The following is a 61599-nucleotide window of genomic DNA, read 5'->3' as shown; positions in this document are numbered from 1 at the left end:
TCAGAAAATTGATATGTTGGAAAATTATAGTAGGCGAAACAACATAAAAATAGTGGGCCTGAAGGAGGACGAAGAAGGCACAGATATGAAGGAATTTATAAAAGAATGGATCCCAAAGGTCTTGGGAATGACAGAAATGCAGGAAGAAATGGAAATAGAAAGGGCACACAGAACACTAGCTCCAAAACCGCAGGTACATCAAAAACCAAGATCTATCTTAGTAAAATTTTTGAGATACACGACAAGAGAAAATATACTGGAGTGGGCAACGAATAAAGTTAGAGAAGAAAATAAACCATTGGAGTACAAGGGTCAAAAAATATTTTTTTATCCAGACATAAGTTTTGAGGAAGGAGTTTATTACAGCAAAATCGATCCTATGGAAAAAAGGTTATAAATTCATGTTAAGACATCCAGCTGTGCTTAAAATATTTACACCTGGGGAGCAAAACAGACTGTTCTCGGATCCGGAGGAAGCACAAGAATTTGCAGAGCGTTTGCAGGACAGAAGGAGAGATGAAGAGATGTAATAAGAATGAAGAACGGCGATAAAGTATATATAAAAATGTAAAAACAATGTATATGTAAAGAACTAAAGTGGGAAAAGAGAAGGGAAGGAAGGGGGGAAAAAAGGGAGAGCTTTGTTATGTGTAAAAAAAGTGTTTTCTGGGAGGGTTGGGAAATGGGGGGAGAGAAAAACTGTCACCGTGAAATCAGTTGACTCTTGCAACCAAGATCTCAATCCAAGTGGAAAGGCGAGATGTGGTTGCCCGGCAAAGGATAAGGGGCAACACAGAGAGGGGGGGGGGGGCATTTGGGGTTAAGGTAATATTGGGTGTGGGAATTGTTGGAGTATTTTATGTTTTAAATGTGTTGTCATACATTGAGTTTATAAAGGGAAAACTGAGAGATGAAAATGGGGAAAAGGGGGATGGAGGTGGTGAGGAAGCGGAAATGAGGTGTAAACAAGATATAAGATGGCCATGTTGACCTATATGACTATAAACATTAATGGAATACATAACCAGATTAAAAGGAAGAGGCTATTAAATTTACTGAAAAATGATATAGCATTTGTGCAGGAATTGCATCTAACTGAAGTGGAACATAATAAATTAAAGAGAGACTGGGTAGGGCAGGTACCGGCAGCATCATATAATTCAAAAGCTAGAGGTGTAGCTATATTAATTAACAAAAATGTACCAATCAAAATAGAGGAGGAAATAATAGATCCAGCAGGGAGATATGTAATGATAAAGTGCCAGATATACTCAGAATTTTGGAATTTGCTCAATATTTATGCACCTAATGAGGAGGATCAAAAATTAAAACAAACTAATAAAACCATTTGAAATAGAGGAAGTACAGGATATATGCAGGATATTTTTTTGAAGATTGTAGATACACAGGGGAATATATTGATAGGAGGAGATTTTAACCTTAATTTGGATCCAATGTTGGATAAAACTGGACAAAAGACAAGCAAAAAGAATAAAGTAGCCAAATTTATGGTTAAATCAATGCAGGAAATGAAACTTATGGATATATGGAGGAGTCAACACCCAAGAGAGAAGGAATACTCCTACTATTTGAGTAGGCATAAAACATACTCAAGGATTGATATGTTTTTGTTGTCGGCCCATATTCAAGGGAGAGTTAGGAAAACTGAGTATAAAGCTAGATTAATATCTGATCATTCACCCCTGTTATTAGCAATAGAATTGGAGGATGTCCCACCAAGAACATATAGATGGAGGTTAAACTCCATGCTACTTAAAAGGCAGGAATTTAGAGAATTTATTGAATGTCAAATTAAAACATATTTTGAAATAAATACGGATTCAGTGAAAGACTAATTTATATTATGGGACGCAATGAAAGCCTTCATTGGAGGGCAGATAATAAGTTATGTGACTAAGATGACAAAGGACTACAATCGGGAAATAGAGCAGTTGGAAAGGGAGATAGTAAGTACAGAAAAAGAACTAGCAACAAGGGAAGATACAACAAAAAGAAGAGAATTGGCGGACAAAAAATAAAATACGAAACATTACAAACATACAAGGTGGAGAAGAACATAATGAAAATAAAGCAAAACTATTATGAACTGGGAGAAAAAACACATAAAATATTAGCCTGGCAACTTAAAACAGAACAAGCTAAAAGAACTGTATTGGCATCAAGGAAAAAGGACAAACAAATTACATATAATCCAATAAAGATTAATGAGAACTTTAAGGAATTTTATGAACAATTTATACCAAACTGAGAACGAGGGGAAAGATGATAAAATAGAAGTTTTTAGCTAAAATTGAAATGCCAAAATTGCAAGAAGAGGAACAAAACAAACTGATAAAACCATTTCAAATAGAGGAAGTACAGGATATATTAAAAAAGCTGCCAAACAATAAAACACCAGGAGACGATGGATTTCCAATAGAATTCTATAAAACATTTAAAGAGTTATTAATTCCCCCTCTCCTGGAAGTAATGAACCAGGTAGAAGAAACACAAAACTTGCCAGATTCATGCAAGACAGCAATAATTACAATAATTACAAAGTGAAGAAGGACTCCTACATTAAGAACGACAAACATTTGTCCTCAAAGCGCCAGGACCTTGTTTCCAGAATTGACACCATTCTGGACACCTTGTAGTGCTGACTGGCTTAATTTCTCTTCTTTGCCATGTAAAACAATTGGATGGTATTACAATTAATTGCTAAGTTCCCTTTGCGTACAAAATGGATTCAGGATAATTGGGTTGACAATTCTAGTGCAGGGTGTTTTGTTTCAGTTCATTATTTTATCCACCCGTTGAATCATCTCTTGAGACGTTCCAAAGCCAGTGGGTGCTTTCTGTCATTGGTGTCCAATTCAGTGTGAAGAAATGGCTGAAAATGTCCACACCGACTTCTGAACAATAACCTTTCAGAATATTCTTTCCGTCTTATGTGAATGTTTTGTAAATGCATGTAAAAGCTGTGGTTTTATACTGCGATATAATGCACCATAATTCTGGTGTGATGGAGGGGGTTAGGGTTATATCCCTCTTTCTGACACAAGGACCCACAAATTCAACACTTTAATTTGAAATGTGAAGATTGAAAATATTACAGAACATTGGAAAGAATTCCCGCTAATGTTGAAAGGGAGGGTAATTTGCATTAAAATGAATATCTTCCCAAGGATACAATACTTATTTCAATCGTTACCATATAACCACTTACAGCACAGAACAAGCCAGTTCGGCCCTACTAGTCCATGCCGTAACAAATCCCCACCCTCCTAGTCCCACTGACCAGCACCCGGTCCATACCCCTCTAGTCCCCTCCTATCCATGTAACGATCCGTCTTTCCTTAAATGTAACCAATGATCCCGCCTCAACCACGTCTGCCGGAAGCTCATTCCACATCCCCACCACCCTCTGCGTAACGAAATTTCCCCTCATGTTCCCCTTATAATTTCCCCCCTTCAATCTTAAACCATGCCCTCTAGTTTGAATCTCCCCCACTCTTAATTGAAAAAGCTTATCCACATTTACTCTGTCTGTCCCTTTTAAAATCTTAAACACCTCTATCAAGTCCCCCCTCAATCTTCTACACTCCAGAGAAAAAAGTCCTGGTCTGCACAACCTTTCCCTGTAACTCAAACCTTGAAATCCTGTCAACATTCTCGTGAACCTTCTCTGCACTCTCTCTATTTTGTTTATATCTTTCCTATAATTTGGTGACCAAAACTGTACACAGTACTCCAAATTTGGCCTCACCAATGCCTTGTACAATTTCATCATAACCTCCCTACTCTTGAATTCAATACTCCGATTTATGAAGGCCAACATTCCAAATGCCTTCTTCACCACACCATCTACCTATCAGCCTTGAGGGTACTATTTACCACAACTCCTAAATCCCTTTGTTGCTCTGCACATCTCAATAGCCGACCATTTAATGCATATGACCTATTTAGATTTGCCTTTCCAAAATATAAAACCTCACACTTATCTGTATTAAATTCCATTAGCCATTTCTCAGCCCACACCTCCAGCCTTCCTAAATCACCTTTTAATCTACGGTAATCTACCTCACTGTCCACAACACCACCAATCTTTGTAACATCTGCAAACTTGCTTATCCAATTCTCCACCCCTACTTCCAGATCGTTAATAATATATAACAAACAATAGTGGACCGAGGACCGATCCCTGAGGAACTCCACTAGTCACCGGCCTCCAATTGGACAAACAATTTTCTAACACTACTCTCTGACACCTCCCATCCAACCACTGCTGAATCCATTTCACTACCTCCTCATTTATACCTAATGCCTCCACCTTTTTTCCTAACCTCCTGTGGGGAACTTTGTCAAAAACTTTACTTCCACAGCTTTCCCTTCATCAACCTTTTTTGTAACCCCCTCGAAAAACTCAATCAGGTTTGTCAAGCATGATCTACCTTTGACAAAACCATGCTGATTATTCCCTATCAATTCCTGTACCTCCAAATATTTGTAAATACCATCCATCAGAACACTTTCCATCAACTTACCCACCTCAGACATCAGACTCACGGGCCTATAATTCCCAGGTTTACATTTGGACCCTTTCTTAAACAGCGGAACCACATGCGCCACCCTCCAATCATTTGGCACTACCCCCGTGACCAGTGACATCCTAAATATCTCTGTTAATGGCCCCACTATCTGTCCACTAGCCTCCCTGAGTGTCCTTGGGAATATTTTGTCCGGTCCCGGAGATTTATCCATACAGCCATCACTACCTCCTCGGTTATCCTTATATGCTTTAAGACCTCCCCACTATTTTTCTTTACTTCAACTGGTTCAATATTTTTTTCACTAGTGAATACTGAGGCAAAGAAATCATTCAAAATTTCCCCCATTTCCTCTGACTTCTCACTCAGCCTACCCTCGCTATCTACAAGGGGCCCAATTTTATCCATCATTAATCTTTTACTTTTAATGTACCTATAGAAACCCTTTGGATTTATTTTTACTCTGTCTGCCAAAGCCTCTTCATGCCTTTTTTTGGCCTTTCTAATTTCTTTTGTAAGATTCCTTCTACACTCCTTGTCGTCCTCCTTCAAACTCTCAGCTCCCTGCTCTTTATACCTCTTGTACACCTCCCTTTTTCTCCTAACCAAATTCCCAATATTCTTCGAAAACTAAGCCTCCCTATGACTTCCAGCCTTTCCTTTGATCCTCACTGGGACATAACTACTCTGTACCCTCAAAATTTCTTTTTTGAATATCCTCCATTTCTCATTTACACCCTCACCGGAAAATATCCTATCCCACTCAATACTCCCCAAATCCCTTCTTATTCCTTCGAAATTTGCTCTTCTCCAATTCAGAACCTCAACTTTAGGCCCCTCCTTGCTTTTCCCTAAAACTACCTTAAAACTAACAGAAATATGATCACTAGACCCAATTGGATCTCCAACATTAATGTCTGATACCTGACCTAGCTCGTTCCCTAACAGGAGATCTAGTATTACACCGTCCCGAGTCGGTTCTTCTACTAATTGATTTAGAAAACAATCTTGAACACATTTAAGGAACTCTAGCCCATCCAGCCCTCTAACTGTATGGGTATCCCAATCAATGTGAGGGAAGTTAAATCTCCCATGATCATTACCTTATGATTCTCACAGATATACGTTATCTCTCTACAAATTTGTTCCTCTAATTTTCTTAGCCCACTTGGTGGTCTGTAATACACCCCTATTAGCACCCTCATGCCTCCTTCACCCCTCAATTCCACCCAAACAGCCTCACTGGACAGAAAAATTTTAACAGAAAAATTCTTTAATGAACTAAAGAGAATAATAAGGAAATTCTTGTGGAAAGGGGGAAACCAAGGGTAGCGTTAGATAAATTAACAGAGAGATATAACCAAGGTGGTTTGCAGTTACCTAACTTAAAAAATTATTATAGAGCCGCAAAATTAAGGTATTTATTAGATTTTTACCAGACTAAGATAGAACTAGATAAAATAGGGGAGAAGGTATCAGAACATATACTTTATAAGTGGGATGAAAAGCTGGTGCAATATAAAAGCTCACCCAGTATTTGCTTAATATATGGAAGAAGATCCACTAAGAAAGGAAAAAAATGAATTACCAAATACCAAAATTGTTATTGACACAAAACCCACTAATCCCTTTTACAATAGATAACCTTTCCTTTAGAGAATGGGAGAGAAAATTGTTTTTTGGGAAATAATTTATTAACAATTGAAGTACAAATATGGAATAACTCACGGTACAATGTTTGCATATCATCAACTGAAATCTTATTTAAAGGATAAATTGGGAAACAGATTGAGATTACCAGAAGGAAGCAGCTTTGAATATGTGATTACAAACACAAGGATAATTAAAAGATTTATAACAAACAAGTACATTAAGCTGGAAGATACGGAAAATGATGAAATAAGCTATAAACCTAAACAAAAGTGGGAAAAGGATTGAAACATAAAGATAAAAAATGAAGCATGGGAAAAGTTATGTTCTGGAATTATGAAGAATACAATAAACACAAGGTTACGCATGATACACTATAATTGGTTATACAGGTTATATATCACGCCTCAAAAGTTAAATGAATGGGATCCAACATTATCAGATAGATGTTTTCGCTGTAAGAAGGTTATGGGAACAACAGTACATGCAATTTGGGCGTGTACAAAAGTGAAAATGTTTAGGGAAGATCTAAATCAGATATTAAATAAAATCACAAAAAGCAACATACCAAAAAATCCAGAGATCTTTCTTCTAAGTAACATAAAAAGTAAGGAATTAGGCCTCAAATTGGATAAAGCACAAAAATGATTTTTTATAATAGCCTGAGCAGTAAATGTCAACTTGGAAAATGGAAGAGAACCTGAGAGTACAGCAATGGTACATGGAAATGAATAAATGTATTCCATTGGAAAAAAATAACATATAATTTAAAAATAAATTCACATATTTGAACAAATTTGGGAAGCATATATGGAACATAACAGAGAGGACTTGCCTCAGACCTCCACGCACTAAAATGATGAGACGACAAAACGACTTGATCCAGTGTGTAAAAGTAGATGACGCATTTTTCTTGTTTATTTTTCATTGTGTGAAGACATTGTTTTATGGTTTTATTGTATTGTATTTGTTGAATTTTTATTGGTTTTGGAGGGGGTGGGAAGGGGGGAGGGAGGGTATGGGGGGAAAAAGGGAGAAAATGCCACTGTGTATATTTAATGAGAAATGTTTGTATATATTTTGGTTGAAATGGTTCACAGTGTGAAAAATAAAAAATTATTTAAAAAAAATAAAGGACCACCAGTGGCATCCCTGCTTTCGGGGAGCCCTTCTCAAAAGTGATAGTGGATTGTGTTGGCCCATTGCCAAAAACCAAAGCAGGAAATGAATATTTGTTAACACTCATGTGCACAGCTTCAAGGTTCTAGAGGCTATTCCCCTGAAAAGCAATAAAGCAAAGATGATTGTGAAGGCTATGCTAAAATTTTTCACACAGTTTGGCCTACCAAGGGTAATTCAATCGGACCAAGGGAGTAATTTTATGTCTGGAATATTTCAACAGGTGGTGTATGAATTGGGAGCCCATCAAATTGTGTCGTCTGCCTATCATCCTGAAAGTCAAGGGGCCTTGGAAAGATTCCATTTAACTGTGAAAAATATGATGAGGGCTTATTGCATGGAAAATAATAAGGATTGGGTTGAAGGAATCTATTTGTTATTGTTTCCTGTTAGAGAGGCAACTCAAGAGTCTCTTGGCTTTAGTCCATTTGAGTTGGTGTTTGGTCATGAAGTCAAGGGTCCATCACTATTGTTGAAGGAACAGTGGATACATGATGATAATACAATCAAATCTGTTGGATTATGTTTTCAAATTTAACAACAGATTACATCAGGCTTGCGAGATGGCAAGGAAAAATGAAAATTCAGTATGATCAAAGAGCAAAAATTAGGGTCATTAAACCTGGCGACAAAGTATTGGTTTTGTTTCCAATGCAGTCAAACCCTTTGAGAGCTCAGTTTTCAGGACCATACAAGGTGAAATCAAAAATTAACCAGGTCACCTATGTCATTGAGATGCCTGATCGTCGAAGAGAGACACAGGTCTGTCACGTGAACATGCTTAAACCTTACTTTGAGAAAATGACTGAGGAGACATAGAGGAAAGTAAGGAGGAGATAAGTTTCATGAAAGGTCAAGGAGCACAGAAAGTGATAAGCCCCAGGCTGGAAAATTCCATAGTTTTGCAAAACTTAGAAACCAATTTAATGTATTTGACTAAACCAGAAAGGAAAGAAATGAGGACATTACTTATGAAATTTAAGGATATATTCCCAGATGTTCCAAAAAGAACTACTGTGGCTTATCATGAAGTGCAGGTTGCTGATGCTATGCCTATTAAGCAGCATCCATACCGAATTAATCAGGAAAAGGGCAGATTGTTGGATCAAGAGGTGCATTATATGTTCAAAAATGATATAATCTGAAAATCAAGTTCAAATTGGAATTCACCCTGTATTCTGGTGCCTAAGCCAGATGGCTCAATTAGGTTTTGTACAGATTATTGAAAGGTAAACGTGGTGACAAGACTGATGCGTTCCCTATTCTCAGAATAGATGATTGTATAGATAAAGTGGGGAAGGCTAAGTTTCTTACAAAGATTGATCTCTTAAAAGGATACTGGTGTGTTCCTTTGACAGAGAAAGGCAGGGAGATTTTTGCATGTGTTACACCTTCGGGATTCTATGAGTATAATGCTTTGGCTTTCGGAATGAAAAATGCACCTGGCACATTTCAGAGAATGATTAATGCAGTAATTCAGGGTTTGGAGCACACAGGAGTCTATATCGATGATTTAGTAATTAGTACGGATACATAGGAAGAACACATGCTTGAATTAGAGCAGTTATTTCAGAGACTGGTGGAAGCACACCTCACAGTGAATTTGCACAAGAGTGAGTTTGGACATGCCACTGTAATTTATGTGGTAGAACAGGGACAGGTGGCACCGGTTGGAGCGAAAGTATTGGCTATCATTGCATTCCCTATCCCCGGTAATAAGAAAGCTCTTTGGAGATTTCTAGGTATGATTGGCTACTATCGTCAATTTTGTAAAAACTTTGCAGAAATTGCACTCCCATTAACAAAACTACTTGGAAAGAAAGAAAAATTTATCTGGTCAGATGCATGCCAGGAAGCGTTTCTGAAGTTAAAGGCCATTTTATGCCATCAGCCTGTACTTGTGTTCCCTAACTTTGAAAAGCCATTCTCTTTAGCCATGGACGTCAGTGACGAAGCGGTTGGTGCTGTACTGTTACAGAAGAAGGAAGGTGATGGAGTAGAACATCTTATTTCATACTTCTCAAAAAAGTTTAACGACCATCAACTAAATTATTCGACCATAGAGAAGGAGTTATTCGCGCTTGTTTTAACATTTTGATGTATATATTTGTACTGCTCAAAAACCGTTAATTGTAGCGGCGCACATCCTGATGGCGAACCGGCCCCACGTGTCATGCCACGTGGTGGGACACCCATGGGAAGATGGCGCTGTCAGGGTTTTCTCCCTGTCTCGTCTCTTGCCCAGCGTGCGCCTGGGGCAGCGATTATGATGTCACAATGCACAAGGTGACTGAGCTCATGCTGCCCTTAAAAGGGCGCGCGCTGAATCTGAATAAATACAGTCGTTAACGATCTCTGGTGTGGTGACTGTTTTTCTCCAGCTGCTCCAAGTGCTCCAGTGGTGACCCCGACAGGCCCAGATGTCTATCTGGACCCAGTTAACAATGGACGCAGCCAAGGTAACCACTGTAGCCCTCAAGCTTCCCTCTTTCTGGCCCCATCGCCCACGATCGTGGTTCGGGCAGGCGGAGGCACAAGCAGCATGATTCCAGGCTCTTACACCTGGATGGGTTGGGGGACCGCAGCCCTTCAGCCCCCATGGATGAGATGTTGGCTTGGTGGAGGATCATGTGCCGTGTTTCCTCTTCCGCCAGATTTTTCTGGAACAAATGCCAGAAGATATCCGGCTACATCTGTCGAAAGAAGATTTCACTGACCCCCGTAAGGCCCCAGCCTGGAGAGATGCATTCTGGCGCACAAGGCAGGAAAACAAGGCGGCCCTCAGCCAGGCTTCCAAACCAGGACCTGGTCGACCGCAGGATGCCCCCAAGTACCAGCCAGAGGAAACCCAGTCAACATGGTGCTTTTACCACCAGCACTGGGGAGCGCAAGCCCACAAGTGCCGCCAACTGCCATTGAAGGCTGCAACGGTTGGCCACGTGAACAGCCTCCTTTACATCACAGACAGATCCACGGGCCGCTGGTTCCTGGTGGACACAGGAGCTGAGCTGAGCACCCTCCCCCTGACAGCACTGGAGACTTGTACCCGAGCCCCTGGTCCAACCCTGCGGGCTGTGAACGGCTCCACAATCAAGATCTATGGCACCCGTAGGGCGCAGATACAGATCGGGGAAGAAAGGTTCACATGGAAGTTTGTGCTGGCCTGGGCACGGTGGACGACGAGTCCCAGAATTGCCACAGTAGCCGCCACCAGGGACAAGTACGCCGAGATTCTCAGTGAGTTTCCTGCCATCCTGGAGCCACGTTTCAATGTCGCCTTCCCCCGACACAGAGTCTGTCACCACATCTCCACACAAGGCCCCCGTTGCACGCCAGAGCCAGAGTGGCTGCCACTGGAGAAACTGAAGTAGGCAAAAGAGGAATTTTCCAGGCTCCAGGAGTTGGGCATCGTCTGGTAGTTGGACAGTGCCTGGGCGGCGCCCCTGCAAATGGTCCTGAAGTCATCTGGTGGTTGGAGGCCCTGTGGAGACTACAGGTGGTTGAACGACACCACGACTCCAGACAGGTACCCGGTACCCCATATTCAGGACTTCGCAGCCAATCTCCATGGCACGTGTTTCTTTTCTAAAGGCGATCTGGTGCAGGGATACCACCAGATCCCGGTTCACGCTGACAACATTGGAAAGACTGCCATTATCACCCCTTTCGGCTTATTAGAGTTCCTCCGGATGCCATTCGGGTTGAAGAATGCGGTCAAGACATTCCAGCGCCTCATGGACGCAGTGGGTAGGGATTTGGACTGTGTCTTTATTTACCTAAATGACATCCTTGCAGCCAGCTGCAGTAGCGAAGAGCACAAGGCCCATCTCCGTACCCTGTTCGCCCATCTGGCAGAGTTTGGCCTCATGGTCAACAAGGCCAATGGCATTTGGGAAACAAACATTGCAGTTCCTGGGGCACACCATTTCAGTGTCTGGGGAAGCTCTGGCACCGGAGAAAGTGGCAGCCATCTAGCGTTTCCCCAAACCTTCCACCCTTAAAGATCTACAAGAATTTGTGGGGACGGTAAATTTTTACCATAGATTCATCCCCAACTCCGCCCGCACCAGGCACCCTCTATTCACGCTGATTGTGGCAAAAGAGAAGACCCTGGCCTGGTCGGAGGAGGCGGACGAGGCCTTCGCTGCGACGAAACAGGCCCTCGCCGAGGCAACGCTACTGGTACACCCGCGTCCGGAAGCACACATGGCGCTCTCGGTCAACATTTCCGCTACGGCAGTTGGGGGAGTACTGGAACAGTGGCTGGATAGGCAATGGCGCCCGCTGGCCTTCTTCAGTAAACAGTTGCGGCCACCGGAACTTACAGTGTGTTCAACCAGGAGCTCCTGGCGCTGTACCTGGCCATCCGCCACTTTTGGTATTTCTTGGAGGGCAGAACTTTTACTATTTTTACTGATCACAAGCCCCTCACCTAAGCACTGGCTATGGCTTGTGGTCAGCTAGGCAGCAGCGCCACCTTTCCTATGTGTCCAAATACACCACTGTCATCCGGCACAGGGCAGGCAAGGACAATGTGGTCGCAGATGTGCTCTCCCGCCTGCCCATCAACACGTTAACTCCCGGCATAGACTACGCGCAACTAGCACAAGTCAAAACACAAGCTCTCCGGACCACCATCTCGGGACTGCACTTCGAGGATATCTAGCTTCCTGACTCCGCCCAGCTGCTGCTCTGTGACACCTCCACTGGCTCACCGTGCCCGGTAGTTCCACAAGAGTGGAGGGCAAGGGTCGTCAGCTCCATCCATGATCTCGCCCACCCCTCAGTAAAGGCAACCGTGAGGATGGTGGTGCAACGCTGGCATGGACTCAAGAAAGAGGTGGCGGTGCTAGCCCGCAACTTCATCAGGTGCCAGGCATCTAAAATTCACAGGCACACGCAGGCCCCTTTTCAACATTTTGACTCAGCAACACGGAGGTTCCAGCATATCCATGTGGATGTTGTGGGCCCCTTGCCGGTGTCCAGGGAGTCGCGCTACCTATTTACTATAATGGACAGAGCAACGAGATGGCCGGAAGCCATCCCAGTCCGAGAGGTGTCAGCGGAGACATGTGTCAGAGCCCTGGTCAGCCAGTGGATCGCTCGTTTCAGCTGCCGGAGCACAACATGAGCGACAGAGGCACTCAGTTTACCTCCACACTATGGACTTAGCTGGCGAGGCTTTTGGGGGTAATACTTCACCACACCAAGGCCTACTACCCACAGTCTAATGGGTTGGTAGAGAGGTTCCACTGACACTTGAAGTCCGCTCTGATGGCTAGACTTTCCTGCCTGGACTGGGTAGACAAATTGCACTGGGTCCTCCTCAGAATCTGAATGGCATCCAAGGAGGACCTGCAAGCCTCGTTGGCAGAAATGGTTTATGGTGTGCCACTCTCCCTGCCAGGCGAGTTTTTCGGCCTGGTGGCCAATGCGACGCACAAGGAAGGTGAGCGGCTTGAGGATCTCTGCAAAAAAAGACTGGCTAATCTAACCCCGCCACCCCCATCTCACCATGGCACCCGACCATCCCACCGACCCAAAGAACTGGATGTGACGCAGTTTGTATTTGTCCGGAGAGGACTACAGAGGGCCCCATTGCAGTGGCCATACGAAGGGCCGTATAAGGTTCTCCGGTGGTTGGGTGGGACTTTCATCTTAGATGTGGGGGGGAAAGGAAGAACTTTTTACTGTGGACCGCTTAAAAGCTGCTCATTTGGACTTATCCCAGCTGGTGCAGACGACCGTGCCCAAATGCTGGGGCCGCCTGCCAAAGCAGCAAGATGCGTAGCCCGTTCTGGGGGGGGGTTTATGTGGTGGCGCACATCCTCATGGTGAACCGGTCCTGCATGTAACGCCACATGGCAAGGCACCCATGGGAAGATGGCGCTGTCAGGGTTTTCTCCCTGCCTCAAGTCCCTTGCCCAGTGTGCGCCTGGGGTAGCAATTATTATGTCACAATGCACAAGGTGACTGAGCTCATGCTGCCCTTAAAAGGGCGCGCGCTGAATTTGAATAAAAAACAGTCGTTAACGATCTCTGGTGTGGTGACTGTTTTTCTCCAGCTGCTCCAAGTGCTACATAATAACATATACTGATCATAATCCATTAGTTTTTCTGTCTAAAATGAAAAATAAGAACAGACGGTTATTGAACTGGAGCTTAATGTTACAATTGTATGATTTAATTATTACACACATAAAGGGGGCAGATAATGTAATAGCAGATTGTTTGTCAAGATGATAATCTGGGTAGATATGAATCTAATCACATACTTACTGTAAAAATGGAGTGTTTATTTTATTTATGTAATACTTCCATTAATTGTTAATAATTTGTTCTTGTGGGCCAAAATTTTTTTTAAGCAGGGGAGGTGTTACAGAGTTCTGTGTTGTGTATTGGCCTATGTGTTGTGTGGCTTTGTGTTGGAAAGTGACAGTTTGCCTTTAAGAGCCAAGGTGAAGATGGACTGCTGAGTGGGAGATGGACTGGGCATGTGCAGAAGATGATCTAGAAATTTCTGGATTAGGAAGACAAACCACCACTGGTGCGGCTGTGGAGTAGAAGGAGGCCCAAAACATGAGTCATTGTCTGGGAGGCAGTTTAGAATGTTGGGCATTTTAAAAGGGAGGGGCATTCCAAAGGCAGCCAGAAGGATCTGGACCAAGCCATTCTTCCTCTTTCTGCTAGCAACACAAGACCACTTTGAATTTTGTGCTCTCTTCTCAAAGATCTTTTGGCTTCAGTTCACCAAACAAATTGAATTTTGTTACGATTTTGCTTTGATTGAAATCAAAGTTTTGCGAGTCTTATGTGTTTTGTGTCTAAGTTTTTTTCTGTGGGTTGGTTGGAAATATAACTTAAACTTTGATTACATATGTTATTATTTAGGCTGGAGAATTTATTAGTTTTATACTGTTATAGAAATTTGTATAACCAGTGAGCATTTTTATAATTTGAATTAAAGTATGAAGGTGAATTTTTGTTAATAAAATAATTGTTCATCTTTTACCCCTGTGTGAGATGCCTTCTTTGTGGTTGCTGGTTTGATCTTGTAACACAGGAAAAAAACAGCAGGTAAACAGGACAGACAACATTCCTCTCTTTCATAATCATGACAAATTAATTCATTTCAACTCTGCAAAGCACTTCCTTTTGAAGAAACCATCCAACTGTTTTGCAATCATGGCATCAGGAATGCGGTGGGGATGAAGGTGGTGGCAGGCAAGTTTAGCCGCCATTCCCCTGACCACACAGAGGTTCCTTCAGAAAAGTTGCACATTGCTCCAGGGCTACCACAGGAGGCGGTCAAACCATCACACATGAATGTTCTAGCGCAGCCATTCTCAGCAGGTGGCCTATAACCCACACTGAGGGCCTTCAGCCCCGCCACCCCGCAGGCCACAGCGCAAAAAGCCTGGTTTCATTTTTAATTTTTAAAAAATTTAGACATACGGTAACAGGCCATTTTGGCATAGGAGTTGGTGGCCCAACCTACACCTTGGTAAGTTTTGAACAGTGGGAGGAAACTGGAGTCCCAGGGGGAAAAAAAAACAGGGAGAACGTACAAACTCCTTACAGACAGCACGCGATGTGAAGCCTGATCCCAATCACTGTAAAGGCATTGCACTAAACACTACGCCAACCGCGCTGCCTTTTTTAAAAACCTCACGTAACAATTTAAAAATATTTGTTTTTTATGTAGTCAATGGGAGAGAAACCAAAACCTGACTGCTTCATAGGGAAGGGTGTCCATGAACTTGGAGCAGAGGCCTCTGGGAGTCATTGGACAAAAATGTTGAGGATGGCTGTCTAATAAACGGCTATGGTTTAAAGGAGGATCTGCAGGTTAATTTTTACCTCCCTGGCACAGTGTAGTTGGTTACCTGGAATGAACTGCCAAACTGTTTTGAAGGAAAATTCGCTGAGCTTGGGCAATAAGTGACTTAATTGAGGTCTACAAGATCATGAGTGGCATGGATAGGTTCCTATCCATGGCAAGAGTAGCAAACACCAATGGACATCTGTATAAAGTGAAGGAGGAAAGTTTAGGGGAGATATATATATACCCTTTAGACCGTTAGTTTTCAGGGACATATACTCCATGTCCCCATTTTCTGGGACAGGTTTTATACCCAACCACAAGATGGTTCATACTAGTAGTTTACCCATGGACCCAGCCTAGAGTATACATTATCAGAGGTTTAAAAAAATGGCCAGAGCACAAAGGGTTAAACATGCTGAGTTGTGGGTGCCAGGCATGCATTGCCAGCAGTGGAGGCTGGAACATTAGGAGGTTTTCAGAGAGCCTTAGGTAAGCACATGGATGAAAGAAAAATAGAGGGTTATAATTGGGAGGACTGAGTTTCTTTTGGACAGCACAACCATGTGGGCCAAAGGGCCTGTACTGCGCTGTAATGTTCAATGTTCTTGACATGGCTTTTGCAGCAACAGTAATATTTATGAGATCTGGACAGGTTCTTGATTAAACAGAGTATAGAGGGATATGAAATTAGTTTGGATTCATAGAACATTACAACACAGAAACAGGCCCCTTTGGCCCTTCTAGTCCGAGCCAAACCATTTTAGTTTTACCTCGACCCACTGACCTGCACCCCAGTCCATAGCCCTCCATGCCTCTCCCATCCACGTACCTGTCCAAATTCCTCTTATGTTAAAAATGAGTCCACATTCACCACTTCAACTGGAAACTCATTCCACAACCCCCACCACTCTCTGTGTGAAGAGGTTCCCCCTTATGTTCTCCCTAAACTCTCAATTTTAAATACCTCGATCAAATCTCCCCTCATTCTTCTATGCTCCAGGGAATAGTCCTAACTCATTTAAACTTTCCCCGTATCTCTGGATTCTCCTGATACATTTTCTTGGACAGCCTGGGTGTGAAACAATGCCCCTCGTTGGAGTTCAACTGTATACCTTTCTAAGCCACCCTAGTAGTGGCCCCAGAATCTCCAGCAGATCCCCATTCCAGGACTTGATATCTTGAAGGAGCATCCTAGAAGATAGAATCTTCATGGATTGTTTTGGTCTGTATGGGTTTCAGACAACGTATGAGCAGACGAGACAGAAGGTGCCTCCAGTATCAAGGTGTTCACAAGGTTGATTTGGAGGCACAATCAACGCCCTCACACTAAAGAGCTTGGGTCACCAGCAAGAAATGTACAACAGCATTAGAACCAGGAATGTCCCCCTTCCCAGAACCTGTAGTTGACAATGACAAAAAAAAGTGGAACACAAAAGTCTGCAGACACTGAGATGGTAGTAAAAACACACAAGTGCTGGAGGGATTCAGGCGCTCTTGCAGCATTCATAGGAGGTAAAGATGTTACTGACATTGAGCCCGAACCTTTCTTCAAGGAGTAAGCAAAGCACAAGAATAAAGACTGATTAGGGGAAGGAGTCCAGAGCAACAAAAGGTGTTAATTGGATATGCTAAGGTGAGAATTGATGTTGGCTCTGTGAAAGGAGATAAATGGAAAAGGGAAGAAACAAGAGTTGGGAGAAAGACAACAGGGGATGAAGGTGGGGCAGAGGAAGAAAGGGAGGGGTTTAACAAAAACCAGAGAAGTCTATATTAGCACCATCCAATTGGAGGGTTCCCAAGAAAGAAGACGAGGTGTTGTTCCTCCAATTTGCAGGTGGTCTCAGTCTGAACGGCCATGAAACCATGGAAAAACATGTCAGCAAGGGAATAGGTCAGGGAATTGAAATGGGTGGCTGTTGCAGTGGACAGAGCCAAAGTGCTCAACAAAGCAATCTCCCAGCCTATGCCCAGTCTCTCCGGATCCAGTAGAGGACCCCTGTGGATTTACAAGTGAAACGTTGCTTCATTTGGAAGGAGTGTTTGGGGCCCTGAATGGTGGTGAGTCTTAAAGAAGGGTTCTGACCCAAAATGTTGAAGTTTTCTCTCACTGATGGTGCTCAACCAGCTGAGTTCCTCCAGCAGATTGTGTTGATCCAGATTCCTGCATCAGCTGTCTCCACTTTGAGATCATGTACCTATTTTAAAGAAAGCAGAGCCAAGAGGAAAAAAGGCAATTTAGAGAAATAATGTATTTATTCGTTTAAACAGGTGTTTGATGCTCCCTGCAGAGAGGGCCAAGCACGATAGCTGCTCCATGCCCCTGTAAAAGGAACCCCATTCATGAGAGTTGACTTCAAACCTCACCTTGTCTGCACAGACTTGTCCATCAAATTGAGGGGCAGTGGGTGGAGGGAGACTAGTCCTCTGTTTAAGGAATGTCACTAGGCAGAGTAAACCAGCTCAACAAGCACCACAGCCCAATGCTGTGGGGGGCGGGGGGGGGGGGGAAAACAGCAAGTTGTCACATCATATCCTTTTGTCCTCAGGACCTCACCCTGACCTCTGAATCAAGCATCACCTCCAGCATTCGGCTGATTTTATTCCAAACTCTGCCCTCACCCTCACAAGGATCGAATGCCTCCTGCGAAAGGTGAAGTTAATAGTGTGGCCCAACCGCAACCAGTGAGATTGACAATGTCCCAACCTTGATGGGTCCCTCTTCAACCAACCAAGAGCTTCGGGCGACACCACCAATGGGGTGTGGACAAACAGGCGTCCGTTAGCCAAGAGAAGAGGCACGCCAATCAAAGGCACATTTTTTGGGGGAAGGGGTTGGGGAAGACTGGGCCAAATTCAAGGAAATGTGATCAAAATCTTGTTTCTTTTTTTCTTCCATTTGTTCAGATGGTCCACAGAGGGAGGTTCCGATGCCCTTTTGCACTTCATATTGACCAGACGGAGGGCGATTTCCTCGAGAATCCAATGTGGGCGGTGCTAGCTCACTGGCTGCAGGTGTCCAAACAGGGCTGTCCTGAGGTGAAGAGGTGGTACACGCTGACCAATGGGAACATGAGCAGGGCTCCCAGCAACGAGCCCACCTGGATGGCAGCCCCGCACCACAGCAAGGCTGAGTGACCCCCTTCATGGAGAATGCTACTGATTGACACCTTGACGTAGGAGAACATGCCCGTGAACAGCATCCATGCGATCACCTGCAAAACACATCCCCAGATGGTGAGAAATCAAGCTGACGGCATCCACCACTTCAAACCCCTCCCTCAATACTTCAATCACCACCTGTTCTTTAAGATGCCATATTCCTCAATTTTACAAATATTTATCTATCCTCACTGGAATGAAGAGATTAGTACAAGGAATGTTTGTTGGCTCTTGGACTGTACTCCATGGAGTTCAGAAGAATGAAGCAGGATTTATTGTCATGAACAAGTCATGAAATTCGGTGTTTGGCAGCAGCGTCAAAGTGAAAACATTCATATTATAACCATTTTACAACGTTACTATAACAATAAAGGTGTACGAAATGTAAGGCACTGTCTTTGGTTCCTTCATCATTCAGGAATCTGATGGCAGCAGGGATGAAGCTGTCCTTGTGCCGCTGAGTGCTCGTCTTCAGGCTCCTGTTCCGTTTCCCCGACGGTAGCAGAGTAAAGAGGGCATGGCCTGGGTGGTTGGGGTCTTGGAGGATAAAGGCTGCTTTTTAAGGCACTGCCTCTTGTAGCTATCTTTGATGGAGTGAAATTTGGTCCCTGTGATGTTGCAGGCCCAGTTAACAATCCTCTGGAGTTTATTCTTGTCCTGAAAGTTGGTGCCTCCATACCAGGCAGTGATGCAACCAGACAGAATTCTCTCCACAGTAAACCTGTAGTTTACGAAAGTCTTCGGTGACATGTCAATCTTCTCAGACACCTCACAAAGTATAGCCGCTGGTGAGCCTTCTTTGTGATTGCATCAACACAGAGGCTCCAGGACAGATCCTCGGAGATGTTGACACCCAGGAATTTGAAGTTCTTGACCCTCCCCGGTACTGAGCCCTCAATGAGGACTGGATCACATTCCCCTGACTTCTTCCTGAAGTCCACAATCATCTCCTTGGTTTTGCTGACATTGAGCACAAGGTTATTGACATCACACTGTTCAACAAGCTGACCCTCACCGCCGTTTGTGATTCTGCCGACAACTGAGGTGTCACCAGCAAACTTGTTGAAAGGCCTGGACAGAGTAGATGTGGAAAAAATGGTTTTTTTTGGGTGTGTTTATAACAGAGATTGATAGGAATCTGAACAGTCAGGATATCAAAGGTTATGGGGAATGGGGATGAGTGGGCGATTGGATCAGCTCATGATGGAATGGTGGAGTGGACACAATGGGCCGAATGGCCTACTTCTTCTCCTATAATCGAATGGTCCTCACCTTAAATATGCTTAATGATCTAGCCCCCAGCATTCTCAGGGCCAGAGAATTTCAGAGATTCACTATCTATAGGTTTCTACACACAAGATTTAGACCAGCCATTCTTAATGTGGGTCACATCACATTTAAAGGGGCCCACAGACGGAAATCAAAGTATTTTGTACGTTTTTAATGTCGTCGATAGGAGACAAGTGTGAAAACCGATTTAATCCCTATCATAGATGCTGTGATAAGTAATGATTACTTAAGGTGGTCTGTGAGAGGGGGAGAAAAGGATGAGAACCACTTCTACACCCAAGCTTGAGAAAAATTATTGCCCAATTTCACAAGAAAAAGGAACAGAAGCAGGCCATTTGGCCCATCAAGTCTACTCTGCAAATCCACCCCGAGCTAAACTATTCTCACATCTAGTTCCAAGTTCTGGCCTTTTCTCCATATCCCTTGATACCCTTACTAATTAGATACCCATCAATCTCCTCAATCTGACCTCCACTGATGTATGTGGTAACAAATTCCACAAATCCATGACACTCTGGCTAAAGAAATTTCTCCTCATTTCTGTTTGAAATGGGTACCTGCTAATTCTAAGACTGTGCCCTCTTGTCCTGGATTCACCCACCAAGGGAAACATCTTATTCACATCTACTCTATCCAATCCTTTCAGCTTTCAAAATGTTTCTACAAGATCCCCTCTCATTCTTCCATACTCCAATGAATACAGTCCAAGAGCCACTAAACTTTCCTCATATGTTAGCCCCTTCATTCCAGGAATCATCCTGGTAAATCTTCTCTGCACTCTCTCCAACATTATTACTTTCCTTCAAAGATAAGGGACCCAAAACTGCACACAGTACTCCAAATGAGGTCTCACTAGTGCCCCATAGAACCTCAAGACATCTTCAATCTTACACACTAATTCATTGGCTTTCTTCAGTGCCAATCCAACCTGGTGGTTAACCTTTAGGTTATCCTACACAAAGATCCCCCAAGTCCTTTTGCACTTCTGAATTTTGTAGTTTCTCCCCATCCAAATAATAATCTGCCTGTTTATTTCCTCTTCCAAAATGTATAACCGTTCCTTTCTCAACATTGGATCTCATTGGTCATTTCTTTGCCCCCTCTCGTAAGCTGTCCTTTGGAGTTATGAAACTGTGCACATTATGTGTTATTTAGGTACAATTAAAACAGTGGTTTTCAAACATTTTCTTCCCACTCACATACCACTAAGTAATCCTTTACTAAACATAGAGGACTATTGCATAGGGATTACTTAAGGTAGTTTGTCAGTGGAAAGAAAAAAGTTTGAAAACCACTCATCTAGAGCATAGAACCTTCAGCTGACAATGTTGTGCAGACCTACATCAACCCACTCCACATTAATCTTCCTCTTCCTTCCCTCAGCCCATAACCCTCCTGCATCCATGTGGACATCTCAGTCTTTTAAATTGGCCTTTCTCAACTTTGTTTTGGCTGTGGCCCCTTCACCTGTTGAAGCAGTCAAGTTTTGGTTTCTTCTGTACTCCTCTCCTACTGGTGACTCTTTGTCTGCCTTACAGCAGACAGAAGGCAATTCCATGTAATATGACATGTTCTGTACTAAGACAGTAAAGGAATCTTGAATCAAGAGTCTCTTTTTGGGGGATATGCAGCCTCTGACCTCTTCTGGCTGGTCCTGCTGAGCTTTTGGTCAGCCGGAACAGACTGGATCAATCAGTAGGCAATTGAGAAGAGGATCTCTTGCGTTGGAGTCTCATGCACTGTACTTACCACCAAAGCAACACCCGCTGACTTCCCCAGCAGTGGAGGGCATGGACTGAAGGCTGCCAATGTCAAAATGTAGGCTCCAAACAGCATCCCCAGCAATGCCAGGACACTCAATCCAATATTCGACCTATACAAATAGAACAGATGTTGAATGCAACTAAAAAATCAGATTTGTGGGCCATTCATCCTAACATGCTAGCAATACAACCTTTCATATTTTGTTCCTTTATTAAATGGATCAATATTACTGGGGAGGCTTACATCAGGGGTGTGCAAACTATTGGAGAGGATTCTTAAAGCTAGGATCTGTGAGCATTTGGAGAAGTCCAGTCTACTCAAGGATAGTCAGCATGGCTTTGTGAAGGGAAGGTCGTGCCTCACGAGTCTAATTGAGTTTTTTGAGGAGGTAACAAAAGAAAATGATGAGGGTAGCGGGTAGATGTGGTCGACAAAGATTTTAGTAAGGCATTTGACAAGGTCCCCCAGGTGAGTCTCATTCAGAAAGTCATGAGGCATAGGATCCATGCAACTTTGGTTGTGTGGATTAAAAATGGGCTTGTAGGAAGAAAGCAGAGAGTAGGTCGGTGACTAGGGAAGGGGCCACAGGGATCTGTTCTGGGACCCCAGCTCTTTGTGATCTTTGTCAATGACTTGGATGAAGAGGCAGAAGGATGGATCAGTAAGTTTGCAGATGACATGAAGGTTGGAGGAGTTGTAGATTCAGCTGAAGGTTGTCAAAGATTATAAAAGGATGTAGATAGGATGCAGAGTTGGGCAGAAATGTGGTAGATGGAGTTCAATCCAGGTAAGTGTGAGGTGATGCATTTTGGAAGGACAAACCAGAAGGTTGAGTACAGGGTTAATGGCCAGTTACTGAAGTGTGTGGATGAACAGACGGACCTTGGGGTCCAAATCCATACGTCCCTCAAGGTCACCACACAGGTTGATGGGATAGTTCAGAAGGCCTATGGGATGCTGACCTTCATTAATAGGGGGATTGAGTTCAAGAGTAGGGAGGTCATGTTGCAACTCTACAAATTTTTGTACTGGTGAGACCTCATTTGGAGTACTGTGTGCAGTTTTGGTCACTTCATTACAGGAACAATGTGGAAGTTACAGAGAAGGTGCAGGGCAGATTGACCAGGATGTTGCCTGGATTGGAAAATAAGGCAAGGTTAGCAGAGGTGGGACTTTTTTTTCTTTGGAGTGTAGAAGGATGAGAGGAAACTTGATACAAGATGCATAGATAGAGTAGACAGCCAGCACCTGTTTCCCAGGGCTGGAATAGCAAACACCAGAGGACACGTGTACAAAGTGAAGGGAGGGGAGTCAGAATCAGAATTTATTGTCATGACAAGTCTTGAAATTCAGTGGTTGCTGCAGCATCAGAGAGAAAACATTCATATTATAATCATCTTACCAACATTACTATAATAACAAAAATCGTGCATGAAAAGTCAGTGTCCGAGGTACAATGATTATTCAGGAATCTAATGGCAGCGGGGAAGGAGCTGTCCTTGTGCCGCTGAGCGCTTAATTAAGGCTCCTGTCCCTTTTTCCTGATGGTAGCAGAGCGAAGAGGACATCAGGGGTAAGATTTTAAAAAAAACAAAGGGTTTTGGGTACCTGGAATGCCTTGGCAGGGATGGTGGTCGAGGCTGAAACATTAGGGGGATTTAAGAGAATCTTAGACCAGCACAAGGATGGAGGAAAAATAGCGGGTTACAAGGTAGGGAGGGCTTCGTACTTTTTTTTTTAAGGAATAGGACTCGGCATAACATCGAGGGCTAGGGTGGCCATTTCAAACTTACCAACAGAGAACACGCAGGATCAGCATCAGAAACTCTCTCAGAGGGGAGGGCACTGCTGTTAAACCCCCCCCCCCCCGCTTCACCACTTGTGCATGTGCGTGAGAAGAAACTTGGCCAGGCACGCCGCATTTAACAGGCAAGTGCCCTTTCAGCCCCTTAATTTATCCTCCATTTAGGGGTGTAGGCCCTACAAATGGAGGACAAATTAATGACCGAATCGAGATGGCACCAGACAGAGGACAGAAGGCTCAAAAGCTGGACTGTCCGGTCACCACATCGAGGACCAACGGGCCGGTACTGTGCTGTAGTGTTCTATTTGCCTTAACCCCACCTCTCCTTGCTCCAGTGGACAATGCACATTTCAGGAACTGAAGATCACATAAAAGTTGCTCAAAAGCTCAGGGACATTCATTTGGTAAATGGGGACAGGAACACAGGGATCAAAACAGCAAGATTATGACTAGAAATTAGCAAAATGTTTATGGAGCATGATCCTCAATTAATTAATTATAATCAGAGAAAGGCTTCAGTGCATCAGGAATGATCAATAATGCTCCACAATTTAACAGGTTTCAGGATCAAGGAGAAAATTGCTTGCAAATTTCTACAGCTGGTTGCATCACTGTCTGGAATGGAGGTGTCAATGCGCAGGGAAAAAACTACAGAGTTGTGGACTCAGCCTGTGACATCATGGGCACCAGTCTTCATTCTATTAAGGACATCTACCAGAAGCAGTGTCTAAATAAAGCAGCCTCTATCCTCAAAGACCCTCACCACTCAGGCCATGCCTTCTTTACATTGCCACCATCGAGCACAGGGGTGAGCAACCTTTCAATTCTACTTCTACTTGGTTAATTGGGTGGCATAGACTTGTGCGTCAAAATGGCCTGTTCCTTCTTTACATTTTCCATACTCTGCAAGTACTTCATTTGCTCCTTGTTGGGCTATTGTGGTTCTACGTCTCATATCACCAAAATCCCTTGAAAATCAAGGTTCCCTATGCCTGTTAATTTTGCCTTTAATCCTGGGAGGTGCATGCAAACTCAGCACCCTCAAAATCTCACTTTTGAAGGCCTTCCATTTGCCGGACACATCCTTGCTAGGAAACAGTTTATCCAAATCGACTCCTCAGAGATCCTTTCTCAATTCCACAAAATTGGCCTTTCTCCAATTCAGAACCTCAACTTGAGGACCAGACCTATCCTTATCCATAAGCAACTTGAATCTATTGACATCATGGCCACTAGACCCAAAATACTCACCTACACAGACTTCTGCCACGCCTGGTTCCCTAATAGGAGATCAAGTATTACATCCTCTCTCGTTGGTACCTCTACCTATAGATTTAGAAAACTTTCCTGTACACATTTGACAAACTCCAAGCCATCCAGCCCTTTTCCAGTGTGGGAGTCCCAGTCAATATGTGAAAGTTAAAATCTCATATTACTTCACTTTCTCTTCTTTATGCACTAATTTATTTATGTTTTTAAAAATGTAATTTAGAGCAATATTTGTACTGTGAAACTGCTGCAGAAGAATGAATTTTGTGACATGGTCACGTCAATAAACTCTGAGATGGGATCTTGATGTGGTTGCAATATTGGGGTGGAGGGAGACCAATTACAACTCTACTACATGGGAGCTGGAGATGCTAGTCTGGGCTGACTATTATTGAGCACGCCCAGTCAACAGGTCAGAATTCAGGACCAGGATGCTCCAGTGAAGTGGACAGACAAGGGTGGCAAGGCTCGAGAACCCTAGACGACAAGAGAAGTTTTAATTTAGTCAAAAAGGAAGAATGTGGAAATGTTCAGGAAATTTAAAAAAGTTAGAAAAGACCTAGAAGGAACAGAAATGAAGAATCTAAACAGGGAATCAGAAGAGCCAAAAGGGGCAATGGAATGCACTTGATAAGAACAGTAAAACCCTTACTATCCAGGTCCTATAGGGATTGGTAGATGCCATATTTTCTGGTTGCTTGAGACTTGTTCTTACAATGCCCCAACTAAAACTAATCTCTGCCTCATGATCCTCTAATAACTGGATACAGAGATGAATCCACCTGAAGTACAAGCGATTGGGGTTGGTGAACTAATGGCAAGGCATGCCAATTTTAAACTTGTACATTTTTTAAAAAAAACTATTATTTTATTCTTATTTATTTTCATTTTTATTTATTTTCCTTGGTTTTCTTTTGCCGGTTGCTTGAATTCTAGATATCAGGGGTTTTACTGTAGAATGAAGGAAATTGAGGAGCCAGACATTGGTTTAGTTGAGGTGCAGAGGGATCTACCATTTCCAGGCCTGGAGTTGTTCTCACTGAGGAAGCTCAGGTAAAAGGCACGTTTTCTTTTATGAAAGGAAGGACCGTGTCATTATAATCTGGGACTTGCCAATCTGGGGCTGCACATTCTCAATGAGCAGCCATTGGGCATTCACATGGAATGGGTCCAGTGCTGAGAGGACAAAGGACATGGAAATGGCAGCTAGCTGATGGCCTGAATGGCCATTTCAATGACTGCAGAGTGGGAATGTCATGAAGTCAGGGGATTAACCCCCCCCCCCCCCCGGAACATAGTGGACCTCAGGGAGGCAGACAACATCATGAGGGACAGAAGCAAGGGAGGTAATCATTTATGTTTTCTCAGGTAGGAAAATCTAAAACTCTAGGGCATAGAACACAAACAGGCCATTCAGCCCAGGTCAAATTATTATTCTAGTATCCCGACCACACCCTTTTTATCCATGTACCTACCATATACATGTTTGTGTATTAGTCAAGTTCTTCTGAACCAATTATACTTCTGGCTGCAGTAAGAACCTGCATCGTTCAAGGTACCCACTGCCTCCTTTTGTATTTTGGTTTGTGCTCCTTCCCCTGCCATTTCTTTTAATTCAGGCACCTGCCTGTTTCTCTCATACCTTGAGGAAGGGCTCAGGTCTGAAATGTCGGTAATATATCTTTAGCTCCAATGGGCGCTGGGAGACTGGCTGAGCTCCTCCAGCATTTCTGTGTTTTTACTACAATCACAGCATCTGCAGACTTCCGTGTTTCAATACAGATGGTGGCTCTGCCTGCCATAAAGCAGGGAAAAATCAAAGCTGTGAAAAAGAGAAGTCTGCAGATGCTGTGAATGTAGTTTTAAAAAAAAAAAAGAAATGCTGGAGTAGGTCCGCCGGTCTCACAGTACCTATAGGAGGTAAAGATATATCACCGACGTTTCAGACCTGAGCCTTTCTTCAAGGAATAAGCAAAGAACAGGAAGGCACAAGAATAAAGAGATTGAAGTCCGGCAGGGAGGAGTCCAGATCAACAAAAGGTGTTAATTGGATGTTAAGAGGAGAGCTGAAAATTATATCATGTATGTACATTTTTAATGTATTATTACTGACAATAAAAGGAACCTTGAATCATGAGAGAGGTACACGGGATGGAAAGGATATGGGCCGACACTGGGAAATGAGACTAGATAGCTTTGGATGTGTTGGGAATAAGAGGCTGTTTCGGTGCTGCAAGACTATTGACTATTGTTGAAACAACTGAATGAGAGCTTGCAGGTAAGAGGAAGTCACATGGTCTCACCTCCACAGGGCAAACATGGCAACGAAGCAAGCCAAGGGGTTGGCAAGGTTCCCGAGCACCACGGCCAGGTGGAAGGTGGTGCTCCCGTAGGGCAGGCAGGAATAGGTCTGTATGGAAGGCAGCACTCCATTGGTCAAGGCGTTGGACACGGCCAGCAGGCTGAGCAGGTAGACAGTGCTTGGAGTGCAGAATGGTGGGTTCGGTTTCTGGGTTTGCTCACACTCAGCAGAGAGCTGACAGGATTCTTCGCCTATACCTTGCTCCCGAGATCGGCTCCTCAGGGCTGTCTGCCAATTCAGGGTAGCAAAGGAGGCCAAGGAGACAAGCATTAAGACTGCCTGAAGCCAGAAGAAAATGGTGGCCGAGAAGTTCTCCTCCCAGTAGTGTGGCTGGATAGTGTGTGAGCCGTTGGCATCCGTAATGTTGCGGCATTCCAGCTGGCCAACGCCCTGCACTAGGGCGACCAGGCAAGGCACCAGGGCGCTGAAACCCTGGCCCACAAAGAAGGACCTGATGAATTTGGAAGGGAGGTGGAACATGAAAGGCAGGAAGGTGACGTTGGAGGTGCAGCAGACAGCGGCCAGGATGAAGGTCAAGGTCAGGTAGGCCACGCTGCGCTGCGCCCCGCCAATCAACACGGTCCTATCCCACCAGAGGGCCAGGGCCACCGAGGAGACCACGCCCAAACTCTGGATGGAGTAGATGATCCACCGCTCATTCAGCAGGCCTGGGGAACACCGGTGGGCTAGGGTGACGAAGAGCGGACCGACGTTCGACAGAGCAATCAGCACGGTCAGGTACGCTGGCAAGCTCCACCCTAGGGAAGAGGCAGAAACAGTGAAGCATTACAGTTGGAAACCAAGTCTATTCCCTGGACTCACAGCTGACCTGTGAAGATGGGGTAGCACCCTGGGAGCCAAGAGATTTTACAGCACAGAAACAGGACCTGCAGCCCAACTCATCCATGCTGATCATGTGTCAGAGTTAGTCCCATTTGCCTATGTTTGGCCCATATCCCTCTGAAGCTTTCCTGTTCGGTATTTGTCAAAATGTCTTATCTTATAATTGAACCTTCCCCTATCACTGTTCCCTGGTGCATAAAAGAGTGAGGGGAGATTTGATAGAAGTATTTAAAATTTTGATAGAGGCAGAGTAAAATGTAGATAGGCTTTTTCCTACTGAGGGTAGGTGAGATACAAACTAGAGGATTAAAGGTGGAAGGGGAAATGTTTAGGGGTCTTCTTCACACAGAGAGTGGTGGGAGTGTGCAACGAGCTGCCAGCTGAAGTGGTGAATGGGGGCTCAATTTTAACATTTAAGAAAAATTTGGACAGGTACATGGATTAGAGGGGTATGGACTGGATGCAAGTCAATGGAACAAGGCAGAAAAATAGCTGGGCAAAGACTAGATGGGCCACAGAGGCTGTTTCTGCGCTGTAGTGTTCTATTGTTCCGCCCCCACCTTCTGAAGAAAATTTCCCCTATTTCCGTCTTCTTATCAAAACCCATGTCCACTAGTTCATGGAACTCAAATCTACAGCAAAGTGGAGGCCCTTCAGCCCACAGTTATGTGCTGACCTAATAACAGCTACCTGGAATTTCCGTACTGCATAACCCTCCATTTTTCTCAGTTCCATGCACCAATCTCTCTTCTTTGGCTTGGCTTCGCGGACGAAGATTTATGGAGAGGTAGGTCCACGTCTGCTGCAGGCTTGTTGGTGACTGACAAGTCCGACGCGGGACAGGCAGGCACGGTTGCAGCGGTTGCAAGGGAAAATTGGTGGGTTGGGGTTGGGTTTTGGGTTTTTCCTCCTTTTGTCTTTTGTCAGTGAGGTGGGCTCTGCGGTCTTCTTCAAAGGAGGTTGCTGCCCGCCAAACTGTGAGGCGCCAAGATGCACGGTTGGAGGCGAGATCAGCCCACTGGCGGTGGTCGATGAGATTTCTTTAAGCAGTCCTTGTAGCTCTTTGGTGCATGTCTGTCTCGGTGACCAGTGGCGAGCTCGCCCTAGAACACGATCTTGGGAAGGTGATGGTCCTCCATTCTGGAGACCAATCTAAAACTGCTAAAAGATCCATTTTTCCTGCCAGCAGAACATTTCACGCACCCACCACTCTCTGTGTGAAGAACCTGCCTCTTACATCCCCTCTGAACCCACTCCCAAGCACCTTAAAACTCTGCCCCCCTCGTGTTAGTCATTTTAACCCTGGGAAAATAGTCTGAGTATCCACATGATCCTCACCATCTTGTACACCTCCATCACGCCACCACCCATCATCCTCCATCACTCCAAGTTCACTCCACCTATTCTTATCAAATGCTCTCTCCAATCCAGGCAGCGTCCTTGTAAATCTGCTCTACATCCTCTCTGTAGCATCTCATCGTTCCTGTAATGAGGTGACCAGAGTGGAACAGAATATTCCAAGCATAGTTTGACTCCCTTCCCCTGGAGGGGGAGCTGAGATCAATCACCTTATCCATCCATCGGGATCTTAACTGTTGGTAGCTAAGGGAGCCAGTGGATTTGTACTGGATGCCTATGGATCGTTTGTTTCAATTCAGGGGAGGGGAGAGGTGTCAAAAACTGTAGACAAGTTTAGGGGCAAGATGGAAGTTGGATAATGATATTGTCATGGGCACAAGAGGGCAGCATCAATGCAGTTGTCAAGGTAGCATAGGGGAGGGTTACTGAGTATAACTGGGAAAGGGACAACTGTACATACCCAAAGTAAAAGGCTAATGCATCTGGCCCCATACATGTGCTCATAGCTATATAGAGATGGAAGGAAAATCCCTGGTATCCAGAATTCAAGCAACCGAAAACCAAAGCAACCAGCAAAAAAAGGAAATAAATAAATTTTAAAAATTAAAATACTGGTAAATAAAAAATATTGTAAAAGTTAATGTTCTCCGAAGCAACCCACAACCTCTTGGTGACAATGGGAGCTAGCGGAGAGCCCTGGTCGTGTCCTGCCCAACAGCAGCTGTTTGAATAAAATGGCAGCGCCCAGGTTGAAGAGCCAGCCGGGGTAGCTCACCACTGGGGCAACTGTCCCAAAGGATCTCCTTATCCCTGCCTCATAAGTCTTAATTTTTGTTTGTGTTAAGTATATTAGTAAGACTTTATTTGTAAACTTGGGGAAGGGAGAACTAATTACAACAGCGGCACGGCTGCCACAGTTATAATCATAACAATTACAGCACAGTTTGGTCCTTTGAGTCCATGCCAAACACCTTCTCCCTCCTAGAACACATGACCTACACCCCATAACCCGCTCATCCATATACCTATCAAACTCTTCCTTAAATATTAAAATTGAGCCCGCATCTACCATTTTGGCCAGAAGCTCATTCCACATTCCCACCACCCTCTGAGTGAAGAAATTCCCCCTCATGTTTCCTCTAAACTTTCCCCCTTCAATCACAATCCATATCCTCTTGTTTGAATTTCCCCCACTCTCATTGGAAAAAGCCTATCCACATTGACTCCATCTGTTCCCCTCAGAATTTTCAATACCTCTATCAAATTACCCCTCAATCTTCTACGCTCCAGGGAATAAAGTCCCAGCCTGTTCAACCTTTCCCTGTAACTCAAACCCTGAAACCCAGGCAACATTCTGTAAATCTCCTCTGCATTCTCTCTATTCTGTTTATATCCTTCCTCTAATTCAGCGACCAAAACTGCACACAATGTTCCAAATTTGGCCTCACCAATGCCTTATACAACTTCAACATGACATCCCAACTCCTGTATTCAATACTCTGATTTATGAAGGCCAACATACCTTGAAAGCTTTCTTCACCAACATATAACTCAACTTTCAGGGAATTATGTACCAGAATTCCTAAATCCCTTTGTCCTACTCCACTCCTCAATTGTCGGCCATTTAACGTGTATGACCTTCGTTGTGCTTAGTCCTATCAAAATGCAGCCCCTCGCATTTATCAGTATTAAACTCCATCTGCCATCTTGCAGCCCATTCTTCTAACCAGCCTGTATCCCACTGCAAGTTTTGAAAACCTTATTCACAGTCCACCACACCACCTATCATCTGAATACTTACTAATCCAATTTACCACACTGTCAAATACATTAATGACCTGAATGATAAACAACAATAGACCCAGTACCGATCCATGAGGCACTCCACTAGTCTCTGAAGATTTACAACTTGACAAACAATTTTCCACCACTACACTCTGGCATCTCCCATCCAACCATTGTTGAATCCATTTCACTACTTCAACATTAATATTAATGCTTGAACATTCCTAACCTCTTACGCGGAACTTTGTCAAAGGCCTTACTAAAGTCAACATTCACAATCTTCCCTTTGTCAACCCTCTTCGTAACCTCCTTGAAAAATTCATTACGTTTTGTTAAATATGATCTACCATGCACAAAACCATGTTGACTACTCCTAATCAGTCCCTGATTATCCAAATAATTGTATATTCCATCCCTAAGAACACTCTCCATTAATTTACCCACCACCGATGTCAGACTCACAGACCTGTAATTATCGGTTTTCTTTCAGAGCCACAAAAAAAACAGTGGAACAACATGAGCTACCCTCCAATCCTCTGTCACCTCCCCCGTGAAATTTTAAATATTTCTACACTAACCTCCCTCAAGGTCCTAGGGAATATCTTGTCAGGACAGGAGATTTAGCCACCTTTTATTCTCCTTAAAGTACCCAGAACCAACTCCTCATTAATCTGTATATTTTCCATGACCTCACTACTAGTATTCCTTTCTTCACCTTACTCAATATTCCTTTCCTTAGTGAATACTGAAAAAAATCATTTAACTTCTGACTCCCCACACAGCTCCTCAAGGAGCCCAATTTTATCCGTCACTATTCTTTTACTTTTAATGTAATTTTAGGAACCCTTAGGATTTATTTTTAGCTTGCTTGCCAAAGCAGCCTCTATCTCCTTTTCGCCTTTCTAATTTCTTTAACAATTTTTGCACTCTCTATATTCCTCAAGCACATTATTTATTCCCTGCTGTCTAAAACTATCGTACATGTCCCTCTTCCTCTGAGCCAAATTCCCAATATCCCTTGTAAACCAAGGCACACTATATTTTATAATTTTCCTTTAACCCTCACACTGAACTCAAAATTTCTCCTTTGAATATCCTCCATTTATCTGTTGCATTCTTCCCAGAAATTAAATTATCCCAATCCCACTCTCTAAATCCTTTCGCATCTCCTGGAAATGAGCCTTGTTCCAATCAAGAATCTCAACCTTAGGCCCAGCCCTATCCTTCTCTATAATTAATCTAAAACCAATAGTATTATGATCATTAGACCCAAAGTGTTCCCAACACAAACCTTGGTCACTTGACCTATCTCATTCCCTAATTGAAGATCCAATACTGCCCTCTCTTGTCGGTTCTTCTATATAGAAAGTTTAGAAAACTTTACTGAACACATTTGACAAACTCCAACTCATCCAGAATTTACATTTTGCAGTCTTTTGGTTTTTAAAAAAAAAAAGTTGTTTATTATTAATGCTGATGTATTTGTTAGGCATTTTAAAAGTGAGCCTCAGTCAACTGGAAAATTCACATATCCAGCATCCACGATCTCCATAGATGCCTGATACCAGGGATTTTACGACATTTAAAAATTTTAAGGAGCGAAGGCCCCTGATTTCGTCCCTTCAAAACATCCACACAGGTCACAGGGAGAACATCCGTTACAGACAGTGACAGATTTGAATGTGGGTCACAGGTATGCTAACAGAGTTGCATTAACTGCATTAAGGGCAAGAACTTTGCAACAAGTGGAGGAGAGGGCTGGTTGATGGGGACTGAATGGCTCTGCCCTGAAGAGCCCCTTGGCCTTCCTGATGGTGAAAGGATGTGTACAGGGAGGGGTGATGCATTGGAGCCAGAGAACTGGAGTACTTCAGAGCTGGAGAGCGCTGGTGTTGCACCGACCAGATATAGGTTGGAAGGGAATGGACAAGAGCAGAGAAGATAATGCTGATGTACAAGGAGACTTACTCAATGGGGCAGGAGCAGGGAGAAACAATGAAAAACAAACAGAAAGAAAGGGACGAACCAGATTTTCCAATCATTGTGGTTTAAGTGACATGGTGGATCACAGAAAAGACCGCACAGTTAGCCTAGCGGTTAGCGCATGTTGGGGTTCGAGTCAACCGCTGTCTGTAAGAAGTTTGTACATTCTCCCTGCGTCGGCATGGATTTCTTCCGGGTCCTCCTATTCCCCCCCCACCCTTCAAAACGTAATTCAATTGGGTGTGACTGGGCAGCATGGGCTCGAGGGCCTGATACTGTTCTGTAATTTAAAGTACAGAGCAACTAGCCTTGGTAATCCAGGGCAAACAGCCAACACCTTTTCCCCAGGGCAAGAGTAGTAAATACCAGAGGACATCTGTACAAGGTGCAGGGAGGAAAGTTTAGGCAAGGTATTAGGGGCAAGATTTAAAAAAAAACAGTAGCGTGGCCTGAAAAAGTGTTGCCAGGCACAAGAGTGGAGGCTGGTGCAATAGGGACATTCAAAAGACTCTTAGAAAGGCATAGGGATGAAAGAAAAATAGGAGGTTATGAGGAGGGGAAGGTTTAGTTTGTTGAGTTTATATAGGTCAGCAATGTGGGCCGAAGGGCCTGTACTGCGCTGGAATGTTCTGTAACAGCATCGGGAACGACATTATCCCTGACACTCACCTTCAGGCAGGCTCTTTGTGACCACTGGAAGCTCCACCCACAGGGAATTCACTGAAAGCCACGACCCCATCCCAAACAGGACCACCAGCAGGTGGGTGAAGAACACACCCCTCATGGTCGTATTGTCCATCCTGCGATCTGGGAAGAGAAAGAACCCTGCAAGCTCACAATCAAAACTTCCCTCTGCAGCGGTGGGGGGCTCAAGGTCGTTCTGAACACTGGTCCAAACTTAAAGGTTAGAACAATAAAACACTACACCATAGATACAGGCCCTTTGGCCCATCTCGTCTGTGCAGATTATTCTGCCTCATCCGGCATGGTTAGTGCAATGGGTAGCAAAGCACCAGTGATCGGGACCGGGGTTAGAATCCAGTGCTGTCTGTAAGGAGTTTGTATGTTCTCTCATGCCTGCATGAATTTCCCCAGGGTCTCCAGTTTCCTCCCACCCTCCAAAATGCCCAGGGTTGTAGGTCAATTGGGCAGGACGGGCTTGTGGGCCGACAGGGTCTGTTACCATGCTGTATGTCTAAATTTAAATTTTAAAATCCTATCCACCTGCACCAGAACTATATTTGGGGTGGCACAGTTGGCATAGCTGTTTCTGCAATGTCTTTACAAGGCAGGCAATTAGGACCGAGGTTCGAATCCCTGGCTGTCCATAAAGAGTTTGTATGGTCTCCCCGTGTCTGCGCGGGTTTTCCCCGGGGGCTTCGGTTCTCCCCCCTTCACCCTGTTCAAAATGTACCAGGGGTTACAGGTTCATTGGGTGTAAATTGGGCGGCACGGATTTGTGGGCCAAAATGGCCCGTGAACATGCTGAATATCTAAATCTAAAGATTTATATCCCTCCTATCCATGTACTTATCCAAATTTTTTTAAAAATGTCGAAATCAAACTCATCCACCACTCCAGCTGGCAGGTCGTTCCACCCTTACCACTCCCTGCTTGGTTCCCGCTACTGTCCCCTTTAAACATTTCACCTTGTCCTCCAGCTCTTGTCTCACCGACCAGAGTGAAAAAAGCCTGCATGCATTTTCTTTATCCATAACCCTTCATAATTTGCATACCTCTGTCAAATCTCCTTATTCTCTAACACTCCCCAGGGAATAAAGTCCTAACTGGTTTAACCTTTCCCTGCAACTCAGCTCCTCAAGTCCCAGCAATATCTTATTTGATATTTTCAAAACAACTACCTAAAGAACGTCTCCAGAATGAAGGACCATCGCCTTCCCAAGATCGTGTTATATGGCGAGCTCTCCACTGGCCACCGTGACAGAGGTGCACCAAAGAAAAGGTACAAGGACTGCCTAAAGAAATCTCTTGGTGCCTGCCCCATTGACCACCGCCAGTGGGCTGATATCGCCTCAAACCGTGCATCTTGGCGCCTCACAGTTCGGCGGGCAGCAACCTCCTTTGAAGAAGACCGCAGAGCCCACCTCACTGACAAAAGGCAAAGGAGGAAAAACCCAACACCCAACCCCAACCAACCAATTTTCCCTTGCAACCGCTGCAATCGTGTCTGCCTGTCCCGCATCGGACTTGTCAGCCACAAACGAGCCTGCAGCTGACGTGGACTTTTTACCCCCTCCATAAATCTTCGTCCGCGAAGCCAAGCCAAAGACCTAAAGAACATGAACTAAATGTTCAAAACGCACAAAAGTGCTGGAGAATCTCAGCAGGTTAAGCAGTGGCCATTGGAGGCACGATAAGGGGCTTTGCCCTTCGTCAAGATGCTTTACTACAATCACTGTGGCTGTCGACTTTGTTTCACAAATAAATGCACTACCCTCTTGTGGGAGAAAGCTGCACAACACCCACCTGGAGGCCTCTTCTTGGGACCCACTCTATGTCCAGTCTGAAGAAACAAATCTGCGGCAGGAATTCAGCAGGTCGAGCAGCGTCAGTGGGAGAAAAAACGGTCAACGCTGTGGGATGGAACCCTTCATCAAGGAAGGTCTGAGCTGAAACGTTGACCATTCTTTCTCCCACTGACGCTGCACGACTTGCTGAGTTACTCCAGCAGATTGTGATTTCCTCCAGATTCCAACACCTTTTTTTAAAATTTAGACAGACAGCACAGAAACAGGTTATTTCATCCCACGTGTCCATAGCCGGCCAATTTACATCCAATTAACCTACAACCCCCCCCAACACGTTTCAAACGTTGGGAGGAAAACAGAGCCCCCAGGAAAAACCAACAGACAGCGCGGAATTCGAACCCTAGTCTCGTTTGCTAATGCTGTAAAGGTGTTGCGTTAACCGCTACGCTAACCGTGCCGCCTCCCTCTGGTCTCTCTCTGTGCAGTGTCCCTTTATTACAAGCTGTCAAGTGAGACAAGTGACCCATTAATGCCTGGAGGCAACTGTCCATTAACCAACCGCCACCCCTCCATTTCATGATTGAGGTAATATACTAATCAACTATTTACAGGTTCTCTTCTTCCCTCTGGGCAGATGGAAGTGAATGTCCAAGTTTGCATCATCCAGTTACAGCTTTTATGATGCAACAGCTTCCACTATTGCTCAATATCTCCTCAGAAACTTGGCATACATTTTAAACACACATTGGCACATCCTCAGCAGATGGGTGAAGAAAGTACTCCTCATAGCGGGCATGGTTAACCTGCGACCTGGGAAGAGGAGCATCCCTCAAGCATGTGATCAAGGGGAGGAGTCATGTGATGGAGTAGTGGCCGGACGGTGAACTCCAGCCCTCTCCAGAAAAGTTGGAAAAAACAAAGGAAAACACAAAGGCACAGAAATAAAAATCAAAGTAAAGTGAATATAAAGGTGAAAAGAAGATGGCGACGAAAAAAGAAAAGTCGAAACCAACGGTAAGAAGAGAGGAAGAGAAGACAACGGAAGATGAAGGAGAAGGCCTTACCTGTTCGAAGAGGCCCGCGGTGGAGAGAGAAACCCGCTCCCTCAGGTCGGTAGAAAGTGGACTACAAAAATGGCTCGCTGAGCCGAGTAAAAGTGCGCAACCGTGCATGCAAAAAAACACACCGACGGGAGGGGGGACCAGCTGGGGAGTCGATCTCCACAGCCGGCAACGACAGCTGCAGAACACCTGCAGCAAGAAGAGACCACAGAAGACAATGGAAACAAGAAAGAAGAGGAGGAAAGGGCAGCAAAGAAACAACAGATGGCCAACCTAGAGGAAGAAGAAGAGGAAGAATACAGTGAAATAGATAAAGGGAAAGGCAAGGTAAAGGATATACTTGCTCTTATTAGAGGATACATGGAGTCATTTAAAGAATGGCAAACACAGGAATTCAATGATTTAAGAAGAAGAATAAACAATACAGAAGAGAAAATGAATAAAATAGATATGACCTTAACAGAAATGGGAAAGAAAATGGACAAGATGGAAGAGCGGGCAGTAGCAGTAGAAATGGAGGTAGAAGACTTAAAAAAGAAATTGGAGAAATCTAATAAAAAAGTTAGAGACACAAAAACTGTTAGCTCAGAAAATAGATATAATGGAACATTATAACAGAAGAAATAACATAAAGATAGTGGGCCTTAAGGAAGATGAAGAAGGCAAGAATATGAGAGAGTTTATAAAAGATTGGATCCCTAGGATCCTAGGATGTCCAGAACTACAGCAAGAAATGGAAATAGAAAGGGCACATAGAGCATTGGCCTTTAAACCACAACCACAACAAAAACCAAGATCTATTTTAGTAAAATTCCTAAGATATACTACAAGAGAAAAGGTACTGGAGAAGGCAATGGAAAAAGTAAGAGAGGGCAACAAGCCACTGGAGTACAAAGGGCAAAAAATCTTCATTTATCCAGATATAAGTTTTGAACTCCTAAAGAAGAGAAAGGAGTTCAATACAGCAAAGGCGATTTTATGGAAGAAAGGGTATAAATTTATACTAAAGCATCCAGCGGTATTGAAAATATTTATTCCAGGACAACAAAACAGACTATTCTCGGATCCAGAGGAAGCACGAAAATTTGCAGAACAATTACAAAAATAGACTGAGAGATGAAGACGTGTAACGAGAGTACAAAAGACTGCGAACTAAAAAGACATAAGTTTTGAACTCCTGAAGAAGAGGAAGGAGTTCAAAACATCGAAAACGATCTTATGGAAAAAAACTATTCTTGGATCCAGAGGAAGCAAGGAAATTTGCAGAACAACTACAAAACAAACAGAGAGATGAAGACATGTAATAAGAGTAAAAATGACCACAATTTATATGTATGTGGGTAAAGAGGTATATGTGTGTATATGTATAATGTGCATACATGAATGTATCCATATTTAGAGGAAAACATAGATAGTATAGACAAGAATTAATAAGGGAAGGAAAAGGAATAGAGGGAATAAGGAGGGAATTAAAAGAGTGACCTTTGTCACATATGAAAAGTGAAATCTTTTCTGGGGGGGCTGGGTGGGGGGGTGTTACGGTCACTGCAAAATCAGCTGACGCTTGCGAGTGAATTCGCAAATCCAAATGGAGAGGGGAGATGTGGTTGTCCGACAAGGGATAAAGGACAACTCAGAAGGGGAAGGGGGGATTGGGGCTAAAGAAGTTTTAAATAGGAGAATAAGGAAAATGTTTGATGTTTTAGGAATGTTGTCTTATAAAGGATTCAAAACAAGAAAACAGAAATGGATAAGAAGGAAAGGTAATGATGGAGAAACGGAAAGGGAAGATAAACAAAGTATAAAATGGCTACATTGAACTATATGACTTTAAATATTAATGGAATACATAACCAAATTAAAAGGAAGAAACTGCTAAATTTACTGAAAAAAGAAAAAATTGATATAGCATTTGTGCAAGAAACACATTTAACTGAATTGGAGCATAAGAAATTAAAGAGAGATTGGGTAGGACATGTAACAGCAGCATCATATAATTCAAAAGCTAGAGGAGTAACTATATTAATCAGTAAAAATGTACCAATTAAAATAGAAGAGGAAATAATAGATCCAGCAGGGAGATATGTAATGATAAAATGTCAGATATATTCGGAGTTTTGGAATCTACTCAATGTATATTCACCTAACGAAGAAGATCAAAAGTTTATGCAAGATATCTTTTTGAAGATAGCAGATACGCAAGGGAACATATTAATAGGAGGGGATTTCAACCTGAATTTGGATTCAAATATGGACAAAACTGGGAAAAAAATTAACAGAAAGAACAAAGTAACCAAATTTATAATTAAATCGATGGAAGAAATGCAACTTTTGGATATATGGAGGAAACAACACCCAAAGGAAAAGGAATATTCATATTACTCGGCTAGACATAAAACATACTCAAGAATAGACCTATTTTTGTTATCAGCTCGTATGTAAGATAGAGTAAAAAAAAACAGAATATAAAGCTAGAATACTATCGGACCATTCACCCTTAATATTGACAGTAAAGTTAGAGGACATCCCTCCAAGAATGTATAGATGGAGATTAAACCCCATGTTACTTAAAAGGCAGGATTTTAGAGAATTTATTGAAAAACAAATTAAAATGTATTTTGAAATAAATACGGAATCAGTGGAAGATAAGTTTATACTATGGGATGCAATGAAAGCGTTCATTAGAGGGCAAATAATAAGTTATGTAACCAAGATGAAGAAGGACTATAATCAGGAAACAGAGCAGTTGGAAAGGGAAATAGTAAATATAGAAAAAGAATTAGTAATGAAGGAAGATATCACTAAAAGAAGAGAATTGGTGGATAAAAAAATAAAATATGAAACACTACAAACATATAAGGTAGAGAAGAATATAATGAAGACAAAACAGAAATATTATGAACTAGGTGAAAAAACGCACAAAATCCTAGCATGGCAGCTTAAGACAGAACAAGCTAAGAAAATGGTATTGGCATCAAGGAAAAAAGACAAACAAATTACATATAATCCAAAAGAAATTAAGGAAAACTTTAGAGAATTCTATGAACAATTATACCGAACTGAAAACGAAGGGAAAGAAGGGAAAATAGATGAATTTCTAACTAAAATTGAACTACCAAAACTACAAATAGAGGAACAAAATAAATTAACAGAGCCATTTGGAATAGTAGAAATACAAGAGATAATAAAAAAATTACCAAATAATAAGACACCAGGAGAGGATGGATTCCCAATAGAATTCTATAAAACATTTAAAGACTTATTAATTTTGCCCCTCCTGGAAGTAATCAACCAGATTGATAAAACGCAAAGCTTACCAGATTCATGTAAAACAGCAATAATTACAGTAATACTAAAGCAAGGAAAAGATCCACTCACACCAGCGTCATATAGACCAATATCTTTACTTAACACAGATTATAAGATAATAGCTAAATTATTAGCAAACAGATTAGCAGAGTATGTACCGAAAATGGTAAATCTAGACCAAACTGGATTTATCAAAAAAAGACGCACAACAGACAATATTTGTAAATTTATTAACTTAATTCATGCAGTAGAAGGGAGTAAAGCGCCAACAGTAGCAGTTGCTTAAGACGCAGAGAAGGCCTTTGACAGGGTAGAATGGAATTATTTGTTCAAAGTATTGCAAAAATTTAGTTTACCGGAGAAGTATATTAATTGGATTAAGGCATTATATAAGGGACTGTTAGCGAAAGTGACAGTAAATGGACATGTATCAAAGCAATTTAACTTATGCAGGTCAACACGACAGGGATGCCCACTATCACCTTTATTGTTTGCGTTAGCTATAGAACCTTTCCTGCTTTGCGGAAACTGCCAAAATGTTTGGCCTGGAAGTCAGCCTGAAGAAAACTGAGTATATTAATTGGATTAAAGCATTATATAAGGGACCATTAGCGAAAGTGACAGTAAATGGACATGTATCAAAGCAATTTAACTTAAGCAGGTCAACACGACAGGGATGCCCACTATCACCTTTATTGTTTGCGTTAGCTATAGAACCTTTCCTGCTTTGCGGAAACTGCCAAAATGTTTGGCCTGGAAGTCAGCCTGAAGAAAACTGAGGTCCTCCATCAGCCAGCTCCCCACCATGACTACCAGCCCCCCCACATCTCCATCGGGCACACAAAACTCAAAACGGTCAACCAGTTTACCTATCTCGGCTGCACCATTTCATCAGATGCAAGGATCGACAATGAGATAGACAACAGACTCGCCAAGGCAAATAGCGCCTTTGGAAGACTACACAAAAGAGTCTGGAAAAACAACCAACTGAAAAACCTCACAAAGATAAGCGTATACAGAGCCGTTGTCATACCCACACTCCTGTTCGGCTCCGAATCATGGGTCCTCTACCGGCACCACCTACGGCTCCTAGAACGCTTCCACCAGCGTTGTCTCCGCTCCATCCTCAACATCCATTGGAGCGCTTACACCCCTAACGTCAAAGTACTCGAGATGGCAGAGGTCGACAGCATCGAGTCCACGCTGCTGAAGATCCAGCTGCGCTGGATGGGTCACGTCTCCAGAATGGAGGACCATCGCCTTCCCAAGATCGTGTTATATGGCGAGCTCTCCACTGGCCACCGTGACAGAGGTGCACCAAAGAAAAGGTACAAGGACTGCCCAAAGAAATCTCTTGGTGCCTGCCACATTGACCACCGCCAGTGGGCTGATAACGCCTCAAACCATGCATCTTGGCGCCTCACAGTTTGGCGGGCAGCAACCTCCTTTGAAGAAGACCGCAGAGCCCACCTCACTGACAAAAGGCAAAGGAGGAAAAACCCAACACCCAACCCCAACCAACCAATTTTCCCTTGCAACCGCTGCAATCGTGTCTGCCTGTCCCGCATCGGACTTGTCAGCCACAAACGAGCCTGCAGCTGACGTGGACTTTTTACCCCCTCCATAAATCTTCGTCCGCGAAGCCAAGCCAAAGAAAAGAAGAGAACCACTAGTAGAATTGATAAGAACAGAAAATAATATAAAAGGGATAAAAATAAAAGACAAGGAATATAAAATCAGTTTATTTGCGAATGATGTTATAGTATACTTAACAGAACCAGAACTATCAATAAAAGAATTATATAAGAAATTGAAGGAATATGGAGAAGTGTCGGGTTACAAGATCAACGTAAATAAAAGTGAAGCAATGCCTATGAATGATGCGGATTTCTCAAAATTTAAGAAAGAATCACCATTTAGATGGCAAATGCAAGCAATAAGATACCTAGGTGTACAAATAAACAAAAATCTCGGCCAACTATATAAACTCAATTATTATCCACTAATGAAAAAATTACAGGATGATTTAGAGCATTGGAAAGATTTACCATTAACACTAATAGGAAGGATAAATTGTATTAAAATGAACATTTTTCCAAGGATATTATACTTATTTCAGGCATTGCCAATACAACTGACAGAGAAATTCTTCAAGGAGTTAAAGAAAATAATAAGGAAATTTTTATGGAAAGGGGGGAAACCGAGGATAGCACTAGATAAATTAACAGAATGGTATAAACAAGGAGGCTTACAACTGCCAAACTTTAAAAATTATTATAGAGCCGCACAATTAAGATACCTATCAGATTTTTATCAAACAAGGGAAAAGCCAGATTGGACTAGATTAGAATTAGATAAAATAGGGGAAAAGACACCTGAACACATATTATATAAATGGGATGAAAAATTGGTACAACATAGAAGTTCTCCAGTATTACATCATCTACTCAATATTTGGAAGAAGATTCATGTAGAAAGAAATAAAACAAATGATCAATTACCAAAACTAATATTGACGCAAAACATGTTACTCCCTTTTACAATAGATAACCTTTCCTTCAGAGAATGGGAGAAAAAAGGGATTAAAAGAATAGAAAATTGTTTTTCAGGAAATAGATTATTATCCTTTGAACAAATGAAAGATAAATACAATATAACTCAAGATACAGCACTGGCATATTACCAATTAAGATCCTACTTGAAGGATAAATTAGGAAGCAGTTTGAGTTTGCCAGAGGGAAGTAACTTTGAATATGTGATTACAGATACAATGATAATCAAAAGATTTATAACAAATATGTATATTAAACTGCAAGAAAAGGAGAATGAGGAAACAAATGGTAAAACTAAACAAAAATGGGAACAGGATTTAAATATAAATATAAAAAAGGAAACATGGGAGAAGTCATGCTCTGGAACGATGAGAAATACAATAAATACGAGGTTACGTATGATACAATATAACTGGATACACAGGCTATACATTACACCTCAAAAGTTAAATAAATGGGACCCAACAGTATCTGATAGATGTTTTCGATGTAAAAAAGAAATGGGAACAACAATTCATGCAATCTGGACATGTGAAAAAGTAGAAAAATTTTGGGAAGATCTCAATCAGATATTAAATAAAATAACAGAAAACAATATACCAAAGAATCCAGAGATCTTTCTCCTAAGTAACATAAAAAACAAAGAATTTGGAATTGATTTGGAGGATGCACAAAAAAGATTTGTTAAGATAGCTCTAGCCGTAGCAAAAAAATGTATTATGTCAACCTGGAAATTGGAAGATAATTTGAAAATACAACAATGGTATATAGAAATGAATAAATGTATTCCATTAGAAAAAATAACATATAGTTTAAGAAATAATATTGAAATATTCGAACAAATATGGGAGCCTTACATTAAATACAATAGCGAAAACCTACCGGGGACAATCATTACCTAAGTTGATGGAAGGAGAAGGAAAGAAAAGAATGGACTCAGTAGAATTTCTGGTGTATTTTTGTTGAGTGACAACATTGTCTGACTGGTTAAATGTATCCTAGATTTTATACCTTAAATGGATGGGAGGGGAGAGGTGGGGAGGGTGGGAGGGGAGGAGGGGGGGAGAAAATGACATTGTATATGTGTGAAAAGGAAAAAATGTGTATCATGGTTAATGTGATTTATGATGTGAAAAATAAAAAATTATAATAATAAAAGCATGTGATCAAGCCACTCTTCTCAGCAGTGATGAAGGTCCCCCAAGATTGGCTGAGCACTGGTCCAAACTCAAAGGCAGTCTTGGTGAATGGCCCACTTCTGCTCCTTGGTCTTGTTTTATGGTTAGTGTTTCAAAACACTAAAATCCTACACCTCCAATCAAGAGGGGCAGGGAGATGGAAACCTCTGCCATTTTATGAACATTCTAATCTCGGCTATTCAACCCATCTTGTCCAGCCTAGTTTCTAGGAATGCTCTTCCATCTTCATTCCAAATTAAAATACGTTAGTCATCCAACAAGATCAGGGCCAATGTGATGTTGGCCCCAACACTATTTCATAGACCCCGACACCTTGAGTCTTTTCGAACAACTCTGAGATAGAGAATGCCAAAGATACACAAACCTAAAGGAAACATCTAGATCTATGCCCCAACTTCTATACATCCCCAATTGGGAAACGTTTCCATTTTACCTTCAGAGTCTTATGTTCATATGAAATCACCCCTCTCTGAAGACCAATCTGAGTAGAGGGCCAACATCTCTTCATACATCAATACAAACAAGCAACCTAGTGAACTTTCACTGCACCATCTCCATTCGGTGCATTCTTCCCTGAATACTGAGAGCAATGCAATATAAAGTACACCTTTTTTTAAGACAGACGGCATGGTAACAGGCCATTTGGCCCATGTGTCCATGCCACCCAATTAACCTACAACCACCAATACACTTCAAATGATGGGAGGAAAACGGAGCCTCCAGGGTAAACTCACTTAGATATGGAAAACATAAAAACTCCTTACAGACGGTATGGTGTTTGCTGACGCTATAAAGGTGTTGTGCTAAGTGCCACGCCAACTGTGCCACCCCCTCTTGTCTCTCTCTCTCCCTCTTTGACCAGTGTCCCATTAATTACAAGCTGACAAATGAGACAGCTTGTCTTCAGGTGCAGTCTTCAACAGCATTGTCTAGAGTTGCCCTACTTCTATGCTCCATCCGCATCTGCCCATCGAGTGCTCTCCACCATTCAAATCATGGCTGATACATTTTTGCTCTCAATCCCATACTCCTGCCTTTTCACCATAACCTCTGACACCCTTATTAATTTGGGATGGCATGGTTAACCCAACACTATTACAGCGCCAGCAATCAGTAACGGGGCTCGAATCCCATGCTGTAAGGAGTTTGTACTTTCTCCCCATGTCTGTATAGGTTTTCCCTGGGGGTGTCCAGTTTCCACCCACCCTTCAAAATGTACCAGGGTTGTAGGTTAATTGGGTATAAATTGGGTGGCACAAACCTATGGGCCAAAGTTCTGTATGCTTAAACCAGTTTACCTATCTCGGCTGCACCATTTCATCGGATGCAAGGATCGACAACGAGATAGACAACAGACTCACCAAGGCAAATAGCGCCTTTGGAAGACTACACAAGAGAGTCTGGAAAAACAACCAACTGAAAAACCTCACAAAGATTAGCGTATACAGAGCCGTTGTCATACCCACACTCCTGTTCGGTTCCGAATCATGGGTCCTCTACCGGCATCACCTACAGCTCCTAGAACGCTTCCACCAGCGTTGTCTCCGCTCCATCCCCAACATTCATTGGAGCGACTTCATCTCCAACATCGAAGTTCTCGAGATGGCAGAGGCTGACAGCATCAAATCCATGCTGCTGAAGATCAAACTGCGCTGGGTAGGTCACGTCTCCAGAATGGAGGACCATCGCTTTCCCAAGATCGTATGATATGGCGAGTCTCCACTGGCCACCGAGACAGAGGTGCACCAAAGAAGAGGTACAAGGACTGCCTAAAGAAATCTCTTGGTGCCTGCCCCATTGACCACCGCCAGTGGGCTGATATCGCCTCAAACCGTGCATCTTGGCACCTCAGTTCAGCAGGCAGCAACCTCCTTTGAAGAAGACCACAGAGCCCACCTCACTGACAAAAGGCAAAGGAGGAAAAACCCAACACCCAACCCCAACCGACCAATTTTCCCCTGCAACCGTGTCTGCCTGTCCTGCATCGGACTTGTCAGCCACAAACGAGCCTGCAGCTGACGTGGACATTACCCCTCCATAAATCTTCGTCCGCGAATCCAAGTCAAAGAAAGATGCTTAAATTTAATTTAAATTTAAAAAAATTTAAATCAAGAACCTATCAATTTCTACTTTTAAATCTAGTCATAACTTGACCTCCACAGATTCACCACCTTCTGACTGAGCAATTTCTCATAATCTCTGCAATAAAGGGACATCCTTTTATTCTGAGGCTGTCCCCTCTGGTCCTAGACTCCCCCACCACTGGAAACATCCTCTCCATGTCCACTATCCAGCCCTTTCAATTCAATCCCTTCCCTTCCCTTCCTGGATGTTTGCTATGTCAATTCTGATTGTTATTCACCAAGGCTCCGATCTCCACGTATCACAGCATTCTGTAGCCTCATGGCTTTTAAGTTTGCTCCTCTTTCTATTTGTAACCTCCCATTTTCACACAAAATCTACTAACTTTTTACCCACTCAACTTCCTCACAATTCCTTTGTGGGCTCTGTATCTTCAACTACTTCCCTTCAAATCAAAGGATGTAGCTTTGGAGCAGAGTTCTCATCCTAGTAGCAGTACAAATTATGGAAATGAAGGCCAAATACTAGAAAAATAGTAAACCCTTGGCATCCGAGAACAGATCCCTGCGACACTCTACGAGTCACCAACCTCCAGGCAGAAAACTTTCCTTCCACTACTTCTCTCGACTTTCTACTTCCAAAAGCACTTTAAAAAAAAACGCCACACAGCCAAAGATCTATGGATCCCATGACTCAAGACTTTCTGAACGAATCTCTCGTGGAGGAGCAAACCCCCCACCCCACAATCCTCTCTGAAGTGACCCCAACAGCCCCCTCCAAAGCCAACAGACACCGCACTCTGAAGCCAAAACACCCCCTGAATCAAACCCTTCACCACCTGCCCCGTCCCCCTCTCCTTTCCCTCCCCCTCCCCCTCCCATCCCCTTCTCCCTCCCGTCCCCTTCCCCCTCCGACCCCTTCCCCCCTCCCGTCCACTTCCCCCTCCCTTGACCCCCCGCCCCCCTCTTCACCTGTGCCGTCCCCATCCCCTCCTGTGAACCCCCGTCTCCTTCCCGCCCCGTCCCCCCGTCCTCCTTCCCGCCCTCTCCCCCCCGTCTCCCCCCCTTCCCATCCCCTCCCATGAACCCCCGTCTCCTTCCCGCCCCGTCCCCCTTCCGGCCCGCCCCCGCCCTGTCCCCCCCCGTCTCTCCCTCCCCCCCGTCTCTCTCCCCCCCCGTCTCTCTCTCCCCCCCCGTCTCTCTCTCCGCCCCCCGTCTCTCTCTCTTCCCCCCGTCTCTCTCTCTCCCCGCCCCCCGTCTCTCTCTCTCCCCGCCCCCCGTCTCTCTCCCTCCCCGCCCCCCGTCTCTCTCCCTCCCCCCCGTCTCTCTCTCTCCCCCCCGTCTCTCTCTCTCCCCCCCGTCTCTCTCTCTCCCCCCGTCTCTCTCTCTCCCCCCCGTCTCTCTCTCTCCCCCCCCGTCTCTCTCTCTCCCCCCCGTCTCTCTCTCTCCCCCCCCGTCTCTCTCTCTCCCCCCCGTCTCTCTCTCTCCCCCCCGTCTCTCTCTCTCCCCCCCCCGTCTCTCTCTCTCCCCCCCGTCTCTCTCTCTCCCCCCCGTCTCTCTCTCCCCCCCCCGTCTCTCTCTCCCCCCCCGTCTCTCTCTCTCCCCCCCGTCTCTCTCTCCCCCCCCTCTCTCTCTCCCCCCCTCTCTCTCTCTCCCCCCCCCGTCTCTCCCCCCCGTCTCTCTCTCCCCCCCCGTCTCTCTCTCTCCCCCCCCGTCTCTCTCTCTCCCCCCCCCCGTCTCTCTCTCCCCCCCCGTGTCTCTCTCTCCCCCCCCGTCTCTCTCTCCCCCCCCCCCGTCTCTCTCTCCCCCCCCGTCTCTCTCTCCCCCCCCCGTCTCTCTCTCCCCCCCCGTCTCTCTCTCCCCCCCCCGGTCTCTCTCTCTCCCCCCCGTCTCTCTCTCTCCCCCCCCCCCGCTCTCTCTCCCCCCCCGTCTCTCTCTCTCCCCCCCGTCTCTCTCTCTCCCCCCCCCGTCTCTCTCTCCCCCCCTGTCTCTCTCTCCCCCCCTCTCTCTCTCCCCCCCCCCATCTCTCTCTCCCCCCCCCATCTCTCTCTCCCCCCCCGTCTCTCTCTCTCTCCCCCCCCCTCTCTCTCTCCCCCCCCGTCTCTCTCTCTCCCCCCCCCCGTCTCTCTCTCCCCCCCCGTCTCTCTCTCCCCCCCCCGTCTCTCTCTCCCCCCCCCGTCTCTCTCTCCCCCCCCCCGTCTCTCTCTCCCCCCCCCGTCTCTCTCTCCCTCCCCCCCGTCTCTCTCTCTCCCCCCCCCGTCTCTCTCTCCCCCCCCCCGTCTCTCTCTCCCCCCCCGTCTCTCTCTCCCCCCCCCCGTCTCTCTCTCCCCCCCCCGTCTCTCTCTCTCCCCCCCGTCTCTCTCTCTCCCCCCCCGTCTCTCTCTCTCCCCCCCGTCTCTCTCTCTCCCCCCCCGTCTCTCTCTCTCCCCCCCCGTCTCTCTCTCCCCCCCCGTCTCTCTCTCTCCCCCCCTCTCTCTCTCTCCCCCCCCGTCTCTCTCTCCCCCCCCCGTCTCTCTCTCCCCCCCGTCTCTCTCTCCCCCCCGTCTCTCTCTCCCCCCGTCTCTCTCTCTCCCCCCGTCTCTCTCTCCCCCCCGTCTCTCTCTCCCCCCCCCGTCTCTCTCCCCCCCCCGTCTCCCCCCCCCCGTCTCTCTCTCCCCCCCCCCGTCTCTCTCTCCCTCCCCCCCGTCTCTCTCTCCTCCCCCCGTCTCTCTCTCCCCCCCCGTCTCTCTCTCCCCCCCCCGTCTCTCTCTCTCCCCCCCCGTCTCCTCTTTCTTCCCCCCCCCGTCTCTCTCTCCCTCCCCCCGTCTCTCTCCCCCCCCCCCGTCTCTCTCTCCCTCCCCCCCGTCTCTCTCTCCCCCCCGTCTCTCTCTCTCCCCCCCCGTCTCTCTCTCTCCCCCCCCCGTCTCTCTCTCTCCCCCCCCCGTCTCTCTCTCCCCCCCCCCGTCTCTCTCTCCCCCCCCCGTCTCTCTCTCCCCCCCCCCGTCTCTCTCTCCCTCCCCCCGTCTCTCTCTCCCTCCCCCCGTCTCTCTCTCCCCTCCCCCCGCGTCTCTCTCTCCCCCCCGTCTCTCTCTCCCCCCCCGTCTCTCTCCCCCCCCCCGTCTCTCTCTCCCCCCGTCTCTCTCTCTCCCCCCCGTCTCTCTCTCCCCCCCCCGTCTCTCTCTCCCCCGTCTCTCTCTCTCCCCCGTCTCTCTCTCCCCCCCCCCGTCTCTCTCCCCCCCCCGGCTCTCTCCCCCCCCCCGGTCTCTCTCTCCCCCCCCCCCCGTCTCCCCGCCCCGTCCGTAACCACCTCTGAGGCAACTCGTTGCTCTCTGGCTGCGGCCACACCCCTTACGTAGCCGCCCTGCCATTGGCTCCCCCTCCGTTCACTCCCGTCCAATGGCGGCTCAGTCCCGAGCGCAGCGGAACCTGCCGGAAGTGGGAATGTCGGATGGAACGGGTTTAAATAGGAACATTTCACCCACCTCCCCCCAAACATAGAAATTAAATCTCAATGGGACTCCTCCCCCCCACAAAAAAAGGACTGCACAATTCATCGGAACAGAGAGAGACCATTCAGCCCATCAAGTCTGCCTTGCCATTCATTCATGAGTTGATCCATTTTTCCCACTAGCCCCCCTTCCCGCCCTGTCCCCCCCGTCTCCCGCCCTGTCCCCCCCCGTCTCCCCCCCCTTCCCGCCCTGTCCCCCCCCCCCGTCTCCCCCCCTTCCCGCCCTGTCCCCCCCCCCGTCTCCCCCCCCTTCCCGCCCTGTCCACCCCCCCGTCTCCCCCCCCTTCCCGCCCTGTCCCCCCCCCCGTCTCCCCCCCCTTCCCGCCCCCTGTCCCCCCCCGTCTCCCCCCCCTTCCCGCCCTGTCCCCCCCCCCGTCTCCCCCCCCTTCCCGCCCTGTCCCCCCCCCCGTCTCCCCCCCCTTCCCGCGCTGTCCCCCCCCCCGTTTCCCCCCCCGTCTCCCGCCCTGTCCCCCCCGTCTCCCCCCCCTTCCCGCCCTGTCCCCCCCCCCGTTTCCCCCCCTTCCCGCCCTGTCCCCCCCCGTCTCCCCCCCTTCCCGCCCTGTCCCCCCCCGTCTCCCCCCCCCTTCCCGCCCTGTCCCCCCCCCCGTCTCCCCCCCCTTCCCGCGCTGTCCCCCCCCCCCGTTTCCCCCCCCTTCCCGCCCTGTCCCCCCCCCATCTCCCCCCCCTTCCCGCCCTGTCCCCCCCCGTCTCCCCCCCCTTCCCGCCCTGTCCCCCCCCCCGTCTCCCCCCCATTCCCGCGCTGTCCCCCCCCCCCCCGTTTCCCCCCCCTTCCGCCCTGTCCCCCCCCCCCCGTCTCCCCCTCCCTTCCCGCCCTGTCGTCCCCCCCCCCCCCCCCCCCCCCCCGTCTCCCCCTAGAATCTGGTTTTCTCCAGATTCAATTTATTCTCACACCATAAAGACAGTTGCTTTATTCTGCCATAAGGCAGAGAGATCCACCGCTGGTAGAAAATGCCTGAAGTGTGAGAAGGAGAAGCAGAGTCCCCTCAGAATCACTGAGGGTCCATGGATACACCTCCAACACTCCAACAGCCACACAGACTTCAGTCCAAATCATCGGCTGCCCAAGCTCCAGATGCACACCTCAAACATGATCGGGAAACCCTCATCGTCCTCGGCACCCTCTCGCATCCGGTTCCGATGCCGGGTGCCCCTTCAGCCCGTCTCCAGCAGTCTGCCGCCTGGTGTGAATCCTTGACCGCAGTCACCAGCAGCCCGCAGCCTGCCTGGGTTCCTCACCTTGAATCACCAACAGTTCGCCGCTTGTGTGGCTCCTTTAGCCGACATATTTATTCATAATCTGTCTATACACATTGTTGGCATTTGGAACACCAAGAGCTTAAAGGAATCTGATCGCTGTTAGCGAGGATAACCTCAGAATCAGAATTTATTGTCATGAACAGGTCACAAAATGAGTTTCTTTGGAGGAACAAAATCAGATTTCTGAATGGACGATGAACCATCTTTGGCAAAAACCAGCACACAAATGGCATCGTGAAGAAAGCACGTCAGTACCTCTACTACCTCGGGAGTTTGCGGAGGTTTGGTACGACACCAGAAACCCAGGCAAATTTCTACGGATGTGTGGTGGAAAGTGTGTTGACTGGTTGCATCACGGTCTGGTATGGGGACATCAATACCCCTGAGTATAAAGCCCTGAAAAAGGACACAGCCAGGATATTACAGGCAAAACCCTCCCCATCAATGAGAACATCTATAGGGAACTCTGTCGTCGGAGAGCAGCAGTAATCATCAAGGATCCACATCACCCAGCACATGATCTGTTCTCACTGCTGCCATCAGAAAGAGAAATTGGTGCCACAGACTCGCACCACCAGGTTCAGGAACAGTGGCTACCCCTCTACCATCAGACTCCTCAATGACAAACTCAATCAGACTGATTTAAGGACTCTTTCTTGTGCACTTTATTTTCTCTGTATTGCACAGTCAGCTTGACTACATTTCTTTATTTGTTGACACGTGAAGGTTGACTCCATTTTTTTTCTGCACTCCCAATTAGTGGTAATTCTGCCACGCCTGCAGGAGAAAGAACTCAAGGTTGTATGTGATGTCATGTCTGTACTCCTACAATAAATCTGAAATCTGAATCATGGATGCTGTCAAATTTCTTGTCATGAACATGTCATGGAATTTGTTGTTTTGCAGCAGTAAAATCTGATTTCTGAATGGACGTTGAGCCACAGAATCTACGTCACCTTAACTTTTCTTTTGCACAATTTATTGAATTTTCAACATGTAATTTAAAGGAATTCCTTACACCTGTGATGCTGTTGCAAACCAGTGAATTTTGTGCCAGTCATGACATTAAAATCCTAATTCATTGTGGGTTGCTACACAAATTCAAAACAGCAAAGAAGCTGCTTAGTAGTCCCTTAAGTCACTTAGAAGCATTTAAGCTGACGAAACAGGCCAGAAGTTGTGAAACAAAGATTATATATCTAAATAAAGTTAAGGCTGAGATGATAAACTAACCCAATAGCAATTGCTATCTATGCAAATGAGCACCTGCAATTAAAATGAACGTCAGCAGTTTGCTTTGTGCCACACATTGAATGCAAACTCAGTGACTGACGTTTTTTCAAAAAAAATTAAAATTCTGCCAGTTCAAAAAAAAAGCTCGCTGTCCCCTCCCCTTTAAAGACGGTGCCTTTAAGAATTACGGACGAAGAGGCGGCGCCGGGTCGACCCAACGTGATCGCGGGCGGGCTGTGATTGACGGGCGGGCTTCACCAATCGGGGTTGAGGATCCCGGTTCGCTTTGCGGAGGAGCCGCTGGGTTGTAGCCAATTGGCGCGAGCCGTGGGCGGGACCTCGGAGGCGGCGCTCAGGTTAGTGTGAGAGGCGGGAGACATGGCGGCGGCGAGCGGAGTGAGTGGAGGGTGGGGGGATACGGGGTGAGAGAAGCGGGCGGGTTACTGGCGGGGCAGGGGCCAAGCGGTAGGTGGGTGGCTCGCAAAGTCTGATTAGACTCGTGGTTACCGTGGGTGCCCCAGTGCGACCCCCTACCCCCATGCGACCCACTCCCAGCTTGTCCCACCCAACACCCCATTGCTCCTCCCCTCAACTAAATCCTCCCCCCATGACCCTCTCCCCCCATGACCCTCTCCCCCCATGACCCTCTCCCCCCATGACCCTCTCCCCCCCATGACCCTCTCCCCCCATGACCCCTCCTCTCCCCATGACCCCCATGACCTCTCCCCATGACCCTCCCCATGACCCTCTCCCCCATGACCCTCTCCCCCCATGACCCTCTCCCCCCATGACCCTCTCCCCCATGACCCTCTCCCCCCATGACCCTCTCCCCCCATGACCCTCTCCCCCCATGACCCTCTCCCCCCATGACCCTCTCCCCCCATGTCCCCCATGACCCTCTCCCCCCCATGTCCCTCTCCCCCCCCATGTCCCTCTCCCCCCCATGTCCCTCTCCCCCCATGTCCCTCTCCCCCCATGTCCCTCTCCCCCATGACCCTCTCCCCCCATGACCCTCTCCCCCCATGACCCTCACCCCCCATGACCCTCTCCCCCATGACCCTCTCCCCCATGACCTCTCCCCCATGACCCTCTCCCCCATGACCCTCTCCCCCATGACCCTCTCCCCCCCATGACCCTCTCCCCCCATGACCCTCTCCCCCCATGACCCTCTCCCCCATGACCCTCTCCCCCATGACCCTCTCCCCCCATGACCCTCTCCCCCCATGACCCTCTCCCCCCATGACCCTCTCCCCCCCATGACCCTCTCCCCCCATGACCCTCTCCCCCCATGACCCTCTCCCCCATGACCCTCTCCCCCCATGACCCTCTCCCCCCATGACCCTCTCCCCCCATGACCCTCTCCCCCCATGACCCTCTCCCCCCATGACCCTCTCCCCCCATGACCCTCTCCCCCCATGACCCTCTCCCCCCATGACCCTCTCCCCCATGACCCTCTCCCCCCATGACCCTCTCCCCCCATGACCCTCTCCCCCCATGACCCTCTCCCCCATGACCCTCTCCCCCATGACCCTCTCCCCCCATGACCCTCTCCCCCCATGACCCTCTCCCCCCATGACCCTCTCCCCCCATGACCCTCTCCCCCCATGACCCTCTCCCCCCATGACCCTCTCCCCCCATGACCCTCTCCCCCCATGACCCTCTCCCCCCCATGTCCCTCTCCCCCCCATGTCCCTCTCCCCCCCCATGTCCCTCTCCCCCCCATGTCCCTCTCCCCCCATGACCCTCTCCCCCCATGACCCTCTCCCCCCCATGACCCTCTCCCCCCACCATGACCCTCTCCCCCCACCATGACCCTCTCCCCCCACCATGACCCTCTCCCCCCACCATGACCCTCTCCCCCCACCATGACCCTCTCCCCCCACCATGACCCTCTCCCCCCCATGTCCCTCTCCCCCCATGTCCCTCTCCCCCCCATGTCCCTCTCCCCCCCATGTCCCTCTCCCCCCCATGTCCCTCTCCCCCCCCATGTCCCTCTCCCCCCATGTCCCTCTCCCCCCCATGTCCCTCTCCCCCCATGTCCCTCTCCCCCCCATGTCCCTCTCCCCCCATGTCCCTCTCCCCCCATGTCCCTCTCCCCCCATGTCCCTCTCCCCCCCATGTCCCTCTCCCCCCCATGTCCCTCTCCCCCACCATGACCCTCTCCCCCCCCCACCATGACCCTCTCCCCCCCCTACCATGACCCTCTCCCCCCCCTACCATGACCCTCTCCCCCCCCACCATGACCCTCTCCCCCCCCCACCATGACCCTCTCCCCCCCCACCATGACCCTCTCCCCCCCCCACCATGACCCTCTCCCCCCCCACCATGACCCTCTCCCCCCCCACCATGACCCTCTCCCCCCCCACCATGACCCTCTCCCCCCCCACCATGACCCTCTCCCCCCCCACCATGACCCCTCTCCCCCCCCACCATGACCCTCTCCCCCCCCACCATGACCCTCTCCCCCCCACCATGACCCTCTCCCCCCCCACCATGACCCTCTCCCCCCCACCATGACCCTCTCCCCCCCACCATGACCCTCTCCCCCCACCATGACCTCTCCCCCACATGACCCTCTCCCCCCACCATGACCCTCTCCCCCACCATGACCCTCTCCCCCACCATGACCCTCTCCCCCACCATGACCCTCTCCCCCCACCATGACCCTCTCCCCCCATGTCCCTCTCCCCCCATGTCCCTCTCCCCCCCATGTCCCTCTCCCCCCCATGTCCCTCTCCCCCCCATGTCCCTCTCCCCACCATGACCCTCTCCCCCCCCCCCACCATGACCCTCTCCCCCCCCCCACCATGACCCTCTCCCCCCCCCCCCACCATGACCCTCTCCCCCCCCCCCACCATGACCCTCTCCCCCCCCACCATGACCCTCTCCCCCCCCCACCATGACCCTCTCCCCCCCCCACCATGACCCTCTCCCCGGACCCAATGGTTTTCCTACTAGATACTTTTTTCATTGACGTTCTCTCTTTAGATTCTTAAAGGTTTTCTCTGTCATTTATCTTACTTGGTTGTTCTCTCTGGTACTTGAGTGAATTTTAAAATAAAATCGCAATGAATACAGATCAATACAACACAAGAGCAGCCCCTTTAGCCCACATTGTCCTATCCCAAACACGAGGCCAAAAATAACCAAAATCTCTGCTGGTGCATCTCTCCATTCCCTGCCTATATACGTGTCCATTTGAAAACCTCTAAACCAGGCTACATCCTCTTCTTCACCCTTTCCAAATTCTCCACGTCCTTCATGTAATGGGGCGACCAGAATTGCACATGGTATTCTAAGGGCAGCCAATCTAAAGTTTTATACAGCTGCTACGTGACTTCCTTGCTCTTGGTTGGCCATCAATGGTGAGAGGTGGGGAGGGCGCAGGGGTCGTGCTGGGCCTGCAACTGTTCACTATACACATAGACGATCTGGAAGAGGGGACAGAGTGTGGTATATCGAAGTTTACTGATGTCACTAAAATGAAGGGAAAAGCAAATTGTGCAGAGAGATCGAACTAGGTTAAGGGAGTGGGCAAGGGTCTGGCAGATGGAGTAGAATGTTGGTAACTGTGAGGTTATCCACTTTGGAAGGGAAAATGGAAGATCAGATTATTATTTAAATGGAAAGCGATTGCAGCGTGCTGCCGTTGCTGAAGGACTTGGGAATGCTTGTGTATGATCGCAAAGGGTTGTTTTGAGGGTGCAGTGGGCTATCAAGAAAATAAATGGAATGTTGGCCTTCATCGCTGGAGGGATGGAATTTAAGAGCAGGGAAGTTATGCTGCAACTGTACCAGGTACTGGTGAGGCCGCATCTGGAGTACTGCTTGTATTTCTGGTCTCCTTATTTAAGGAAGGATGTACTGGCTTTGGAGGTGGTGCAGAGAAGGTTCGCCAGATTATTCTAGAGATGAAGGGATTGGCCTATGAGGAGAGATTAAGTTGTCTGGGGCTGTACTCACTTGAATTTAGAAGAATGAGAGGGGATCTTGTACAAATGCATAAAATTATGAAAGACATGGATAAAATAGGTAGCTAAGATGTTTCCATTGGTGGGGGAGACTAGAACTAGGGAACATGGCCTCAAGATCCACGATAATAGATTTAGGATGGAGATGAGGAGGAACTGCTTTTCCCAGAGGGTGGTGAAACTGTGGAATTGGCTGCCCGTCGAAGCAGTGGAGGTGACCTCAGTAAATGTATTTAAGACAAGGTTGGATAGATTTTTACATAGTAGGGGAATTGAGGGATATCTGGAGATGAGCCAATCATCAGATCAGCCATGATCTCATTGAATGGCAGAGCAGGCTCAACGGGCTAGATGGCTCTTGCTCCTATCTCGCATTCTTATGTACTCCGTCCCCTGCCAAATGACGGAAAGCATGCAGTTTACCTTTTTTGATTATTTTAAAAGTTTTAAACCACAATTACATTTTAAATTAATATTGAATTTTATATATATTGTTACGAGTCGAGGACCCCAAAACCCAGCAGCAATAGATATGGACCATGACAAAGGGTTACTTAAAGAAAAGTTGCTTTTAATTATCTTTGAACATGAAAATAGAATAAAACTTTAATTTATCTCTATTGACTTACTTAACCCCCTTCTAATTTTAAGCGCACGTGTGTGTAAGTTCAGCAAAGTTCTTTGGTTCACAGTCCAATCTCACTGGTTGCAGGTAATTCTTGTACTGTGCACAGAAGTTAACATTAATAAAGTTCACCAGACTTTGTTGCTTTACAGGTAAATGGAAGGTTCTTGTTGGTTTTTAGAGAGAGAGTTTTATTGTTCCAGGACATCCACAACTGATCCCTTTCAATCAGCCACTTCAGCGTCCTGCTGATGAAACTTGCCCCCTTCAGGGTTCTCCAGATGATCACCTCTTTTTTTCAGGTCACCACAGAGTTCCTTTCTGTTTCTCCTATTCCAAGGGAAACACCGGACAGACAGTCCTCTCCTTTGACCAGGCCGTCTTACGAAGCTTGCCAGCTTGTTCCTCTGGAACCAATGTCTGTGTCTCTTCCCCCTCTCTCTCTCTCACTCCCTCCTCTCTGAGAGCGAATGCAAAGATCACATGACCTTCCAGACATTAAGTTCTGTTTTCCAGACAAAGCTGCTACTGCCTGTTGTTACATTTGTTGCCTTTTGCCAATAAAACAGTCCATCACGAGTCTGAGCGTCTTGCAAAAGCTCCTGCAACAGTTCTGTGTTTTTAAAGTGTTTGTGTGTGACCTGCTCTAACAAACCTTTCCCAGTTTATTTCCCAAACACCTCTATATACTCTGTCACAATATAAAACAACAATACATGTGGTATATATAATCCTAATCCCTCCTTCCCTCCCTCCCACCACTCTCCTCTCTCCCATCTACCCCCTAAAAAGAGGAGATCATGAAAAATTCATATACAAATTCAAATCAACCGCTATGAAACCGGAAATTACTATCAGGATGAGTTGAGAGTTTAAATCTTAAAACCAACATATTGTAAATAAGAGCTCCATGTTTTCAGAAAAAAATTATATTTCTCATGTAAACTGTTATTTTTTTCAAGAGGAATACAAGATCTCAATTCAGAATCCCATCTTTGCATCCCTAAATCCACATCTTTACTACTTGTGTAGCCACTTCCAGGGAATCTCACCATTTTTTTTTCAGAAAAGGCACGAAGTTAACCCCTGAAAAGTTGAAAAAATACAGTTTTAGTTCTTCAGATTTGTGTTTTCATTGTGGAACACAGACAGGTACTTTCTTACATTCAGTGTGGACTTGTGAAAAAGTTAAACCTTTTTGGGAAAAAATGATGAAGTTTTTGGAAGATTTATTTAAGATTGAATTAACACTCGATCCATGACTTTTTTTAATGGGTTATACTGAAACATTAACAACTGGTTTACGACTGGATACATTTTAAATTGGATTTATTCATCTGGCGTTAACTGTAGCTAGAAAATGTATCGCTGTTACGTGAAAGAATGATGTCAAATTGAGTATAAAAAGATGGCACAACGAATTAAAATCATGTCTTTATTTAGAGAAGATAACTTATAATTTACGGAATAATTATTGTTTTTTGTTAAACTGTGGACTCCATATTTGAAATATTTTTGTAAAGGAGTGACACACTCCACAGCAACTGATAATTACCAGAAATATGTATTTGGCTCCTGTATGGGGGGAGGGATGTAGGGGGAGGGGGGTTAGTAGGGGTATTTTTTTAGTATTTTTTTGTATGTATTTTAAAATCTATAAAGTTTTCAAAAAGAAAAGGCACCAAGACTGCTCATGCAGTGTAATTTGGTTGGATTCTCTAAGTTACCAGTAAAGGTCTGTCTCAGACTCTACTGGGGTCCAAGCATGGCTCAGTGATGCTATAAAGCCGATATTGATTAAGGCAGGGGTGGACAAACCTTTTTGGTAGTGGAAGATAGAAGAAAATATAAGGAGTCACAGCCCAAACAATATTAAGCCTGGCAGTTTTTACCCAGTTACACTGGAAATAAAACTGTGTTTATGGACCAGAAAACCCCTGTGCCATTGAAATTCACTATATGACACGACTAAACAGTTTAACTGATGCCGTTACAGTAATTTATTGATGTGCTCACATATTACAGTCAGTATTTCTGTATCTGCTGATCTTTAATTTAAATGAATACGACATTGAACCTCTTTGAAACTCAAACCACGGCAGCACCACGTAGTGTTGAAACTAAGAAGAGCAATTTATTGTTAGAGACAGACTGTTTTAATGGGCCACTTAAAAATGGGCTGCAGTTTGGCCACCCGTGGATTTAGACTTCACCAGAAGAAGTGGAGGGTCTGGAGAGAATGGGGCCTGAATCTGTCTGGAAGTTGTGGCAGGTGCATGTCTTGGATATGGATGGGATGGGTGCGAGGGTGTATTTGAAGGAGGTGAACTAAAATCCCAGTGGTTTGGAGCAATGTTGTGGACTGTATAAATACCGTATTACCTCACTTAGAAGATTGTGGTCACCTCATTGAAGGAAGGATATGGAAGCTATGGAGAGGTGCAAAGGAGAATTACCAGGATGTTGCCTGGATTGGAAAATATGTCTGATGAGCCAAGGTTAGCAGAGCTGGGACTTTTCTCTCTGGAGTGCAGAAGAATGAGAGGAGACTTAATAGAGGTCGACAAGATTATGAGACGCATATATGGGGTGGTCAGCCAGGGCCTTTTTCCAGGTCAGGAATAGCAAACACCAGAGGACATATAACAAGTACAGCAGAGAAACAAGGTAGTTCGGCTCTTCTAGTCCATGGCGAACACCTCCCACCTAGTTCCATTGACCCAGACGCGGCCCATAACCCTCCACACCTCTATCGTCCATATATTTATCCAACTTTTCCTTAAATATTAAAATCGAACCTGCATCTACCACTTCAGCCAGAATCCAATTCCACATTCCCACCACCCTCTGAGTGAAGAAATTCCCCCCCATGTTCCCCCTAAACTTTTCCCCCTTCAATCACAATCCATATCCTCTTGTTTGAATCTCCCCACTCTCAATGGAAAAAGCCTGTTCACATTGACTCTGTCTGTCCCCCTCATAATTTTAAATACCTCTATCAAATCACCCCTCAATCTTCTATGCTCCAGGGAATGAAGTCCAAGCCTGCTTATCCTTTCCCTGTAACTCAAACCCTGAAACCCAGGCAACATTCTTATAAATCTCCTTAGCACTCTCTCTCTTCATTTTATATCCTTCCTATAATTCAGTGACCAAAACTGCACATAATATTACAAATTTGGCTTTACCATTGCCGTATTCAACTTGACATCCCAACTCCTGTATTTAATACTCCGATTTATGAAGCCAACATACCAAATGTTTTCTTCACCACCCTATCTACATGCTACATGTAACTCAACTCTCAGGGAATTTTGTACCAGAATTCCTAAATCCCTTTGTTCTACTGCAGTCCTCAATTGTCAATCATTTAATGTATATGACCTTCGCTGCTTAGTCCTACCAAATATAGCACCTCACATTTATAAGTATTTAACTTCATCTGCCATCTTTCAGCCCACTCTTCTCTAACTGTGCTATAAACCACTGCAAGACTTGATAACTTTCTTCGCTGTTCACACCACCAATCTTCGTATCATCTGCATACTTACTAATCCAATTTACCACCCTATCATCTAGATCATTAATCTATATGACAAACAACAATGGACCTAGTACTGTTCCCTGCAGCCCTCCACTAGTCATTGGTCTCCAATTTGACAAACAATTTTCCACCAGTACTCTCTGGAATCTCCCATTGTTGAATCCATTTCACTACTTCAACATTAATATTAATGCTTGAACCCTTGTAACTAACCTCTTATGCAGAACCTTGTCAAAGGCATTACTAAAGTCCATACAGACAACATCCATAACCTTCCCCTCGTCAACCTTCTTAGTGACCTCCTTGAAAAACTCTATAAGATTTGTTAAACATGATCTACCATGTTGACTACTCCAATACCTGTCTTTCCAAATAATTGTATATTCCATCTTTAAAAATACTCTCCATTAATTTACCCATCACCAACATCAGTCCTATAATTACCACATTTACTTTTGGAGCTTTTTTAAACAGCGGAACAACATGAGCTACCCTCCAATCCATCAACACCTCCCCTGTGGCCAATGACATTTTGAATATTTCTGTCAGAGCCCCCACTATTTGTACACTAACCTCCCCCTGGGACCTAGGGAATATCTTGTCAGGTGTGCAAAGTGAAGGGAGGGAAGTTTAGGGGAGACATCAGTAAGCTTTTTAACAGATTTGTGGGTGCCCGGAATCCCTTGCCAGGGGTGTGGTGGAGGTTGAAACATTAGGGGCATTAGGAGACTCTTAGGGAGGCACATGGATGAAAGAAAAATAGAGGGTTATAGGGTAGGGTGGGTTTAGTACTTTTTTTGGTAGGAATATATGGGTCGGCACAACATTGAGGGCCAAAGGGCCTGTACTGTGGTGTACAAGTAAAACACCGTGTTTTTTAAAATTTTTAAAAAAATTTTTTTATTTTTCACACCATAAATCACATTAGCCATGATATACACTATTTCTTTTTCACACATATACAGTGACTTTTTCTCCCCCCCTGCTCCCTCCTCCCAAGCCACCCCCTCTCATCCATTTTAGGTATACAATCTAAGTTGCATTAAGCCAGTCAGACAATGTTGTCATTCAACAAAAATACACCAGAAATTCTACTGAGTCCATTCTTTTCTTTCCTTCTCCTTCCATCAACTTAGGTAATGTTTGTCCCCGGTAGGTTTTCGCTATTGTATTTAATGTAAGGCTCCCATACTTGTTCGAATATTTCAATATTATTTCTTAACCTATATGTTATTTTTTCTAATGGAATACATTTATTCATTTAAATTTAGTAGTTTCTTCCTTTTAATTTGGTTATGTATTCCATTAATATTTAAAGTCATATAGTTCAGCGTAGCCCTTTTATATTTTGTTTATCTTCTCTTTCCATTTTTCCATCATTACCTTTCCTCTTTTTCCATTTCTGTTTTCTTATTTTCAACTCTTTATAAGACAACATTCCTACAACATCCAACATTTTCCTTATTCTCCTATTTCTATCTTCTTTATCCCCAATCTCCCCTTCCCCTCCTGAGTTGTCCTTTATCCCTTGTCGGACAACCACATCTCCCCTCTCCATTTGGATTTGCGAATCCACTCGCAAGCGTCAACTGATTTTGCAGTGACCGCTATTTCCCCCCACCCTGCCCCCCCCAGAAAAGATTTCACTTTTCATATGTCACAAAGGTCACTCTTTTAATTCCCTCCTTATTCTCTCTATTCCATTACCTTCCCTTATTAATTCTTGTCTATACTATCTATATTTTCCTCTAATTACAGATACATTCATGTATGCACATTGTCTCCATTCACTCTTATACCTCTTTACCCGCATACATATCAATCGTGGTCATTTTTACCCTCATTACCCGTCTTCATCCCTCAGTCTATTTTTGTCTTTACCCGCATACATATCAATCGTGGTCATTTTTACCCTCATTACCCGTCTTCATCCCTCAGTCTATTTTTG

General features: G+C 45.5%; 1 protein-coding gene across 2 annotated transcripts; it reads right to left on the bottom strand.

Moving 5' to 3' along the window:
* Positions 1-17438: 17438 nt before the first annotated feature.
* On the bottom strand, positions 17439-48888 carry slc52a2 (solute carrier family 52 member 2). Of its 2 annotated transcripts, none has more exons than XM_069915083.1 (5): positions 48800-48888; positions 33492-33629; positions 26794-27610; positions 21403-21526; positions 17439-18416 (listed from the first exon to the last, which is right to left on the bottom strand). In XM_069915083.1, the coding sequence occupies exons 1-5, from the start codon at positions 48858-48860 to the stop codon at positions 18204-18206; spliced, it is 1353 nt and encodes a 450-aa protein (XP_069771184.1). In that variant the 5' UTR covers positions 48861-48888; the 3' UTR covers positions 17439-18203. The 2 variants fall into 2 exon arrangements, with proteins under 2 accessions (XP_069771184.1, XP_069771185.1); XM_069915084.1 differs by lacking the exon at positions 48800-48888 and adding an exon at positions 44895-46277.
* Positions 48889-61599: the final 12711 nt, after the last annotated feature.

The sequence above is a fragment of the Narcine bancroftii genome, chromosome 1, assembly GCF_036971445.1.
Source record: "Narcine bancroftii isolate sNarBan1 chromosome 1, sNarBan1.hap1, whole genome shotgun sequence".
NCBI lineage: Eukaryota > Metazoa > Chordata > Chondrichthyes > Torpediniformes > Narcinidae > Narcine > Narcine bancroftii.
This window is presented reverse-complemented; position numbering and strand designations above follow the sequence as displayed.

Bases quoted from the DNA above. Each gene is read 5' to 3' on its own strand.
- slc52a2 (XM_069915083.1), bottom strand. From the start codon at position 48,860: ATGGCAGGGCGGCTACGTAAGGGGTGTGGCCGCAGCCAGAGAGCAACG. The intron at 27,611-33,491 runs GTGAGTGTCAGG...CCTCTTCCCTAG, and splicing joins CACAAAGAGCCTGCCTGAAG to GGTGGAGCTTGCCAGCGTAC. The intron at 18,417-21,402 runs GTAAGTACAGTG...TGTGTTTTGCAG, and splicing joins CAGCGGGTGTTGCTTTGGTG to GTGATCGCATGGATGCTGTT.